Raw genomic sequence first — 60,948 nt, forward strand, 5'->3', positions numbered from 1 at the left:
CAGCCCTAGCTATAACTGCTTCTGGCTGAGGCTCTGGGCTCTTTTCTCAGCTTACGAAGTCACTGTACGGCCCCAGAAGAGCTCAGCTCTGCTAGAGGACTCCAAAACGACCCAGCAATACGCAATCTCTCCAGCTGACTAATTGGAAGGTGAGAGATGGCGTGAGCAGCAGGCAGACTGCTGCGGGAATCCCCGAGTCCGGATCTCCGGCCTCACATCCCGCTGTGCTGAGCTGACCAAAAAAGCCATCGTCCTCCTGCCCTCTTCCATGGGACACGCTGGTTTTGCTCTGGCCTTGCGCTACCCTGTCTCACTCTCTAACCTGTAGAAAAGAACTCTCCTCTTTTGTTGGGTTAGGAAGGCTGCGATGGCTCAGAAGTGGCAGAGGCATGGGAAGGGGGAATCTGGAGCCGGGAAGAGCGTAGGGCTGTTCTTCGACTGGCACAGGCCACCTCTAACGTGTGGTCGGATGAGGTGGCCGAAATTGTTTGCGGCATCCTAAAGGGATGGTTCTGCTCCTCTACGTTGCCCTTCTTTCTGGGCTTCTCTCTCCTTCCTCCCTGCTGTCACGGCTGCAACACCAAATCTCCCTCCTGCTCCTCGGCTTTGTCTCTTGTTTCGCCCCACGTGAGCCAGTTCAACTCACCAATCCAGCAGAAAGTTCCACGCTTCTTTTGCTGGGCTGAATTTCTGCTGGGTCCTTGAGTTGGTCCAACTTAGGGGATGGCAGGAGACGTGGAGAGCGGAGGGCTCGGGCCATCTCTGTTCAGTGGCAGCAAGCTTTGTTGAGCATCGAGGTTTGTCTCATCTGGTGGCATCTGGAGTGTAAAAACGGTGACTCTCAGACCCTGCAGAGCAAAATTATTTGAGGCTGAGGTTCTTCCTAAGTTAGTTTCCTCAGTGATAGCTGCCTATAAGGCAGGGCCCCAAACGAACCCTTGCAAGGATGGTCCTGATCCTTCGTAAGTCAGCGAAACTACCCTGAAGTGCACTACCAGCTCTAGCTATGCTATGGATATCTTGGAAGTAACTTTTGTTTTGTAACCACAGGAAAGTTGCTACATGGTTTATATTTCTCTTGAAGATGCGGAGTTAATTTGATGTATTTGTGTTAAAATCTGGAGTCTTTATATCACTTTCTAATCTTTCTTTTTAATTTCACACTTTAAAACATATAATATAAAAGCTAAACCTCGCTGTTGGCTGAGATTTAGCACAAGACCCCAAGTAATGGCCCAGGTGGAGAAGCTTTTAGGGGAAAAGTCTTTCTGTTGCTCAGCTCTCTCCTTGGCGACCTCCCACCACAGCAGGACCTGAGTCTGTCTTTCTCCTAACCCTAACCCTGACTGTAGCCAGGGGCTGAGCTTTAAATAAGGACCTCCAGCCTTGGCCTTTTCTCTGCTCAAACCTTCTGTAGGCAGCCCCTTTGCAGCCCCCTGCTCCAAATGGACCCTTAGGCTTTGTCTCACATCTTGCATTAGCTGTGACTTTAAAAGAGGCTGAAGCCTTTACTCCAGACCACCCTACCCACTGACAAAATGAGAAGGGGGCAAAACTATTTTTGTTGCCTAAACTTTCCCTTGGCAGCTCTTTGCAACCCTATCCCAACCGTATCACAAGGTTTTGTGTCTTTCCTAACTCTCTTCCCTAGAAGTAGCCACAGAACTAACCTCAGATGAACCTAGCTGTGGCCAAAACAAACAAACAAAATCATGAGGGAATTCTTTTTCTGCCCGAATTTCCCCTAGGCAGCCCCTTTGCAGCTGTACTCCAGCTGGACCCCTAGGCTTTGTCCCTCTTCTTACCCTAACCATAGACATGTGCTGAGCATTAGTCCAAGACTCCAGGTGATATCCCAGACAGAAAATTTCTCAGAAGAGGCGTATTCTTGTCCAAGCCTTTCCTTGGTAGCCTCTCTGCAATGCCAACACAACTGAAGCCCTGGGCTTTCTCTCTCTCCTAACCTCAAGCCTACCAGAGGTGTGTCCCACGTATTTGAAAATAAACCCCAAGGGTAGCCCAGGTGAAGACCATCTCAGGGGAGAATTTGCAGCTTAGCCCTTGCCTGGGTTGTGGTTATGGTTGGGACTGAAGTTAGGAGAGAGAAAATACCTAGATCTGCCGCAGAAGGACGATAGCAATCAGGCTGCCAAACCAATTCCTGGTTTTTTTGTGGCTTCTGATCTTGGTCTAAGGCTTAGCAAATGTCTAGGTTTCGGATTGGAGTATGATGGTTAGGAGGAGGATAGACCCTAGGGATCTGGCTGGAGAGGGGCTGCCATGGGGCTAGCCACAGGGGGTTTGGGCAACAGAAATTAATCTCCCCTAAGAATTTTTTGTTTCGGCCAGCGCATCGGTTGTCTGGTTTTAAAGCTTTGGCCACTTTAAGGTTAGGAGAATGACAAAGCCTACAAAACCAGGTAAGAAATGCTGCAAAGGGGCTGCCAAGGGAAGGTTTGGGCAACCAAAGGTATTCTCCCCCGAGACGTCTGATCGCTCTTTGGGATGTGCTTGCAGTTAGGGTTAGCAGAGAGCTAAAAAGGTCCAGTTATGGTGGGGTTGTAAAGGGCCTGTAGAAGGAAGGTTTGGGCGATGAAAAGAATTTTCCACTGAGCATTTGCTCATCTTGGCCAGAGCCGGAGGTCCTTTGGTATGGTATGGTCCACACCGAGGGTTAGAGTTGAGGCACTAGAGAGACAAAGCCTCGGGGTCCGGTTGAGGGGAGTTGACCAAAGACTGTTAAGGGAGATGGCAGGCTGCAGAAAGAATTCCCTCCAGAGAAGTTTTTCATCCAGGACACAGCTGTCCTTTATTGTCTCATTTCCCTAGGACTTTCACTTGTAGGAGATCATGTTTATTTCCATTAAAACACTTGCTAAGAAGTATGAAGTGCAGATGTGTCATGACGTCTTGATATGTGTAAACTGAAAACAAAATTACAAACAATCTTATTGAAAATGCTCTCCAGCTGGAAAATAAAAGTTGAAAAGAAATGCCCTGTAATGTTAGGGAATACAAACTGTGTATTAAAGGGTCCCTGTAGAGTTTGAAATGAAGTATGTAAGTGGTAAGGAAACATAAGACTCATAACACAGAAGCTAGTGTATGGGGGCGAGCGAAAGACCTTCCTAATGACCTGTAAGACAGGAATGGCAGGAGTCTGAGGCTCCGATTACAATCTTGAACACAGTATGTAATTTAAAAGTAAGCAGTGACTTTATGGGAGTCACCTATGAATACACATCACATACTGGTGGTAATTCAGGAAAATCCCCCGGTTTTAATATGAAACCGATGGATGCAAGCTCAGTCCAAAAGCACCCGTACGAGCTCAGAGGGAACTGTGCACATAACTAACAGGACTGGCAATTCCTTGCCACTGCTGTGAAATCCCCACATCTAAAAACTGAAAAGGGAGTTGCCCAGAATTCAGAGTTTCCTGGGGTTTTAGAACTTCAAGTTTCAAATTCCCTGAAATCCAGATTTTGTGTTCTGGCCCCGGTTAGGCTGATTGGTTTTGTCTTCAGGTTTGTAGTGCCTGATGCATAAACTGCAAACTAACCTGCCTCCTCTGATATGTTTTTGTGGGGAAGATAACCTTAGCAAACACCTCCGGAGATCAGTTAGTTCTTCCTTTGCACTGAGAAAATTAGCTAATAGCTCACAGGGGCTTCACAAGCATGACAGTATTTTCATAATATAGCTGAGGCAGGAACTGTGGCCGTAACAGTGCTATTCACACGCTGTTAGTGTATCCCAAACCGAATTGCTCCCTATTGTTGTACTGTAGCAGTGATGAGGTTGTGGCTATTTCTATGATTTCTATTTGCTATTAGGATCTCTGTCGTGTGCAGCTGCTGCAAGTTGCAGCCTCCTTTTCAGCTCTGAGTTCCATTTGCCTTCTCTGCCTTTCATATTAAGAGGGGAGAGAAATTCAAAGGGGGGATGCTCACCAAATCACGTGGCAGCCCACGTGTACGAAGGGGTGACAAACCAGCACCCAAACCAGCATCCCCAGCAACGATGGGCCGCGGACAAAAGACTTGGCTCGTGTGACGATGCTGGTTAGGGTGTCACACAAAAAAAAGATGGGAAGTTTTGAGGTGTGGGGGGAAAGGGTGTTTAGTAGTCTATGAGGGTGACCAGAAAGAAATAAACTTCATTGAATAGTATTTGGAAAAGGAACATGTCTGTGTATGTGTATTCACCTGTGTGTTCTGGAGCAGAAATCAGGAGCAAGGGCAGAGAAAGGCTCCAGAGCTCTGAGAAATGGCGAAGCTGGGGCAGGGACACCAGTACAGGAGTATCCGAGGGTTGATCAAAAATGAGGGGTTTTGCTAAACAGCAGTCCTGATCTTCAAGTGGTGAATTCATTTAGCTTTATACCTCTCAAATGTGTCTTGTGTCTTTCCAAACTCACCTACAGGGATATATAAATTTGGTGCCCACTCAATTCTGTAACTGGACTGCAACAGATAGACCAAGAGCATCAAAATAATTTTTTTCTTGCTTAGTTCTTAAGCAATACAGTAACGTGTTGCCTTCAGAAAGGCAGAGGCATCTGACTACCGCTGTCATTCTCTGTGGGTGCTGTGTTACATTTGGGTCTCCAGCCTTCGGTTGTGGCAAACCGAAGACTGCAGCTTTTGCATTTCAGCCTGCCTGCAGATCTAGTTTATTGTCCTTATACAGCTGAGAGCAAGCACAGAGTGCTGCTCTCCAGGTCTCGCCTGTACCTAGATGAAAGCAGGCCTGTCTCTCCAGCACTTTGCTTTCAGCAATCCCAAATAAACCTCCAGTGTAATAAATAATTTCAAAAATCTCTTCTTTGTCTTTGCCTCGGAGGAAAAATCACGAACAATATTCAAATATGCTCCTTACTCTTGCTCAATAATTTTCCTGTCCAATGAACAACTTCTTTTCAGGGCCAAATGGATTAAATACTCTTTGGTCTTTTTCTCCTGTGGGTCTAACTGACATAGTTTCTTCCTTTACGTATAGCAACTGATGGATGTATATCTAGGTTTAGCAGGAATGGGTTAGCTTTAATTCTAAAAATAAACAATAGAAACAATAAACTTGTTTATCAGCACTAAAGACAGAAAGCCATTCACTGTTCTTTGTGGTATTTAGCCTTTACCACGTCAAGCGCTACTGATTTTGAACAGGGGAAACAATTTTCACTTGCACAGTAGGCACTCTGAGCTCCTCTATCTGGTCTCCGCTGCAATTAACATTGAAATAACGATGTGTAACACGTTTGTCACAGAGGGAAGTTATTCAGTAGACTTTCAGAAAGACATAGCTGGTGTGTAGATGAATTATTTACATAGCTTAACTGTAGATCTGGGTAATAATTCTGTCATCAAATGCTATCTCACCCACTCCTTCTGTCCTCTGCCAAAATGATAAAACCCTGAAATTAAATTACTATTTTTGAATTCTAGAGCATTATTTTATTTGTACTTACACATGTCTTTTAATATGGTGAATTAAAAAACCCTGAATTTGTCTGCACAACTTGATCTAAGCATGTATTTAACACATGCTCTGTCTGGCTAATGGCAGGTACTGAGCTTTAACATGAATTCTACCCCCAAAAATTCTTGAGCGATGGATCTTCAAACTTGGAGTCTACATGCAGACATTCAGTACTCTGTTGTTAAATCATAGCATCTGCCCTTTGTGCTCCTGTGATATTTTTCCAATGTATTTGGATGCTGAGTAGCTAGGAAGATGTGCTCAAAAATGGTAAGCAGGAGCAAACTAAGAAAATCCAACTAATTTTTAATATGGTGATTGTTTCTCTATCAGTTTTAACGTTCTAGCACTACATCTGGGGCTATAAAATTGTCACAAGCAATCCCAATTAAGAATTCCCATTTTCTGGACTGAAATTCCAATTCTTAAATTTCTTATAAACCTATGCAAAGCACAACTTTTCTTACCATAGCTTGTCAATCAGTATCCATACCTAGTGATTCTGGTTACACCTCTTACACCTCTGGTAGAGCACTATTTTTCACCTTAATTGCAATACAACAGAAACTTTTCAATTAGAAATTTTGTTTAAAGTATAGGTAAATATACATTAGATATACATCTAGGTAACCAGATTTTGTACAGACTACCTTACTAATGCTAGTGGTGGCGTACATTACTTTTCTTGTTAAAGAAGTATCACTATAAATTGAATTATAGATTGAGTAGAAGATCAATAAGATATGATATCCATGGGGAAAATATGATCTGGGGTATCTAGAAATGTCTCTAACCACGCAAAACAAAGAATAATGAGCTTATGGGGCTGGAAAATCAAATGATAAATTGTGAAATCCTAAGTGTAATTTCTTTGCACTTTTGTTTGGTTTTGTGGTAATCCAGATCCGTGCTTCATCTTCACACTCATATGCTTGTTCTATATCTGGCACGCACATCTGTTCAAGTGCACTCTCATGGATGTGCTTTCGTTATTTTGACCTATTTAACATGTGTGATGAGGGAAAAGTGAGCAGAATGCTTTTATGTGTGCATATGAAGTGCGTGACTGTGTGTCTGGGTGCATGTGAGCGTATGTGTGCCTGTGTGCGATGGCTGGAGACAGCTTCCATGTGCCGAGTGCGGAGACCATGCATGCGAGCATGTAATTTCACATTATGAATATCTACTCTCAGCTTTATTGTTTTTCAGACAAGGGGTTTGGGCATGTTGTGTTCAGAATGGGCTCGCCTGGCGTTAGTTTTCTGTAGCTAATTCCCTTCAGTGTCTTATTGAAATTCATGCTAATTGCTGTGCATTTGAAGCTGAAGGCCTCTTTCACATAATAATGTACAGCACAGCCCCACAACGTGCCTCCGTGATGCTGGTTGTCCCGAGGAGCAGCCGAAATACTCAGGGTGCAACGACTGCGGCAGGCTGCACCCCTTCTTTACATCCAACGCACAACGTCCTTCTTTACCTTCTCACTTGCTTTCGCGTGCCGAGTAGGAGGTCGTGGGGGCGAGGGAGGTGCTAATGATAAAATTAAGACGCACGACACCGGACGCAGTCAGACAACGTAACGCAGCACTGAGTACCTCTGCTTGGCGAATCGGGCTCGGTTCCCCATTCAGAGGAGCCCCCCTCTTTCCATGGGGGGCAGCCGATGAGTCTGGGGCACTCCAGACCTGGTTTTAAATCAGGGCTTAAATTGTGCTTGCGTTCTGCTTCAGTGTGAGATGTGTTCATGGTAAACGAAACTATAAATCCAGGAACAATGGATACACTCGTATTCATATTTATATCTTTAAATTGTCCTTCTGATGGTTAAACCAGTATTGAAACAGTTTTCCTGTTGGTTTCCAAACTTGATCTCAAAGGATATCTTTTTTCCACAGCACACTAAGAAAGGCTAAGTGCATTTTTTATTTTACTTTTAGATCTACTCTACTGTGAGAGAAAGGAGTTTCTATTTTCAAAGTGATGGATTTAGCAAAATAGGTGGATTTTCTAGCAATATTATTTGAATTTTACACAATTAGCCGCTGTTTTCCTGCCTGAAATGTATTTAACGATCCATTCCTTGTACATTGACTGTTTCATAGTAATTGGGGATGTGTTCAATAGTACAGTCTTAAATGCAATCTGCCAGACAACAGTTGTTTTCTATTAATCATCTTAGCTGAAATAATAGAAATACTTTAAATTGTGAATGCCAACTGTTCCTTTAAAAGCCAAAAGCTAAACATCTTCTGTGCCTGTCTGTTCATTTTAGTGAAATAAAATGAAAGTATTGTGATGATTAGATACTTTGGGGCACCTTACAGAAATGCTACTGTATTGCAGAATATAATGAGGCATTTTATTTTCCAGGAATTGCACAAATTAAAAGGAAACATAAGTCACCCAGGTGCGCTACATGACTCTGGCAATGAAACATAATGCTTGATGGTGGCTGAGGCAGAACTGCTCATTTACAGTAAATTTTTTTTTTTTATTCCTTTTATTTTTAGCTGTGCTCCTCCTATTTCTTTAAGAAAGGGGAAAAACGTGGAATTTTGGTTTTCCGAAATTTTAGGTCCTTATTATGACTCATCATGTTAATGACAACTGCAGGATTATATGTGCTTTGGGGTAAAGCCACTTGAATTCAAAGAATTTAAATCTGTGGATGGCAGTACTGTCATGGGATCTTTCAGAAAGATGAAAGGGCAAGAGTGAGGCCTTACTGTTTCAAAGAATAGAGATCTTTTTGCCTTGGATTTGGAAACGGGAAGCTACTGAGGAAAATAATTCCAATTAATTGCATACTAATATTTTGTCCAGGATAAGTCTTTTTGGAGCCAAAACATCCAGAGCCTTTTGGAGTCTCTGAATTTCTGATAGTAGCTCTTTATACACCCCAGCAGCTGGTTGCCTTTTTTAGTGATGTCATGGATGCTAGAGATTTGGCTTAATCCCAGTTTGAAGTTTTCTACCTAATCAAAGGTTGAATAGGTATTGTGCTTCCTACCTTACTAAATGCTTGCTGAGATTATCCTCTGTCGCTTGCTACGCTTATTATCACTGTATCCCCAAAGAACCATCCTCTCTGATGTGGTGCTTTCAGAAGTGTTATTTCATCATTGAAAAGATGGATTCCAAATGAAAAGGCACTTGCTACAGAAATGACATTTCATCTCAGGAAGATAAAAGGAGCTGCCTGTGGCTAGGTCTGGATTGTGCTACTTTTCTTGCACTTCCCTATTGATTTTTGAGCTTCAGGCCTTCCCTTGGCCTAAAATGGGGGATAATGGGAATTCAGAGAGATGGCAACGATAGAAAGAACAGAGACAGTGCGAGATGGAGATAAAGATCGGCTCTTGGGGTAGAAGATGATGTCTAGAGAGAATCAGGGGCCAGCGGGGAAGGAGAAAACAGGGTGAAGGGTCAAACAGAAGGAAGGAATGTGAGGTTGAGCCTTGAAGGACTTGCTCATGTTGTGGTCATACGTGATAAATCTGTGTCCTATCCCACTGAAGCAATGCCATGAGTAATCTGCCTTCTTGGCAATTTATGATAACAACAAAGTTTGGACTCAGTGGGTCTAGGATTCCAACAAAACTGGTTTGGCCTCTGCCTGGGCTGGGCAAAAAATATCCTCCTGCAGTCGCTCTTATCAGGCACTTACTATCCATAGGTCTAAAGAGTGCTTTGACCGTGTAATAGCTCTGAGTCAACACGTAAAGCAAGGGACTACTATTAAGGAAAGAAGGACGTAGAAGCTCACAAGCTCGGCAACAGGATATAATCCGAATAAAGTTACAATTACTTCGCTGTTCTTCACCAAGTCACCCAGCTCTACCCTGAGTTGTGAATGCCCTAAACTTCTGCAGTGAGGCCACCTCACAGATGAGAGCAGCACGATCTGCAAAGTACCGCTGCCCTTGCAGGAGATGCTGGCTTCACTCCTCCTGGAGGGGACCGCTCTGGTCTGGGCTGCCCAATAGAAGAGGGTAGGTCATCCCTTTTTCTGTTGTGGTCCTTTTAGTCCCTGTGAAAAAATTATCTGCTACTGAGAAGTGATTTCTCTGCTATAGCGTAAGAGCATTTGGGACCTAGGGGAGGTAGCTTGCTTGCTTAGAGACACAGAAGTTCCCCCAACCTTCTGCTCCCCCCTTCTTTATGAAGTTGAGCATCGTCCTCCAACTGACGTTCACATCTGTCAGAGTCAGGATGACTTAGTAGTGTCGCTGTTGGGGTTTCTGAGAATTAGATTCTGGTGAAAATACGCTGAAAGGTATTTTCTACCGAAAAAAAATGTTGACGATAAAGAAGCCGGTGCTTTCTGCCAGCCAGGCCTGCCCAGCTGCCTGGCTTCTCCTGCTCAAGGGCTCCCTGGTACCCCCAGCTTCTGAGGTGACACATTCCTAATCTCTCTGAATTGATGGCTCCCCAGCCACTCGGATCACAACGCCTTTGGCTCCCCAGCAGCTGGCAGCCTGGATGATTAAGGTTTTGTAGAGATTGACTTCATTTTCCCAAAAACATTTTCTGAAAATTCCTTTCGGCAAAAAGTTGGCATTTTTTCATGACAAAAGGATTTTCCATTACGCCATCCACATGCAAGATTCTTCTTTCAGAATGGGGCATTTCTGACTGAGTGAAGAATGCGCTTCTGTTGTGGTACCCCAGGCACTGGGGACCCGTGTGACTGGTCTCTCAGGCCTCCTAGTTGGTATGTGACATTGCGGAGCAGGAGCAAGGATGCTCAGTGTCTGAGTTTTGACAGGTCCACATTTACAGTCAAAAGATGGCTTTTACAGAGATTTTTGACCAATGAGTTTACTCGTTGCAGGTTAGCACAAAGGAGACAGAACACAGTCATACAGGAGTCCATCGTAGCAGGGCCCGTGCCAGCTCCAAGAAGAATATGTTCTGGGAAAAACTGGAGGCAGCAGAAAAGCTTGAGGTCTGTTAGCCTGCCACTCAGAAGCTGGTGTTTCTGGACGTCTCCTTTTGCCTCAAGGAATTGTTTCTAAAATGGTACAAACTAGAGACATCTTGGAGATACCTCAATCACTACTCAGACCTAGATCCCCTGGACCAGGGAACTGCAGGATTTTTTCCTATGTGATGATGTAAATCAGCATTAAAAATATTTAAGTTGAGCTTCCTAAACTGAGAGACAAAGCCAAGTGTAAAAGTGAATAATTTAAAGCAACACACCTGTCTTAAAAACAAACACAGTTGTTCAAAAACATCATTATCATTTTTGAGAATCTTTATTATTTATTACAAAGCAGTTCTAGCCTGGGTTTGGTCCCGCCTGGATTTCATGCTATAAAATATGAGATGAAGTGAGCCCTTACACAAAGAGTTTGGAACAGAAGTTTAAAATGCCACAACAGATAAAGAAGACAGGCAGGAGGATTAATGGGGGATCTTACTGATTTTGATCAGTAGCACACTGAGATCTTATCTCACATACCTACTCGACAGCTCAGAAAAGAAAGGAAAGAGGGAAGGTTTGAAGGGCTAATTTGGAAGGGTGGCACTGGAAAGCTATGTTTACTAAGTGGGGAGGACAGCGTTTGCGTCACAACCATTTATTCAATATCTTACATTTTCTCATTGTTCCATGTGTAGCCATAAGCCTTATGCTCTGGTGATCACTCACACGCTGTTCCAAATTGTTAGAACAGTTCCTGACATGGTTTTGGCTCATGCCAATTCCTCTTTGACAATTCCTGAGCGCGGGAGTTGAGCCAGGCCAGGAACTAGTCCCAGTAGACACCGTGGAGAAGCCCGTGCTGTTTTGGAAGCTGAGCTGAACCATATGGACAGAGACACTCCATGCAGTTGGTCCTGGGAGCAGTGAGTGGTCCTGGGAACATTAAATAGCTGCAGCCTGGATATTCACAACGCAGCTCACACTGGCTCCGGTTATACTTGGAACTGGACCAGTGTTCTCTGTGTTAGATCTCAGGGTGTCAAGCAAAGGACTCCTGTTATGGCTCACTGCCTGTGAAATGTTGGTTTGAGGGGCTGGCCTTGTATCACATTGAGAGTTTATGGCTGAAAAAGGGACCGAATTCAATTCTCCCATCTCTTCAGTGTAAGTTCTCACTTTCTTTCTCTTATTATTTCTTTCCCTTATTATTGATTGGGGAGCAGATGCAAAAATGATCTCAACTAGAAGAGAAGACTAGGTGTTTTTTTCTTCTCCCTGGATCATTTAGTTGATGATTCTCACAAAACTTGAATAGGTAAAACATGTGAATATGCTGGGGAGCAGAGACCACCTGATCTTCCCCTTTTCTAACTGTCACCAGTTCTTTTTCACTTACTTCAATGCCTTAATCAATTGACTATAGAGTCAGTCCTTGCTTGCTCGTTCTCTTGGCCGTATGATTCTTACTTTTTCCCTGTACATGGCCTTGTTCCAACAGAGGCTTCGGAAAATGAATTGCAAAGCAACTCTCTTTTGAACTGGGGTGAGTTGCTCAGGGGTTAGAATATTTCCTACAAGATAAGAGTTGTGAATTCAAAGTGCCTTTGAAGTGCTACAACCACTTCATATGTGTTGCTTTTTCCAAAAGCATGGACATTCCCATGATCAGCAGATACCAGCTGTGGGCAGAATTTATCTACTGGGTCCCGCACCCGTCAGGGCAGGGAGGTGGAGTCTGTGTATGATATGGACTTTAGGCTCTTTAGGCACATGGTATTTTGAATCATAGAACCATAGAAAAATTAGGTCAGAAGGGAATCATCTAGTCCATCTCCCCACTCAGGGCAGGGCCAACTTCCTAAATGAGGTCAGGTTGCTCAGGGCCTTGTACAGGAGAGTTCTTTGGATATCAAAGGAAGGAGATCCCACTACTTCTCGGGGCCCCTCTTCCAGTGCTTCACCATGCTTATTGAAATGTCCCTTTCTGAAGTGTGTGATCACTCACTGCATTTTGTCCTTTTACCGCGCGCCTCTGAGAACTGCTCTCTAGGATCCCCTTTAGGCCTCTTTTCTCCAGCTAAATAAATTCAGTTCCTTTGGCCTCTCCTTTTCTATGCTTTAGACCCGTTATCCTCTCATTGGCCCTCCAAAGGACTCATTCCAGTTTGCCTTGTATGCAAGGGTCCCAAACCGTACATAATATTCCAGATAAGAGCTCATGAGTGGTAAGTAAAGGGAAATAAACACTGCCTTTGATTTGCTGGTTATCTTCTTGCTATATATGGTTAGCCTTCATTGCTGCAATAATAATCTGCTCATTCATGCTCAAATTGTCCACTGTGACTCTCCAGAATATTTTCCGCAGAGCTGCTATCCAACCAGTTCCTAATCTCTGTTGTTGCGTGAGGTTATTCCATCCCAGGTGCAGGACTTTGTGTTTGCCTTTATTCAGCTTTATGACTTTCTATCTGTCTCATTTCTCCAGACTTTGGGTCCCTTTGAATGCCAGCCCGGTCCTCCAGTGTGTCAGCTGCTTCCTCCAGTTTGGTGTCATCCATGAGGTTGCTAAGGGTGCCTTTCCTCGCATCCATCGGATTGCTGATAAAGGTGTTAGACATATTACCCCAGTATTGACTGAAGGAACACACTCGTAACTGGCTACCAGCTGGACTTCACACCACTGAGTACAACCCTTCAAGCCCAACAGCCCAGCAGTTTTTCCCACGAACCTTGTGTCCATGCAACTAGTTCACATCTCCTCAGCTCTGAGGACACTGTGGAAGAATATGTCAAAAGCCTTCCTGAAATCAAGGTAAATGATCTTTACCGTTCTTCCCTTATCCACAGTCTTTCATTGAGGGCGGCAGTCAGGTTGGACAAACACAATTTTCCTTTGGTAATTCTGTGCAGATTGTTTCCAATCATTTAGTACCCTACCAGGGAATGGCTTCTACGAGCTGTTTCTTATCATGTCCTATACTGCATCCACCTTCTGCAAAAAATGAAGCCTTGGAAACAACAGTAGCTTCCTTCCAGCCTCTGAGGCAGTGATTTTAATGTGGAAAAATGTTAACATGTAATTAAATATCCACATGTGCAGTGAGGAGCATAACAATGTTGGGTGCTTCTTTGCAACCTTGAGATATTCTGGCAATGTGTGTGTAATGTACAGTATAAAAGGGTTAACAAGCAGGCTTTGTGCTCTTTCTCATTACAGTGAGTCCAGCATTTGTCTTTCAGGCTTAAACGGTATCTCATATCATATGTGTACTGCCACATATGTAATTTGTTGGGAAGGACTGGTTACATTGTGGAGATGGCATAGAAATTCCTGACAATCTTTCCTGCCCATAATAGTTTTCCAGAAGACAGAACATACTGCTGCCCATGCACGTTAAATCTTTGGATGAGATAATATAAAATACTTCTGCTGTTCTAATTTCCTCTTGTGTGTATTTTTTCCTGGCTCAGAGTCAGTGACCCAATTCTTTTCTCCATTCTGTCCGAGGTTTTTGATTTTTTCCAAACTATTCATGTCGACCTCTTCCCCATTGTGGAAATTGCGCCTTTTATTTCCGCTTTGTATTAGCACCCTGGGATAGTTGCATTGACTGCCCTGTTGTTCCTCTGTCCCCAGGCCTGACTCTGGATACTGATAATGCAGAAAGGAGAACGTACAGAAAATGACTTCCGCAGCATGGCATCTCCCACAAACGGTGACCAAGACCTTCTACTGGCCCCACTTAAGGGAGTTCTTGCAAGCCCACACAAAGATCTTCTTGCAGAGTTTACACTGGAAAGAACCCAACCCAATTAAAAAGTCGTACCTAGAAGAAAATAAGTTTGCTTTCCTACTGTGCTGGCTGGAGACATAAACCAGTAAGTGTCTCTCTGCCTGTTTATTTGCCTTCTAAAAGTACGCAAAGACTTGCTCAAACCCCTTTTTGACAAGATGCGTATGGTGCTACATTTAACTAAATAACATACACAAACAAAAGGCTCCTTAGTTTTCATAATTGTGAAATCCTCAAACTAGTGCATGCACGTTTCCCAGCCTAGACTGAGGCATGCTTAGGCCAGTTCAAAGGCATGTAGAGAGCAGACCCAGCAGTTTCTCTGTCTTTGATTTTGATTCAAATTCACTTTTTTTCATTCCAGCACATATAGGAGGTTGACAAAAGGCTACCCTTGGGTTTTTGTTTCATTCAGTTGCACTTCTAGACCTCTAATTCTTTTTTGTTCCATGTTTCCCAGCAGTTACTACATTGGGGTTCCTTGGGGCTACCTTAACAAATATCTGCTTTCAGACTCAGATTTTTTTCTTGTAAGGAGATTTTGTGCGTTTGCAAAATATCTCCATGGCACCACTCATGGGCTTAGTGTATTAACCATCACATAGGCCGTTTTAAACAATCTTCCTGTCTTGACAAGAATTGGTATGAGCAGTGTAATCATTGTTTGTCTGAGGGAGAGAGACGATCATTCCATTCAAGAAATAAAAACACTCGAAACTATGAACATGCATTTGGAGTTTTAGCCTAGGAATAAATTGCATCTTTTCCACAGCATAGGCAAAGACCTAAAACTAACTGTTAAGTTATACACAAATTAAGTTCTGCAACTTCAGTTGCAAGTTAAACATATGGAAATGTGTTTGCTTGATCTGTGGCTTGTCTCCGTGTAGCCAATAGAATTTCTTGAGCTGCAAAAGGCTGTATACTTGGACCCTGTGACAGGCTGACTTCTCCAGTAAAAGGCCAGCTTTTCCACATTCCTACAGACATAAAAGAGCAAATAAGCTGCCTGCCACAAGCGCTTTACCACCTTTAATTCTCAAGCCTTTCTGTCAGTCTAACTGATATTGCACGGCTCTGCATCTTCGGTCAGTCTTCCTCACGCTCCTTGGCACTACGACCTCTTAGGGTTTCCTTATGTGCTGGTGTGTATTTGCACACCTTTTAATGTAAGAGGAGCACAGACCCCCTCGTTTGTCACCAAGACAGCACTGAGGAACTCCTGCATCGCTTTTATTTTGGGAAGTTTTTAAGAAGAGAGTGACAGGGAAGTTCCTGTCTCCTAGGTATTTTCTTCAGAGCACTATACTATTCCTCTTACTGCTGGCATTGCAAAAAAAAATGGAGAAAAGGTATTTTTCATTAAAGATAAAATCCAGGAACACATGCAACTTTCTGGTTTTGCTTTGCTTCTGAATGATGAAACGATTCAGAGTATGTATAAAAAGGCGTCTCACATTACTTACAGAACAAAAAGCAACTAACTTGCTGGCTTGTAAAAAGGGAAAAGAAAATCTTGAGATGAAAGAGAGTTATATTTTACCTCACTCATAAAATCCCGTTTGTTTTTTTGTTGGGTGTTTTTTTTTTTTTCCTTTCAACTGAACTCTTGAAAAAGTGCAATTTTACTTCAAGACATTTTGGTTCATATCACAATGTTAATTTTATTAAGCAATAAGACCAGACAGGGCTTGAATTATTGTGCAATAATTTATGCTTAGGTGCATTCTCAGGCATCGGCCTGAAGGCTGAGTGTTATCAAGTCCCAGAGTGTTTCACATAAATTATGTTGTGGTTTTAAAAAAAAAAAGAAAAAAAAACCAAAACAAAAAAAACCCAAAAGCCAAACTAGGGGAAAGAAAGAGAATGTATCTAGGCTACAAGGGTCTGTGTTCTACAGAGACCACCACCTGAAAGCTCCGGCAGCCTCACTGTTAGACTAAGTCCCATCTCTGTTGAAGGCCACATAAACCTTCCTCTGAGAAAAGACTTTTAATGACATGTTACTCACAACATTGATTACTTTGTTTACCCACTCTGAAAAAAATGCTCTGAAAACCACCTACAGCAAACAACTCAACCAAACAGAGAAACACAGAAAATATAAAAAGCAACAATGAACAAACAAATATTCCTCAGGAAACAAAGTTAAAGCATCACTCGGGCAGAATTTTAATTGATAAAGAAAAAGGCAGAATCCTACTAAAGCTCAAGAGAAGTTTTAACATCTCTTCTGATTTTACATGGAAGGGACTAAGGTATTATTACCCTGGGGAAGAATAAGCAATATAGTAATAAAAAGATAGCCCTTGGAGATAAAGCAGCAAGAGAGAGAGAAGACAGAAAGGGTTGGGAGTTGAAGGCTATGATATTTTTTGGAACTTCAGAAGATGTTTGCCCTCACCTTGAGGAGTGAGTAAGCAACCAGAATATTTGTTCTGTGCACAGAACGTGCACGAAAAGGTTCCCTTAATGGCCATGAAAATCAGACAGCTACAATAGCCGCATGGTAGCACTGCAACGAATGGAGAATAAGGTGCCATTCAGCAGCACCGAATGTATCAGAATCTCATCTTAATCAAATAGCCTTCCCAAACAACGTTTAAAATTCTCACCATATACAGATTAAGTATCTTTTTCTTTCTAATGCTGAAGCAAAAGAATCTAGAAATGAAGCAAGCACTCCCCAAACTGCCTACCTTTGCCAATAGATTTAGCTCATACAAAGTTAATGTGAATAACCCATAGTTTTTAACAAAGCCTAGAACCTACAGAGGTTTTCCTGACACCACCAACTTAAAACAAAGCTAGTCCATAAGATGAGCCTTTCAAGCATATTTTTCCATCTAATTACCAATACCTCTTAAAGCTTCAAAATTCACTCCCGATCAGAGTAAAGAGTGTTGCTCGGTGAATATACTTTTTTGAAATGTCTCAGTTCTTCCTGGGTCATATGAATTTTAAAGGGGTGCCCTTCAGTCAGAGCAACGGCCCTTCAGGTTTAAGCCACCAGTAACACAAGTCCAAGCTGGAAAGGGACACAAAACCACAGATGCCAAAGAGGGAGAAAGAAGGTGGGAGTCAGAGATGCAGAGAAAATCAACATAAATGTGACATTAAAGTTGGAGACTGTTAGCTCCAGTTACAAACTGGGAACATGAGCAGGAGCCAGTACTAGTATATGAGCAGTTCTCCAGTTGGTAAAAAGACAAATTTTCCGGGAAGATGTGTTTCTGGAATAATGAAATGCAAAGTAATTGGTTAAAAAAATCCCTGTGAAATGTCAGGAGGGAGAACAGCAGCAGAAAGCACTGCGGGAGGGGGTGGAGGGGACTTCGGCAGCCTGCACAGCCTTCATCAACGGGGGCCAGGCAGAGCACGCAGAGAGGTCCTGTCACCTCCCTGTCACAGTGCCACCCCATTTATTCCTGCCAACGTGCACAGCTTGAAGAGGGTCCACCAGTACTGCATCTATCCCTGGACCCCATTGCTCGGGACTGGGAGCCCAGCGTCCCTCTGCCATCCTGTTCCCAGAGGAAGTCCCACCACGTTCTGTGAGGAAAGCCGTCGTGCAACGCATTCCCCAGAAAAATGAGCCCTGTGCTGCAAGTATTAGTAAAACTCCGAGTTTTTTAACCCTCCGTCTGTCAGGAGTTTGCACGGCAGCCCTGGCAAAGCTGCTTCGCTCACCTGCTTCAATTTCCTCCTCCACAAAATGAGGCTGGGAATTCGCATCTCATAACATTTTTTGTGCATTTGTTTTTTCCTTGCATTCCTCACAGGGATGAAATCAAGTTTTTTTGTACAATTATTTTGGGGTTTGATTTCTTGGGGTTTGGTTGTTTGGTTTTTTGGTGGAGAAGGATAAGGGAAGGACAACACATCACCAAGGATTAGCCTGTACTCCATAATTTAAGTTAAAGGCTCTATTTTTGGAGCAGGGCTAACACCCTTGAGCTAACATCTCCAAGACCTCAGCTGAGTGTCTTACGCAGAATATTGTGGCTGTTGAACTCCTGAAACTCTTGAACTGTCAAAAACTTGAACTCTACAATTTTTTTCCTGCTGAAAATTTCATCCAAACCAATAAGCTTCCATAAACAGATCAGTTTTGAGGAAATAGTTTTCTAACAAAATTCAGGGTTTAAAAATAATTCTTAATGAACCTTCACCCTAGCTCGAAAGGAAAACAGATACAATAAGCAGTATTGGCATTTTCTGGAAGAGCTTATGACTATTGTGTTACCAGACTAGCAAAGACTTACCGATGTGGGGAGTGCTGAGGAGAAATAACTCCCCCTTCACTCGGTCCTCCCCTTATCATAACTGCATCCAGTTCTCAGGCAACGTTGCGGTCTGCTCATACAACTTACTCTGCTTCCTTAAACCTCACAAGATACTTGCATCCAACATGTAATAGATGATTACACTTCAGAGCAAATAAAACCCTTGCTGCAAGACTGTATCCACGGCATGCACGTGCTACTGAGTCTGCATTAGCAGCAATAAAAAGCATAGGGTTTAATTTTATTTTTTTTTTTTCATTTCAGATTGAAGTTTTTCAGTCAGGCTCTCTGTATAGCTGTCTGTGCATTTTTCAAAATAACCTTCCCTGAAGTTCTTATTCGTCTATTTTGTATGTACTTTACTTTCCTCCTTTGTATGAATGCAATCCATTTTGTTTGCAGAGCTACTTGAACAGCGCGCTGTCTGCTGTTGCATTAACTATATGGCGACTTCAGTGCTACTTCACTATATCTTCAGTAACATGGCTAAGAGTTTGGTCACCGCAGGACATAATTCACAGCCGATGTCAGTCACTAGTGGCCATAAACTCCTTGATCTATTTGTCAATGCTGTGAATTGCAGTATACAAATCACTGCTTCTTTTGTGAGAAAATACAACAACAGTGAATAAAGGAGATGCAGACAGTGCTCTATAGTGTTGCCCATTTTTTTCTTTTACCTTTCTATGAGCACAAACATGTGTCTTTACCCGTGCATTTTCAGTAATGATTTGGGTTCCTAGGGAGGAGCACTCAGCAGGGGGAATGGGGAACACTGGATTCCACTCCTGGCTCCACAGTGGCCTCTGGATCAAACACAGGGCATTTCTAAAAATACCCTTCCCACTTCTGGGAAGTGCATTGAGAACTGCAGTTCAAAAGTGCCACTGAAGAACTAGATGTTACTGATTAATGTTTTTTACAGGTGGACATTTTTAAAGTGTTATTTAAATTTCACATGCCCTCCCCCCAAAATACACACAGAGGGGGCAGAAGCAGAGTGAGAACAAGAGAGAGAGAAAGAAAGCTGTCATAGCACAAAGGTTGATCTGGAAATGAGCAAAAATCTCTGCCTCTCAATGAGCATCCTCGGTTAGTTGTGCCAAATCTGTTCCTCATGCAAACCCGTTGCCTAGGGATGTTGTTAGGTGCTGGGGCCACAGTATCTTTGCCAATCCTGAAGATTTTATTATTTTCTTAATTTGTTGCAAGAGGCTGAAGAAGAATAATAAAAAAGGGAAATAGTGTCTGGTGATCCATTTGTAACAATTCTAAGCTGCAGAAGATGTGGGGCCTAAAACCTTAATGGTGCTTCCTTTAAATGTGTATTGTTTCACGGTGGACTGTAATCTCAATTTCCTTGATTGATAGGGCTATGATGCCTAGGAAAGAGTGGAACGGATGGGCCAATCAGAAATAAAGACCCAAGAAAAGGTCAAAATGGTGGAGCACTTCACTATATTTCTTGAAAGATGTTGGGTATTAAATGTCAGATGCAATCTTTGTCATGAAAATGAAGTAACAAGCCACTAGTGTGACCCTCTCCTCTGAATGATAGTCTTGTCAGTTTTTGTAATGCTCTTTTGCCGGGGTTTAAATTGTGGGAGAATGCTGCCTATCTTGTAAAATATTTAAATAATAGAATACATTCAGGAAACAGAAGGAAAATGAGAAAAGGAGGGAAACAAAAAATCCCTTGTTAGATACTTGCCTTTCAAACTTGGCCTCCTAAAATGTATTTTGTGGTACGACAAACCAGATACTACGAGTTCAATACACACTGGTTGCATTAGTGTTTTACTAAGATGCTTTCCACTTTGGGTTTTGACTAGCCCCAGTTCAGCTAGCAGTAGCAACAGGCCTGATGGCGCTTGTCTCAGTATGGGCAGACACTTCTGTTTAGTAAGTGAGACAAAGGAAACACCTACTTAAAGAAGTTTGACAGCCTGTACTAGAAAGATTACTTCCCGGTTGAGATATATAGCCTTTTACAATGCTCTGCATTACCTTTTACCATGTATTTCTATGTCATCATAGTACTGCCTCAGAGTATTTAGATGAACATATTTTAATCTTTCTATAGAAGATTCAGCTTGGTCATCAGTTCAGTGCCCAGTAGATCTCTGGTCTGGCAGTCTTTATGCTGGCATGTCCCCTTCCATCTTTGTCACCTGCATCCTCTTCTTTTAAAATTTCCCAGCATAAAAAGTTTTCTTTGAAGAGCATGTTTGTAGAAGTATATTAGGAGAGTGCTACTCTGCTGTCACCCTCTCATAAACATTCTGTTATCTTTTCAGGGGCTGCACTTACTGGCAGGAGTACCAGGGAAAATAATATGAAAATCTTCTGCTGGGAAAGCCAGGCTTGCCAAAGCTCCAGTGAAACTTGCTTTATTTATGCATGTAGGTAAACCGGGAAGCACAGGGTGGATGCAGGTGGAGGCACATGCCCTGTATAAATGACCCAACTGGGGTTATATACTGAAGGACCACATTTCTACCTCATCCTTCAGGCAAACAATTCACTTCTATTTGGGAGGGAATCAGCAAACAAATAAAATAGTTTTGCAGGTTTGCCCCATGATGTTAGCGTTAGTTCTGCATCCTTACATGTGGTTAGTGTTGGGCATGGTTTAACTTACATGAAAATGGAAAAAACTCTTTCAGCTGAGGCAGAACCACAGCAAACTGCCATCAGGACAAAAGCAATTTGTCTCTGACTGGACTGGCAGATAACCCACGGTGGCACTGGCTTGGTGCCGTCAGAGAGACAAGGTCGCAGTGACTACATCCAGCTTGCGGAGCAGGTGGACACAAGGACACTTCTTCTAGTCCTGTCCCTGATGGTTTAGACTGGGAAGCGGCTGTACACCTTGCGGATCCCCTTCTTGCCTCATGCTTCCCTTTACTTCCCCTGGAAGTGCAGGCATGGAAGGATGGGATTTCACATCTTGGCAGTCATATCCCAGTATGGAGTAAGGAAGTGACCAGAATACACGTCAGAGCTGAGAGCTGTGACCTGGGAAGTTCTCCCAGCTCCTTCTGTAAGGATGTGTTATGGGCATACCTCAACTGAAATTGGTGTGGCAAATACTCTGTGCTGAGATTATGGATTGTCTGTTCCCTTTTTCTCTGGACCCTTGGTTTCTCCTGTGCTTGACAAAACAGCAGAGGTCTAATTTGGCCTCTTACGTGTGAAGTATAAAAGTCAGACACAGACAAGAGCAGAAAGACAAGGTCAGCTCTATCAAGGGCAAGCTATAGATGCCACCATGCAGGAAAGAAAATGAGAAAATAAAGGCCTACATTATGAATAATGAAAAGGAAACTTGCTCTACATACCGCATTTTTACACTTTTCAGCAGAAGACTGGAAATGACTAAATGGAAAAAAGTGAATTTCATGTAACGGGTTTCATCTCCTGCCCACTTGCACTCCACTGAGCTTTCCTTTTTTGACCCCTTTCCTGACAGAAGAACCCATGAGTCTTTACCTCCTTTCCTGGCTTTCCTGAAGTTCTTAAATAATACACGGCCTTACCGTCCCCACATGTGAGACCGCCCAGTATCTCCCCATACTGCATCTCACTTTCCTTCTTCTTTCTCATTGCCTTATGTTTAACGGGAAGACTGATTAGCAGTCTAGGAGTGTATCTTTTGTCAGCTGCTGCGTAGATAAAAGCATTATCTCAAATAGCTCGCCCAGATACAAGTTTGCTGGATGCGCAGATGTCAGACAAGACAATGTGCTGGGCTCCTGTTTCCACAACAATGAGCTTGGAGCTACAACTCAACAGGATAGAAATAAATCACGTTTTCTCCCTTTACAGGTCTTTTCTCACCTTGACTGTTTGCCTTATGCACATTTTAAAGAGTTGCAGTAACACCACCTCAGTTGATTCTTCCCCTCCAACAAGGACATCCAATAACATCTTTCATATCATCTGCAAGATTGCCAAACAGGGTTTTTCAGATATAAAAATTCCCTGCAAGTAATGGGAAAGGGAATAAGGGATGCTATCAAAATGAAATACACTACATTTAAAATGCTTTCATTGTGGTTTTTTTCTTCTGTATCTTTACTTTAAAAGAAATTACATTATTTCTTTCAGTGATTGTTGCTGTGAAGCTGATCAGGCTGAGATCTCTGTTCACACATCTAGAGCTTATTTAACAGCTTAGTCTTGTATAAGACTGTGTCAACTTCTTTGGCCTACTGAGCTTATTTATTGTCTTTATTCTTTCAAACTCATGAAGCTAGAGTAGGCTTATAAAAGTCTCATTGGAAAGGATTTTTTTCTCCCATCATACAGAGCAGATGAAACCAGCTTTGCTTTCCGCACACCTTCTCCATTCCTTCCTTCATCTCCAGCAGCGGTCATGCACACCTGCCCACTGAAGACCAAGGGGGACTTTTCCCATTCAACCACCCAGTAGTTCATCAGAGAAGACCACAACCATCAGCCGCTTGACCATTCTTACACGGAATATCGCAGAACACTTGCCGGCGCCTCGATTTTCAGGATGCAAAGAAAGGACCTTCCCAGAAGCCTCCCGACTCGGCTCAGATTGATGCCGTCCAGTTTCTTCCCCTTCAGGCTACTGCAGAGGGAAGGCACCCAACTGTACGAGGCAGCCGTCCCGTTGGAGTGCAGCAGCCTCAAATTCCATCCATGACTTTCTTATTGCTAAGCATTCTTTACCACAGCAAAAGTATTTGTTTAATGGGAACCAGATTTGGGTCATAAACCTTAAGCCTATCAAGCTTTATGTTAGCTAATGTTTACCTTATTGTATTTCTTTTTTACTCTCTCTCTCTGGTAAAAAAAAAAAAAAAGACATTGCTGTAAAGGGAATGCAGGGAAGCAAATAAAGCAAAGGAAATCAGGAAATACTATGAACTGCATGTGACTCGCAGCTGCAGGGTTCCTCACAATAAAGAACCCTGCCTCAACAAAGTGGCTTATGTGCTTTAACAAATATCAGCTGTTTGTTTGGGGTGTAATGAACAAACTAGAGCCAGAGCGACAACTGCTTCAAGTAATTATGAAGACAGCTTGCAAACTATGGCCCCACTTGTTTCAGAGTCTACATGACGACAGTCGGGCTGCTGTTGCTGCCAGCTTTATTTCTGAGCACTTTTATTTCCATATTTCAAAGGTCAGTGTGTGGTGGCGATGGCAGCCAAAGAAAGCCTGTGTGAACGGGGGGGGTGTGTCTGTGTCTTTGTGAGAGAGGGGGAAAAAAAAAAAAAAAAGAAAGAAAAGCATTTTGCAGCATTACCAGTAACTGATATATTAGTCATAAACTCTTCATGAAGTGTTTATAATATGTTAAAACCTAGAAGCCCAGATGAGTTTGGGGTTTTTTTGCTGCAGGTATCATTTATGTGTGTAGTGTGGAGGACTCTGCCCTGAGGAGTTTACAGTGCTGATGGTAGAGACGGCAGAACAGTGATCCCAGGGAAACTCAATGTTCTTCTACAGAGAGCCAAGGAAACACGAACTCACTTATCCAGGCACATAGAGGGTTTTACATCCAGGTAAAGCCTGAATTGATTTGAAACCCTGTGAATCTCAGGCCATTACTTAGGCTGCATCTTATCCTTCCTCTAATACCTATAGTTTAGGTTTTATAATGCTGTTGTTTTATGTTTATACAGAGGCTGAGGATTTTGTGGTATATAATAATAATCCAAATGAACCAACACTTGTGCTGAAGAGATTTTATCACATACGTGGAACAACGCCTGGTGGAACTTCTACAGGATTTTTGGAGAAATTTTACCAAAGTACTAGTCTGATTTTTCCACAAAGTGATCTAATTTTTATTTTGCATGCTTTCTTTTCTTTAATGAATGTACCTACTAAATATCTCATGAGATAAATGTGAAATAGCGCAGGAATGGAGGTGAAGGAATGAGGAGAGAGTTGAAAGGAACGGGTTCCTTGGGGAGACATGGCCGGGGAAGCCGCCTTGGTTGCAGAACTGGGAGCCCATTTCAAGCACAACGTGGTCACACCAGCATTTGTGGGAGAACAGTCTGAAGGGCATATGAAAGGAATGAGCAAGTTAAGGGCCTCGACACAGGAATGGCAGGAGGTAACATAAATTCTGTGGAGACTTAAAAGCAAGAGATTTGCATGTGATGCAACAGGAGTGAAGTCCTTGTGCTGATTTCCAAGGAAAAGATTGGGGATTTATGTGAGCCACCTGGCTAGACTGGGAAAAGAAGCCAAGCAGGGTCAAGGCAAGGCAGGTCAGGAGGTATGAAATTGCTAATGAAATAGGAGGAAGGTTATGAAAACATGGAGACTAGTGTGACAAAAGTAAAGAGGCATTTGTGAGATGCTACGGATGTAAAAGTGGCAGCAGTTACTCCGGCTGTTGGGAGAGAGCGCAGCCGACAGCCCGGTGGTTGCAAGCCTTGGATACAGGGAAGCCTATGGATTATCTTCTCAGATGCTTACATATGTGACCTGAGATCACAGTGACAGGGAGGAAGAAGGAAAATAAATAATGCATCCTGTCCTTCCCATCGAGCGTATGAGCCTTTGCAAGATGCGCTTTTCCCCAGATTACAGGAACTTAGAGATTTCTTCAACCAAATCTGAAAATCAATGCAAAACAATTGATGAAGGACAATAGACTGCTGCCAAAGGTAGACAAATGCTCCTTCAGTGAACTCTGAAGTGTTTATTAATCAGATGTAAATAGCCTTGCTTCTAATACAGTCCAGGTTTGGCAGCTGCCTAATCTTGTTTTCTCCCTGGTTTAGAAAAGACAGAGTAATTTCACTTACTCTTAAGCCCACTCCCAGGCACCTCTTTGATTCAGAAACACTCTTAAGTATATCCTTCATTGTAAACATCTATGTTTCTCTAATATCCACTATCAATGAGGGTCCATGTATTTTTTTTTTACCCATTTAAATTCTGGTTCATCACCTATTTCAATTATGCTTTTAGATGTTCCTGGCAAGAGACTGATAAATTTTGAGAGGTTTCCTTGTCTTGGTGCTCCCGTTCCTTTGTGGAGAATTGTCTCTTCCGTAAGAGATTTGACCAGTTCATGTGTGATGCATCCTTGCAGGAAAAGCCCACGTTAGGTTACATGTGCCTGAGGAACAGAGCATCAAGAGAAAAATAGCTGATGAAAGAAATAAAAGTGCTGGATTGTCTGACATCATGCAGTCCTAATGTATAAAAACTTTAGTCTGAAAAGCTGAGAAAAAATCCTACTGACTTTGATTATTCCCTATGTAGGATAATTTGCAATATCTACTTGCGACATGCGAGTTGTAAACTAACTATGAGTAAAATTTGAATCCCTTTATGATAGCCCTTTTCTTAGTTTCTTTCATAATAATAGTTTAGTTTTCTTCAAGCCTCACTTGGCAGATTTCCCAGCCTGTCTTTTTGTAGAGCAGCTCCATTAAATTCAGCAGAGAGCAGCACGTGCTGCTCTGAAGTAGCCATTTCATGAGTGGTCTCTGAATTTCTTTTAGTGCTGAGTGCATTCAGTTTCTGGTTTTCTCCTGATAATCTTAGTCTTACAGCACATGCTCACATAGGTTTCTCCAAGGGCAGTTCAATCTCAGCTGCTCCAGCTAAATGAGGGAGGCAGGGAGCTATTGCTTTAGCTCTCTCATGGCTGTCATTTATAGTTCTTTTCCCAGTTGAAGTCCCTGGAAATTTTTGCTTCTTAGCAAACAAGCTGATGCAGTGTCCTAGCTTCCCTCTTCTACTGCACAGCTGTTTGTGTGTAGAAATTGGAGTGCTAAGCTTAAATGCAGGTATGCATTGAAGTCTCAGTAAAACCCAAAATAGCATAAATAAAACCTTGAAAATTAACCTGCCTTTTTTCTGTTACTACTAATGAGCGATTAGGTTTGTTCTCAGTAACATTTCTAGAGGTTACAGTTGTAAATGGTAATAAAGAGGCAACATTACTAAGCGAGTACGTGGTAGATAGTCAAGATACGTGCTGTTTGGTGTGTATCAGAACAGACTGAAAAGGAGACTTAGCAACACCTCAGTAGAGCTTGGTAGCATTTAATACTTGGCTTATTTTTTTCTGGTTTTATAGAGCTAAGTTGTTTAATTTGAAGTTTAGCTGTTTGTCATTTCCTTCAAGGATGGACACCGTAAGAAAGGGACATAATCAGTTGCCCAGGCCACTCAATGGGTAAATGATTGAGACGAGACTAAAATAGGGGTTTTTGCTTCTGCAGTTACTCAGGTGAGCAGTGTTAAGCTGGGCTCTTATACCGTATCCATGACTCTATAGCTGACACTTTTGGAAAGACATTACCACTTGAAACCAGAGTTGATCAGCCATGTTGATGAATGTGTTCGATTCAGTGGCAAATAACACAAAAACGTTTAAATACAGATAACTGATGTGGCTGGGATCCAAGTAAAAAATTGAATGTAAGAGATCACGGATTTCAGGGATGTCTCATAAAGTAGGCTAGTGATAACAATGTTACTGGTTTTTTTTTCTTTGAAAAGTGGAGATAAATATCTTTTCCCCTGGATTTACCTCATCTGGGATTCAGTGGGCCAGGACAAGGCAAACCGTAGACTTTGCCTCCACCATGTTAGACTTCTGCATGGTTGATGTCTCCCAGGCTATTTGTGAGCAGTGATGTGCCAGTGCAGAGCGGCTTGTAGGGAGGGCTTTATTTTAGCAGCATATTGAGTATGCTGGGAGATTACCATTTTTCTCCTTGGGTAGTCTCTATCTTTATTCTTCTTTGACAAGAAACTTAGGCTTTGATGCCAAGAAGCACAATGAAAAAGAATGGTTTTTCCCTTGCCCATTATCTTCCTCTTTGTTGAACCTGAGAATACACCTATTTATTTCTATGAGACTTTAACTCAAGAGTGGCAAGCTACTTTTTCATTTTCATTTACTTTCTCATATCTGATTTCTGCTTTATGATGGAATGGATGGAATTTTTTAGTGCTTTTTAAGACCAGGTTAAATAAAATGGTGAATAGGCAATTATAGCATGGTAATTACATTAAAAAAATCCTTGCTATAGCTGTCATTCTTGCAGCATTTCTAGTTTTGTCTTTATTGTATTACCAGCATCCATTCTCCTTATTATCTGCTGTATTTCTCTTCATTATTAACAACAGAGGAAAAAAAAAAACTACAAAGAACTGCAGATCAAGTAGAAAATACTGACACACTAAGTTAATAAGGGATTCCCCTAAAGGTCTTTTTCTGAGATCCCAGTCTTGAAGTGTTTAGGACCTTTACGCATCAGCACAGGCAGACGTTTCTGCAGTTCAAGATCCTTAATGTGTTCTGTACCCCCCAGGCCTTACACTTGCAAAAAGAGGAGGGAGAAGAATCTTCAGTTAAGCAAAATCTTTCTCATGTTCACATCTGCTCTACAGGGTGATACCACTCTGCTAAAAGCATTTCAAAATGTAGATTTTTTTGGAAAGACATGCTTTGCTCCTGAAAATTAAACCTAATGTATTGGTGGAACAGTACAGTGTCAACTTTTGCTGTGTCAGATGGTCTGTGAAGAACTAGAGAGGCTAGGAGATTCTTCCTTAGAAAATGATTTTGAAGTTCCTGACAGCTGGTGCAATCTGGCACATTTTAAAAGCAAAATATTTACCCCAAGACACTTTCCAATCTTTGTATTAAATTTCATGTCACTTGCCTACTGACATTGTACCTTAAGGTGGCCCAAGGACAATTAATTCTTTTCTGCTGCAGTACATAGCAGTATTCAGAGGGGAGCAATACCATGGAAAGGGAAGTCACTCCCTTCATTGTGGTGTTTAATATTTTAATAATATTGCTCAAAATATCAACTAAAAGTTCAGATCAAAAATGAGGAGGTCATAGGATATGAGGATGTCATAGGATAAATGAGGAGGACATAGGATAAAATATGCTCTTTGTTCATGATCCAGGAGGAAACGATGTCATGTTATAAGCTTAGCTGCCGAGAGGATGGGGAAGGCGTTTTGCTAAAACCAATGTCTTCACATCAGAAAAATGGCAGGATGAACATGATTATGCAGGTTTTGGATGAGAAATAGCTGGGCAAAACTGAAGTGATGCTGGTTGATGAACTGAAATAAAAAGTTGGTTGAATATCATCTCAGCCTTTCTCCATTGAAGGTATATACTTAGTTGTCAAGACGTGACAAAGTCTTGGGAAGATGAGGGAGTTGTGCTTATCTGCTGATGAAATTGGGATGAACAGCTAATGTTGTTTTCTAAATAGCGAGGAGGTAGAAGTGAACAGAAGTCTAGGAAACATCCATTTAAGGCATCATTATATCCACCCGTGAATACAACCTTCCCCAAAGGAATCACCAAAGCTGAGCAAAAACTGTTAGGCAGAAGGCTGACGCCATGTGTGCGATGGCTCAGCCCAGTGTGAACACAACGGGTCTTTAGAGAAGTCTTCCCGCTACTCAGGTCAGCTGTTGATGCCAGTTTACAGCTCTTGTCGTAGCTTAAAAAGCAATTAATGGATCAAGTCTTACCTACATAAAAGACCAAATTTCTGTGGCAGCTGTGGAGGTTACAAATCCCAAATATAAAGCCTTATCTGTTTGGGAGAAGAAGGGGGTGGGGAAAGAAAGGTTCGCTATGGAATGGCCTGGCCTTGGAGATCATGCACATCCAAATGCTGATTACATTTTAGCATGCATTGTAAATCATTTACATCCTATGTGACAGTAATAACCTCAGATTTATTCCTAAATTCATATTTTCCAAAACTCCCTAGCCCAAGCAGAATTTTAGCCTGAAAGACGGTAAAGTGGCAGTGACCCTGAAATTCCCTAGGGATTTTAATGTTGCTTTTGATTTGTATGTGGGAAATCCCCGTATCTTAACATTGACACTTATCACTGTGCTAAGAAAAGTAAAATGTAATAAGGTGGAATCCCACCTAAAAGTAGAGGTAAATCTGTGGGTAGAATGGAGAAATGTAGGTAGAAGAATGATCTCTGTAGCAAGATACATGCATTGATTTTGGGTGCCAGTTTACCGTTTTCTAAACTGTGCGTAGAGGGCTGTTAATGGATTTTATCTCATGGGGAGATGACCACACAGTGATTTAATTTATACCTTGTTTAATTATAAAAACAATGTGGCTCAGCACTAGTGTCCACCTTTGAGAAAATATCCCTATATAGCAGACCAACTGTTCTAGTAAAACAAGCATGGCACATGGGATCCATGCTATATACCAACTGTGGGGATTTTGAGGACTAAAATGCATCCAGTTCTAAAACATATCTAAAATTATGTTTAATTGAGTAGGTGGGTCAGAAGAATTCCCATTATTTTGTCTAAGTAAATACAAAGGCTAACAAAGGATGACCTTGGTGCAGAAGTCTGGATATTTTTAAATTGGGTACAGCAAACTTCCCCCCACTATGTGTTAATTTATTAGTTTTATTTACTTATTTATTAAAAAGAATGCTATTTCTTTTATCTGTTCTGCAGGAAAGACAGCTCCTTAATGCTCAGCTCCAGTTTTCAGGTGAGTTTAGCTGCCCTTCCTCCTTGCCCTCCGTCCTACCTGCCCTTGCAAATTTTGAGAAGACCACGCTGCAGAAGCAGGGGCCTGGAGAGACCCCTGCAACGGAGGCAGTGCAGTGTTGGCTTGAGGCTTGTAGGAAGAAGAATAGCTTTGACTATCAGTGACCATTGTGCAGAAGCCCAAGTTGGCTTGGGGATCTGTGCACCACACCATCTTCCCTGGTCTCGATAGCCATAGTTGTTCAGCCCTTGTCTTCCCTGACCAGTAATGGTAAAAATGGCATTTATGAGCTGTACGCCTGTCAAATCCTTTCAGGCTACCAAAGTCACAAAACTCTAGCAGGATCAGTTCGCTCGTCCTCTGCATTTGCCAATAACGTTACTTATATTAATGTGTCTTTTCAAATGCTGCGTTGTTGAATGAAAAAATTGGTGGAGGTGAAGTTGGAGATGCTATAAAAAATTACAGTTAGTTTCATGTGGATTGAAGGCAAATTTGGAGGCTGGTGCTCTACAGACATGCAATGAAGTTAATTATCTCTTTAATCTCTTATATTTAAACCTAGCAATAAATTAAGGAAAGATGAAATTGATCTGCAGGAACTTGATGGGGACAAAGCAAGGACTACAGAAAGCCAGAAATATTACGCATAATCAAGAAAATTGCTAATGATCACTTTAATCAATGAAATTAGAGATGGAAAGGCTGCTAGGTCAAGTATTCAGTCCAAGGCCTCTGACAGCTTATTTCCTTATCACTGAGAGAACAGTCTTCAATTTCATGCCTGATTTCGGCTTATCCTTCACTTCTAGCTAACCAACAAAATCTCTGAATTTCACAGATCTGATCCTATTTTTTCCCCGAAAGCTTAAGGCAAAATGAAGAAGGTATTTGCAAGAACGGAGGGTTAAAAATATGAGGGATTTCCATTAGAAAACATTCTTCCACAGCTCACCCTAATCTGTTGTGGCTTTGCCTGGAACAGCTTTGCATTTATTCCCTGCCCTGGTCCTTAGCAGCAGCTTGCACCTTTGGCAGACGACAAGAATTTGGCAGGTAGGGCTGTGGGCAACGGGCGTTCTCATTGAGGGAGAGTTGTACTGTGTCATGGCTTGGGCATTTTCCACCAGGCAGCTACAAGCTCCCCAAAACATCCCCGTGAGCCTTCAGAAGGACGAATAACATCGCTGCGGTTTGGATACGGGCTCCAGCAAGCCTGAACTGGAGCAGCCGACCTGTATGGCATTTTGCAGGGCACTGGTATGTCCAGCTGGTCCGTGTTTCCAGACTCAGGTACAAGTCAGAAGAAGCAGTGGAAGCTCGTCTGGTTCTGCCTCTGCTGATAAAAGACCTTGGCAGCGATGGGGTTTGGGTGGCACTCAAGGTTAGCACTCCGGTTTGTGCGTCCAGGTAAACTGAGGTTCATCACATCAAGTGTAAGTAGGTCCACTGCCTTATTAAAGCAACAGGACCACGTTCCCCCCTAGCTCAGTTGCTGGAGCTATTTTTTTTTTTTTTTGTCAAGAAAGACTGGATGGGGAAGGAGAGGACTGTATGTGAAGTGGTAGAGAGGACATGCCTGTCCGTGCGTGACAAAAATCGGTTATAGAGCTGTATAACCTGAAAGATACAGCTCCTCCTGTCTGTTCCCACCTAGGTCTTAAACAATAGGATCGATGTAGTGTAGAGTAGGTATAAGAAAAATGAGTAGTAGGAATAAGAGTTAACTGTCTCATGATGTGGGTATAAACAGATTAAATACAATTTTAAGTACCTACTCCAAATACTGCGCTTACATAGCAAGACGCAATTTGAATTTTGAAAGATGAGAATGTTTCCCCATAGACACAAGACATATCCCCCTCCGAAACCTGATTTATACCTAGGCTGGATGAGCCTGTGGACCAGGAAACTGAAGTATGTACAAAGGATAGGAGTGGGGAAAGAGGGAAAATTTCTGGGCTAAAGTGGCGAATAAGCGTTTTATTGGGGTGGGTGGGGGGGGAGGTTTTACACATAAACACAGAAAAAAAGATACTGAATAGTAGTATTGTGTGGGTGCTTTTCCTGTTTAAAATTACTAATCTCCCTAGAGCCATAGGTCAAAATCTAGGCAGGACTGGCTTTGCCCTTCATCCTCCGTTTTCATCTCCATGGGAATAGATTAGCGCTGAGCAGCAGACGCTGCAGCAGGAAACAGCCTCAGTGTGTGCCATTCCTCTCATCGAGAGCATTTCCTCGCTCAGTATACCTCTCTGATCCACTTAGGGTTTCTTTTTTCATGTTCAGCAAAGCCTTCTGCATTGTTATAAGCAAATGATGAAGTTGCAGAATTGTATCACTGATGTAATTTAATTTGTGCCTTTCCCATCACCCAGTAGGAGAATATATATATAAATATATATATATAAACCCAGGCCTTTTCAGCTTTCTGTGCTTTGATTGTCCTTATGTTCCTTTTCTTCTACCCTGGATGGAGTCTCTAAGTATAAAACAATAAGAAGAACCAACAAATTAGACCAGTGTTTAGATTAAGACAATTTATTTCTAGTTTTTACAGAGTACTAATCAGACCTGCTTCATCTGACTCACTTGCTAAGGTCATTTTTCACTTGAATTAACATAAAATTAGATGAGTAAATTGGTGCTACATATGTTGTTTAGATTAGTTACCACTTAAGTCTCTCAACTAGCCAGACATATGGATAAGCTAGGCACAGATTAAGCAGGTCTGAGTTGACATTAAAATCCTGCTCTTGTGATAAATACTGTAATACAAACAAGTATGTGGCAAATATAACCAAGACTGCATTCCATTTCAGGGTAACATGAATGCAACCCTAGGACTATTCTGTATGTGATATGAATTGGTTCAAGGCATGTTAAAAGATGACAGTAGAAAACAAAATAATCAAGTTACCTTTCTTTTAATTGTCTCCCTAGGTAGATGTGGAAGAATTTTACAACTTTGCATATTCAAAGCAGTAATTACCCAAACAACCAGAAATGATTTGTCGCTTTAGGTGGGTTTTGGGTGGCAAATTGAAGACCTTGAATTTTCAAAAAAGCTGTGTAGTTCAGCCTTAGAACGTCAGCTCTTCTTTATAACAGCGCATAGAAGTAATCACAAAGCATTGCAATAGGTCTTTTTTTTCTTCTTAATTGTAGGCTGGAGTAGGAGCCTAAGAGAGTTAGGTGCTCTAGAAGCTCAAAAATTCAGAAACAGGTAGCAAAGTCACTGAGGTACCTTTTAAAATACATCTTTAGGGCCTTATTGTTTAGTCAGTACGATGGGTGTCTGTACAGAATTTCAAGACGTCTGCTCCTCCGTGCACAGAGCAAGCTGCTGGCAGGAGCGTACGCTGGTCCAGGGGAACTGCTGAGAGCTGGTGTGCACCTACTTCGTTCTTCATAACGTTGTCGTCGGTTCTTCATTTGTCATCACAACGGCTTTCACAGGTGAGGCTGGCATTGACGACCATCACTCGTAAGCTGTGCCTTACTGGGGTATTCGTATGTTAACTCTTCTGCTGGGGTAAGTGTGGTCAGCTCTGCTGACATCTCTCCATTTGACCTGGGACTGCACCCATCTTACTCTGCATCTTTGACCTGCTATTTGCATTTTTCATTCGTTTGTAATGTTGTGTTTTAGAGTTAGGACACTGATTTTTTTTAAAAAAATAATATTATATTTGTTTAATCACGTCATAGTGGTGGGATACAAAGGTGCAGTAGTTGTTTGTATTTTCTGAGCTATGGATGAATCCTTTTACTTCCTATAGCTGAGAAATGCTTTGCCATTATTCATTTAGGTTTCCTCTCTAGACACCTGTACCCAAATCCTACTTGAGACAACAAGAGGCAATGAGTTTGGTCTCATCTTTGGCCCTTTGTTGAGCATCAGAAACTCTTGTCACAGCAGCGACACATCTGGCAGCCTCTGCCCTGGGCTGCTGTAATTGGGGGGAAATAGACCCTGACCGAGGCGAGGAAAGCTTAAGCTTACAACTTGCTTGCTGATGCTTTGCCTGGCTTTCGCTAATGCCATTAGTTTCACACTTACATGAACTCTAAACTGCAAATATACAGATCCATTATCCCACATAGCCCTGTGTTATTTCAAGGTGACATTGAGCTACTGATGTGTGTTTTTAAACTGAAGGGTAGTCAATGACCATACTTTATCCCGTAGCTTTTGCACAACTCTGAAACTGCAGCACCGAAAGAGAAATGTATCAGCAAAAATGCTGACCACATTCATAGACTAACTCCATATCAACGCTATATCAAAGTGTTTATGTTTGCAGGAATGTAAATGTACACTTGATTTAAAGAATTTGCTTTTGTGGTGAAAACTGTATCAAATCTACTCCTGGTTTCTAAACCCCACCTTTTTATTTTGTTCTTCTCCTGCTTTATACTTACATATATTTACGTGCAACACCAGGATAAAATACTTTTGACTCCTGTAGTCAACAAGGAAAAAGGGCTTTCAACACTACGCTGCAAGAATTTCAGCTTCTTTCCCCTGAGATTGAAGTATCATAGCAATCGACGTTGTCAATTACTTTTAAAGCAAGCTGTTTATAGACCATTATTCCCAAGGCTTTATGTGCTTGCTTTCTTTGCAAGTAAGATGATGGGGACAGTTCAACTATCAAAAAACCTGCCACCAACCCTTCTTCTGAGTTCTTACGATCAAAAGACCCTCTTTTTGTCTTCTGCTTCAGTCCCCTTATTTCTCAGGTATTTTCCTATGGACTGGAGAGTTTGTGAATAACTACCTCATCCATCACTTATGGACATGAGTATTGCATAGGGAATATATAGTGAACCAAGCATATAAAAATCAGAATCAAACATTTCTCTTTGATTTGTTTCTTAGATTTGTTGTTTTATACTTTGAAGGGCTCCACAATGTGACCATCATGTTAAATAAAGAAATGCCTTCTCTTTTGTGTTGCTTACTTTAGGTTAAATAAGGACTTTTGATGACTGATAAACATTGGGTTTCACAAAAGCCATTGGACTTGGTAGAGATATTTTGATGAAATATACTGCCTTGTAAAGGAAAGAGACAAAACCTAGGTAATTTAGAAGTCTCTCTTAGTCCTAATTTCCATGAAAAAATGAAATACTGTAATATTCTTTTTCAGCATAGTTTAGCATGGTGTTTCCAAACACACATGAATTGATACACAACCTAAGAGAAGGATAGTATGGTGATGTTTTCCACGATGTATCAGGGGAGCGATTCCCAATGACAATAAAGAAGCATTCATCCCATCAAACAAGGTCCAGGTAAAACCACATCTGGAGTTTGCTGCTGCTCAGTGAGAATGAAATGACATGGGAACAACTGAAGAGTATTACAGGATTGTTGTCTACAGGACTATAAATGAAAGGGGACTGCATCTTGGAAATAAAGATGAGCAAACCAAACTGTTTAGATACATGGAACACAGACTGAGTGGGGAAAATATTGTTCTGTATGAATGTGTGAAGGCATTTTAGACACCAAAGAGGGAGAGGAGTTGTTTAAGGTAAAGGACAGTGCTTGCTCTGGAAAAAAAAAAAAAAAAAAAGATATGATCTGGCAACAAATAAACTTGAATGAAAATGAGAGGATGGTTTTGAGACATCACAGGAATAAAGTTCTGGGACAGCTTCTTGACAGGAGTTATAATTGCAAAAGTCATAGCTGTCTTAGGGAGTCTGGTATTTTCACGTCGGGGTTCATGCAGTGTGGTTGCCTGAAATAGCTGAGGATTGGCCTCATTAACCCAGAAGGTCCCTTCTGCTGTTGAGTATAAGAAATGGCATTTGGGTCAGTAATTAGAGAGTCTTTTATTTTTGTGTGAGGGGTGAAAAAGCCTATATAAAATTGTAATTGATTTTCTGTTGTTGTTTTTTTTAGTTTTGGCTTTAATTTTTGAGCATGTAATCGTTTGGCCTTAACGTTATCTTAAAATAGTTTCTGTGGAGGGCATATATTATACAAAGATACATGTGCTGATTAATGGTACACATAATGCAGTACAGCTGCTCAGTAGAGAAAAAGACTCTATTCTAAATAAAAGAGGGTGATATTAATATATTCCCTCAGTTCAACACCTTTAAATAGGCCCCCAGATTGCTCTATTCGTGGACAAAGCGCCAGTGCGCTGGTCTCCGTTGAGAAGCTGTGCCCCGAGTCATCGGTCTGCTTAAAGTGTATTTCTTTTTTTTTGTTTGTTTGTTTCCATAGTAACATTCAATATATTTTTTTTTTCCCTAATTGTTCAGTTTCAGAAGAATTTTAGAAAACTCCCAGGGATGAAAACAAAACAATAGCTGGGGAAAACACAGCTGAAGCACTATAGGGGAACCTCCAGCCAACAGATGCGAATTTGTGAGCGTGTAGAGCTCAGGTTTTGTTATCAACAGGAAGCGGTGGTTCTGTAGCTGCTGTTTGGTTTCTCTTCCAGTAAATCTGTACCATTTTAACAGAAAACAATATGTGGTTCAAATATTTAGATGATAAATGTATCATTAATTCGTAAGAGTCTTTTTTTTTTTTTTTAAACAGAAATTATATTGTGGTAAAGGAAAAATAATGGCAAGAAAGCGTTTGAGAAAAATTGTCAGTGAAGATTTATGTGGAGTTTCTTTTTCTATTCTTTTTTCAGATGAGGGTAATTCTACGATTTTTTTTTTTTTTCCTTCTGGATTTTATGTAGGGTACAGAAAAAATTAGGTATATTAATTTGTACTGCATGTTCTCTCTGGTTGGTTTTGCTACCAAGTGCTAGATATGCTGAGCTGGGTAATACATTTATTATTACCCTGGCAGAGGCTGGGAACAGGAAATGAATGTCTGCTGTCAGGGGAGGAATGGTTCAAAGCCCCGCGAGGTCAACAGACGATTTTCCATTTACTGCAGTGGGTTTGGTTCAGTCTGTTTATCTCTGGTAATTCATTATGGTTTCAAGTGAGGCAAAGGGGCTGCAGAATCAAATCCATATATGTGTGACTATGGAAAGGCAGTCTGCAGTGTTTAATATACTGCGGGCAAGAAGCAGCCGAGTGCTTTTCTTATCAAAACGTGTGACTGAAGGTTGACGGTAGACATTAGGGAACCAAGTATCACCAAGGAGCAGGGAGTTTAATGCAGTAATAAAGCCAAGCAAATAAGCTGTATAATCAAATCAGAACTATAAATTGTTGAGGAAAATGGGATTTGGCTTATTATATTCTTGCAGTAAATTCTGTCTTTGATTTATAATCTCAACTGCTACCCTTGCAAAATACTGAGTTATATTACTGTATCTGTTGGGGAAAATTGCTCCAGTTGTATGATTCTCTACCTATTGAAACTATAAGCCTGATTAAAATAACATCTGGGAGGGGAGAATAAAATCCTGCGTACCTTATTCTTCAAATCTGCAGTATTTGATAGCACTCATAAATAAACTATAAGCAATGCTGCTTTTATTTATTTCACTCACTTTTTCAGACTTAAAAAAAAATAAATGCTGACTTTGTTTATGAGCTAGAATCCCCCTTCCATTGCTTATATCTGTAAAGAGATTTTATTTACTTAAAACATACCTTCTGTGCTAAAAAACATTTTTTACTAATCAAAATGATTTCTACTTCTTAAAGCAAATCTACTGTTAATCAACTCGTCCTGGAGAAAAATGGCTTTAATCTCAGACACTGCATTAAACTTAGGAAGAAGCCAAATCAATAAAGGTGAAGGTCATGGAAACAGATTATTAGAGCAAACAACGGGCTGCCTACTGTACAATAGGGTTATAAAATAAACTGAAACAAAAGCCTATCAGAATACATCAAGAATGAACTTTATGAATAGGTTCCTCTTCAGAATGCTGAATGGTCAGATTTATCTCCCGCAGGTTTGGGTTTTTTTTGACTCCTTTTCTGCCTCCCTGCCCCCCAGCTCCTTTCTCCCTGCTCTTTTCCTCTTGTTTCCTGCTACGTTATAAACTAAATTACCCTGCGGAAAGATCAGTGAGCCCTGATTAACTAATGTGTCAGGTTTTCAATGCCCACAAATACCTTGTGCTGACATGTATGTGATGTGAAAAGAATATTGCTCTGAAATAGGTGAGAAACGGACCACTTTGTTATCTCCGTAGCTGGCTTCTATCTCTCTACAGACAAGTAACACAAATTCCCACATGCAATTTTGAGCTGGTTTTTTGGAGTGGGAGTCAGGGGAGAGATTGGGGGATGGGTCTGTAAATAGGAAGGGTGAATAGCAGCCACAATGATTGAGGACTTGGTTTAGATTCTAGAGCTTAATAACAGTTAGGGTTAATGGCTTGAGGTGATTAACTGGTTCCAACCAATCATTAATCTGCAGGAGGTGTCTTTCGCCTTGTTCATTATTGGTAAGAAATGACACCCTAGCATTTTGCTTGAACTTTGTTCTTTTGTTGTTGACAAATGAGTCTGAAAACAAATGTGGTGGAATCAAAACCTACAGCGTGATGTCACTTTTCGGGTGCTCATATCAAGGGCTGCCCCAGAGCGGGGGTGGAGCTCCGACCTGCCCATGCTGGCAAAAATTTGGCTCCTAATTCTGCACCTCAGTGTCTGTTTCTTTCTTTCCTTTTCTCCCTCACTGTACTGCACACCTAGTAATTCTTAGCACTATTGAAAATCGGGGCATTCACTTAACGAAATGTGGATTTGAGTCTTATCCTTGTATTTTAAAAGCAGGGATATTAATTTTTACCCAGAGGTAAATTCAGAGTAGTGATGTTACCTTTGCCCATTCCCAGTTTATTTTACCCATAGGCTGGCAACACTGAGGGGAATTTACAGGAGCTGACTATAGGGATTTTAATCTCGGTTCCCTGCACTAGCCTAAGCCAAGTGAAAATCTTGACAATCCACTTCAGCAGGGATGACAAGAGCAGTGCTGGAAATTTCATTGCAGCGGTCCCAAAGCTGTTGATAAGAATGCACAAAATTATTAAGCTAAAGCTGGAGAAGGCATCAATCATTTTGAAAGAAGACTGTTTGATTCTTTCCTCTAAGTCCAATCTGACCTGACACCAGCCTGACAACATCCTTTTATTCTATACAGGCCCATCACTGTCTCATTCTGCTACATTGCTAATAGAGCCAGTGACAAAAAAAAAAAAAAAAAAAAAAAAAGAAACAGCAATGTTAGTCTGTATGAGGGCAATGAGGGAAGGGGAAAACAGAAAAGGTTAAAGGTTTAAAGGTACAGAAAGAAAATATCTTTTAAATACTAATTTAAACTTGCTCTACTGTTGCAGGCCTGTTTGTCACCTCCACAGAGGCATGTGAACAGTGACTGGCACATGCAATTACACTTTGAGATAAAATAGGTAAGAAAAGCCTAGCATTATCTTTTATTTGAAATATTAAATCTGCCCTTGCTCTCTCTTTTATATCACAGCTGCATGAAAAGAAAAGAAAGGAAAGGAAAAGAAAAGAGAGGAAAAGAAAAGAGAGGAAAAGAAAAGAAAAGAGAGGAAAAGGAAAGGAAAGGAAAGGAAAGGAAAGGAAAGGAAAGGAAAGGAAAGGAAAGGAAAGGAAAGGAAAGGAAAGGAAGGGAAAGAAAAGAAAAGAAAAGAAAAGAAAAGAAAAGAAAAGAAAAGAAAAGAGCGGAGGACTGCTCCTGTTCATGACTGAAAGAGGAGAAATTCCAAGGAAACCTTGGTGCAGAGGAAGCTTTGGTGGTAACAGTGGATGTTGTGATAAAGAACAGTAGCTGGTAAGAGTAGGATTAAATTAGACTTGGTGCAAAATATACCTGTCTTTGCTGCCAAACTTAAGCTAGCATGCCATCGAAAATCAGGATAGAGGCTCTGCTGCGTTCTGGGCTGCCGCTGTGAGTTGAGTGGCCTATTTATTTAAATGACTGAACTTTGTGCACAGACAGTAGACTGCTTCCTGTGAGTTGAGAGCTTTGTAAAATTACATTACAAAATCAACACTGACAGTGACACACACTGAACTCCTCGTATGGCGAGCTGAACAGGGTAGCACGATGTTCTTTTTCAGGTGCACACTTCAGCAGAGAGATTGACAAAACGGGTGAGATTTTACAGCAAACTCGAAAGCAGAAAGCCCTGGAACCCATTTAAATGCCTGCTTTAAACCTGATCTGCCTGCTCTTCCCATTAAAGATTATAGTGAAAATAACAGTTTAGTCCTAATGCAGAAGATGTCAGAGAGGACAGCGGCTAAAGGACGGTTCGCACTAGTTCCCATCCAGGCACAAGTGGCTCCGATTCACCGCTCTGATGTGGGTCGAGTGCTGCTGTGGGGAGGAAGCCTCATCCCTCCTCTTCCTCTGCGGGTGCAGCCCCATTGTGCCCAGGAGATGTTTCTCCGTAGCTTCTCCAGCAGCGTTTCCAGGAGCACCTCTGTACTGACTATCCCCTGACCACCATAGCACGTAACGGCCAGGTGGAGGGGAATTTCTGACCTTTTCTGGGCAAAATGATAATGTATGTTCCTGGACTAGCGGTCTGTGTCTCTCGCGGCACGTACCAGACTCATCCTCGGCACACCGCATTCCCGTAGCGATGGCTTTAGCACCCGTGTGCGAGTCCGTGTCCCTTTTCTGGGCCGTGGCTTTGGTGTCCTCACCGTGTATCTGCGCTGAAGGCAGAGGAGGAATTGCACGTTCACAAGCTGCTACAGGCCAAAAGTTCTTGGCCAAATAAAAAAGACATCAGCGGCATGGGAAATGGGGTGACCGGAGCGCTGGGATGCCCATGGCACACATCCAACGTGGCAGCCTGGACGCATTCCTGGTGGGCTGTTGCCTTGCCTGGCCATGTGTTTTTTGAAGGAAGGGCTACTGCACACCGAAATGTTGGCCATCAAATCAGAGGAAGGTAGCCCAAAGCTCTCCGGCGTGGTGGACGCAACAGTGGTGATTCCCGTGGCTCTCCATGGACATGAGGGTGGAGGAGGTTAGAGTGACATCGGAGGATAAAGGTACTTTTTAATCTAGTGCCCCTTTCACGGTCTCTTATATCAGCTGCCCTCTTTTCCACCCCATTAACTGTATGAGCATACCCTTTTATCAGCTTAAAGGCCTTAAAATACAGTATTTCGGATGGGGATTAAGGGCAATGGGCGGCTCTGAGTAACTCATGCTGATGAATTCCTCTTTGGGGTGAAGTTGGAGAGGAGTGCTGCAAGGTTGCATGGCTTTTCTGTGTCACTTACAGAAGTATCAGATAAATAGATGCAATTTGTCAAAACCCCAGTTAGAGGAATACATTTGTGCTTGAATACAGTATTTCCCCTAGGGTTTAAATAAGTTTACTTACATTCAATATAAGAAACCAGAATGTATTTACTTTCAGTTTTATAACTAAATCCATGACAATTTATTTTGTATGAAAGGTTAAAAGACTTAATAATGGCTTTCTCAGAACTGTTTTCTTATTTTCTGGATGTTGGAAAAGAAATGCAATTTTTTTCCTCCTAGATAGTGAAAAAATACATCATTATGTTCTTGCTTTAGCTATGTAAATGACCTTACTGATAAATGAAAATTGATATTTCAAAGCTGTAGTTTGTTATAGCCTGATGGCATGTTAGCCCTTATCATTCAAGGCAGTATTTAACTGTGAATAATATATTATGCTAACTCTCTGAAATTGTTATTATGAGATTTTAATGCACCATAAAACATGTCTTATGATCTTCAGCATGCTAAAATGTCAGTCTAACATATTAATCTAACATATATCTTGGAAAGCAGTAGTCTGACAAAATCTGTCTTCATATATAGCATTTCTTGTACTATATTTCGTACATGGATTTATGTGTAAGTATGGGATTTGCAACATCTGAATAAAATATTTATCTTTTTTTTTTTCTGCACATATAAAACCTAGCACAATGAGATCTCAGCCATAAGTGGGCAACCTAGATTCTGTCGAAATTGCTTTCTTAAATAAACACTGTTGTTGGCAAAGCAGCCATGATACTGAGGCAATGTATGTGAATATATTCTTGGTTTTGCACTTGGACTTTTCATGGTGTGCCTTTCTGGTTTGGAAGTGTTGCTCTTAGTTTAGATGTTTCTGTTTTATTTTGGCAATTCTGAGGAAAATGCATTAGCTAATCTTGAACTGGAGGATGATGGGGAAGAACAAGGACAGGGAAATAGATTCTTCTGGGCTCAGATTCTTGCAGCATGGAATTTAGGCAGAGGGTAGCAAAACCAGGTTTGTGGGCTTCTGTCTCCAGTCAAGCAGTCTGTGAATATTCACATTTGTGGGCAGTCAGTCTCAGAGATACTCTGGGCCTCGTGAGGACCACTGCTGAAAGTGGACATACACTCAATCTGCTTCTCCCAAAACCAGAGCTGAAAGATAGGCAGCGTATCTGCTGACCCAAGGATGTTGGGTAACCATTAGAGTCTGCTGGGGCAAGGTGACACCTCCATCATCCCCATTTTTTTTTTTTTTTTTTGTGATAGTCAGTGTGGAAAAAAGAAGCTGTCAGAGAGATGTTGCATCATCCAAATTTTCCTGCAGCTGGTCGATGTAAGTCGAGAAGTGCTCTGCAAGGTTTATAGCCGGACTACTGCAACGCAGTCAGTTTAGCATTGCATCTATGGAGCACGGCTGAAGTAATCACGCCAGGGCTCTGTTCTGCTCAGATCTGAATTTAGCAAATGGAGGTCCCAGATGAAAAAGTTTTCTCTCATTTGTGTCCGTATTAATCAAAATCTTGTAATTCTGGACTTTTATTTGATGTAATTTGATAGGTCCCATATGAAGAATGGTTTAGAGGCGATTGCTATTTTTTAATTTTTATGGTGAGAACAGATAGTTCACAAAGCAGATTAGACATATTTCAAACCAAACCAAAAAAGTCAATGTACGTGTTGCGACATATGTTCTGCATGTTCTTCCTTAAGTACCTAGAAAATTAGTAACTGTAACCTATATCCTTTCAAAATGTAACAGACATTTAAATGAAGAAAACTGCAAAAGGTGAAAATGTTCTTATGTAGTTGCACTAATTAATTAGCAAATGGGATTTGGTCCAAAAAACTCTGTAAAGAAAAATAATTTTCATCTGAAGCCAAATGTTGCCCAGCTGCCAGATCACATTCTTTCTCTACCTGTGGACTGGATGTAGTATCTTAACGCAGTAAATTCTTGTGAGATAAAAATGTAGCAACAGCTGTCCTTGAATGTGCATTACATTTTCTGGTTTTCACTCTAAAGGGCTTAACCACTCCCATGCTTAACATTATAAGGATATATTACATTTTGTTTCTTCCTGGGTTCTGAACCAGTGCTAAAAACATGAGGCCTGAAGGCTCTATTGAGATCTGTATTTGTATCATTTGAAGACACATGCTTAGAAGCATCTATCTAAACATGTCTAAAACTATCTAATCCAAGACTTCCACATTTAGGTGCTCTGATTTTCTAAAATTTATCTTTGCAGCCTACAGGAACTGCCTTTGACTCTCCTGATTACATGTCTGCGATGATCAGAGACACTATTTTCTTATTTTAAAGAGGTAACAAAGAGAAAAAAGGAGAAAAATAATGACCAGATATAATGCCGAAGGCACAATAATTGAAAGGAAGAGCAATATTTCTTAGTATATTGCAAACTGAATGGAGGCTGTGCAGTTTAAAGGAGAGGTTACAGGGTCTATTGCACAGGAAAATTTCAATTCAGGGCCAGCGGTGGCCACCTGCGGTAGGGAAGATGCTGGTGAAGAAGAGGAAACAAGAAGTATGATGCATGGATAATAGGCCTCATAAAGCGAGGATTCAACAAAGCAGCAGCTGGAGAGACATCCTAGCACCACAGCAGTCTTTGTTAGGTGTGTGCTGCTGTATGCTGCTGTTCTGCTCATTCCTATTGAAAAAATCAACAAGGGACTAAGTAGTACTTAGGAAAATTAGATTGCATTTTCCCCTTATTATAGGAAATGTGCTTTTTTTGTTCAGTAGAAAATAACAGAAAAATCTATTTGTTACTAAGGGGGTTTGTGCCTATCTTCTTTCATAAAACAAATCTCCAATGAGTCTTTCTCATACAGATTTCAGGGAAATAGTTGTCTGGTTATATCTAAGGGAAATTTCTGGATGGGTACTTCTGAAGAACTGTCAGGGGCAGACATAGACTTCTCCAGTCCAAAGCAAAGATTTGTAATGTGCTCATAATGACTGATCTACAGGACCTGGATATGAGCAGGCATAAAAATATTTATAGGCAAATGATTTATCCTGAATGTTGTTGACAGTAGCCAACTGCAGACAAATGGCAGTGTGTGAAAATCTGTGAAGATCTAGTCATCACTAAAGAGCTCAGTGCTAAATAGTTAACCAAGTGGATGGTTCTTGAAATGAAGCATATAAAGCATTTGAAGATTCAGACCTTCAAAACCTCATTAAATGTGAGTAAAGCTCCACTGATATGGATGGAGTTGCCCATGCGTATTTGCAAAAGGAGGGATTTCTGAGCTTGAATGCTTGGCATAACTACTGAAAGTGCAGGGATCCATCTGTACCAAGTCAGAGGCACACACTGAAATCATCTGTGATGCTCTGCAAGCCCTGGTTGACCTCCAGTGGAATATTTTGAATCATTGAACTTCACGCTTCTTCAATTCATAGGACTGATCACATCATCTACTCATAAGTGTATTTCAGTGGCACAGTATCCAAAACCAAACCAGCCCCTCTAAACAAACCAGGGAGCTTTGTATCTTGAGGTGAAAGAGGGGAGGGAAATTATTCCCTGGGATAACAACAAGGGAGAAATGATTTACAGAATATTTCCATCAAGAAGTTGTTGGCAGTTTGAAGAAGGCAAATAATTCAATGACTAAGTGAGAAGTCTGTTATTTTTCTTTGTTGTATATTATTTGGGAAGTGTGATTTTTATTTATATACTCTCTGAGTAATAGTAGAGGAGAAAGGATAACTAACATAATAGAAGGGAAAAATGTCTCTCAGTTCGACTTTGTAAAGTGAAAGATGTGATCTTAGATAAAGGTTCCTAATGAAGGAAACGAGAACACTTAAAGGGCAGGAAGATAAAAAAGAATGTGGATTTGTGTCATTGCACGAACAAATGCTTCTATAGCTTTTGTTCCAAGTGTGACCCTAGGGTAATCAATCACGGTAAGACTGTCACCCATACAACTTTGAGAGTAAGATGAGGCAGCTCCTGTATATTTGCAGAGGGCTTGGAGATAGGGAAAATATCCTCCACATGTACCTTGAAGAGGACAAAATTGTTTCTAAATTGACTCCAAATTAGATCATGTGAAATTTCATATGTTCTTTTTAATTTCTGTTGGGTTTTTTTTAATATTATGTATTTTGTTTGTGCATGGATAATGGACAGGAAACATTTTTTTTGGCTATGACACTCCAACAAATTAGATTCCCCGTGGCATAGATCATCTGTTGAAATCAGTGAAGTTATGGCAAGATACCACCGGTCATAGATTCAATCCCTAATGTAGAGTGACAGTGTTTTCAACAGGCTGGAGGTGATATTTGCCATGACCCTCCTATACACAGCTGCACTGACATAAGCCAGCCCACATGTTGTGCCGTCCTTTTTTTTGTTTTTCAAGCAAGGACAGCAAATATTATGGTCCTCAGTTCAACCAGACGGCTGACAATAGAAAAAGGGTTTAGCTTGGACCATAGCTGTTGACAAAATGTTTTTTTCGGCTCTGACTAACACTTGGTTGGGGAAATTCTTCAGGGAAGTTTCTACAAGGAACTGAGACGTCATGTAGATGACTAAGTTATTAAAATATCACTCTTCTGTTTCAGCGAACAGTGTGGTACTATGGACAAAGTCATGTGGGTGACCCAGAAAGGGGAGAGATGTTAGAAAGACTAAGGCGTCTTCATTTAAAGCAGAGGTGTTAGCTAAAGTGAAGTCTGAGGTGCTAAATGTCTTTTGAGGTTTAAAATACATGATCAGCGTCTGGCATCTCGTCTTCCTTTTCTCTCCTCTCTAGGGCAAACAGTTCTAAGCTGTTTATGGTAGTGTTGTGTTGTGTTTCAGGTATATCTCAGGGTGCTTAAACCAGAAATTCTTAGTTGTGAGCGTGAATCTATTCAATTGCCAGTATTTATTCATAACATACGAGCATGCCTGTTTGTGGATATAACTTCTTATTTTCTTCACAAACAAACGGAGACCAAATCCTGACTCTCCTTAGCAACACCTATAGGAAGAAAATGTAGCTATATTAACTTTTTGCAATTTCAAAAGTTTTTGTTTCTGTCGTGTTTAACTTGTGCCGGAGATCAGTTTGGAAAATACCAGTTCTGAAATGAAAACGTATGTTTATATTTATTATTTAGGAAGATCAATAATAACGGCTGATCACTAACTCTTTCATTTTACCCATATTTTTAAAGCTTCTTTAAAGCTATTGTTATGTCAGATATGCATTGAAGCTTTCCCTATAAGTTAAGCATGACAAGCATAGAAATAATTTTCTGGCTTAACGTAGCATAAAAATTGTTAAGATGTTATTGACCCTTCTAATTTAAAACCTTCTCCGGCAACTCGTCCTGCAAATAGTTTCATTACCTTCAATTTCTTTTGGAAATTGGAGACAACTTGTGACTAAGAGACTGCAAAGCTTGATTCAGTGCTTATTTTGCAACTAAAATATGAAGGTCTTTACAACATCATGGAGTTTAAACACAGTGATTACAGAAAGGGAAACTTTAACTCTCAAAATGAGTGCTGTGTTACAAATCATTCCAAAAGACTTATTTTCAGGGACCAACCATTTTCCAAAAATCAGGCTCAACTAAGATGTCTCAAACAGGGATTTCACAACCCTTGATGTATTGAAATTCAAGATAAGGTGTTCCCAACGGTTTACACACTTTCTACTCTGCTATTCTAAACGGCCAATTGACCTTGGTCCTCAGTGCCCTGTTTTATCAGCTAGTAACACTGCTACTAAAGTCGTTAGAGTATTTTGGGAACTGTATCTCCGGGGTTTGAGTTTGGGATTGTACTGATCCTTCCAAATCTCCAATCATGACAAGATATATTTTTGATGGATGCTACTTTTTGGACTTCCCTTTGTCTGTCTGGTTTTCTGGAGGCCCCAGGAGGATTTTCGCTATGCACAAAACTAAAAGGTTCCTAGCTTGTTTTCCTGCATAGCATTTGTTAGCATAGTGTGAAACACAGTAAAACAGAGAGATAGAAAAATCATCAATGTCTTTCTTTCCTGCAATTTCTCCAACAAAACAGTGATACAGTACTCATAAACATTTAGGTAAATCTTTCTTATTTCTTGCCACCTAAAGGAACAATCTCCAAGCCCTGAAGCTGGCTTCTTCCTGCCCTAAGGGGGTGCAGACATTTTTCAGGGTAAGTATAAAACCCCAGTGAATATGTGGGGAAAAGACTCTGTCTCTCCAGGTTAGTTTTTACATGTAAAACTTATCCTCCTATCCTAAATCGCCAAAAGAAGTTTCTACTTCTGCAGAATCCTAAGCGATGATAACCAGAACAGGGGGAAAGTGCATATATAAACATATTGCCTAATATTTTTCTTAAATGTGTCACTTAGGAGGAAAAAAAAGGAAGAGAAAGCAATCTTTGGTAATTTCTTTTTTAGACATGCATTTGCGCCAGGGAGGCCAACATCACATTCCCTTAGGTATGAAAAGTGCTAGAATAAAGTCTGAGAGCTCCTCTCTCCTACAGTCAAACACAGCTGCATGAGCTGAAAAAGCGTTGTGTAGGCTATAAAACAGGACATACACATAATCACACTTTTCTTTCCAAAATCCTCTCTCCTCTACAATAAAGGTCAAGCAGAACAGCTCCTTCATCTCCTGGTGGTCACGTCTAAGGACATGCACAGTAATCTTCCTCAACACTGAGCAGTATTCCTAAAAACACATTATTCATACTTAAGCACTGGGGCCTTATAGAGCAGCTGCTCTGTAAATCCACCAGAAGAAGGTGATTAAGTCCTTGTGTGGCCACTGTATGATATGCAGACCTCTTGGTGCTCTCTTGCTGAGCTGTTCTGAATTTGAGGTGTCAGTGATTAAAAGTCAGTGTGAGATGACTATTTGCAGCTCAGCGCTGATGTGACGCAGTAGTTAGTCCTACTGTCATCAAAAAGGTGCCAGAAGAACTGGGGGCCCTTTGACATGTCATGAGCCCTTTACTCTGGTGTAAAATTGTGTTTGTTTTCTCGTGCCTATTTTTTGCACCCTCTCTGCCTTCTCATCTTCTGTTTCTCTCCTTCCCTGGTTTTCCTGCCTCTTGCTCCTGTTTCATTTCTTGTTTTGCTGTCTTGTGCTGGTGATCTTTCTTCCCTTGGCCTGTTTTAGCTCCATGCCCTCCTACCCCTGAGGGCTGCCTTGCAGTTGATATTATCAGAGATTAGTAATGCTCCCCAGACAGCATGGAGCACGCCACACTTACCTAATCCAGTCCTTTCCCTGCTCTCTGTAGATGACTTCAGAACAAGCAGAGCGGAGAGGGGTTCCAATGCTGGCAGTGTAATAATCCACTGCCATATGGGGTGTTAAAGTCTTTTTTTTTAAAGAGGGCTATTATTTTTCTGTTTTACTGTTTTCAGTGCTCCCCTTCCCATCCTACCCTGCCACAAGGCACACAGATGCAGATGTGCCCTACGTTCCAGAGAGGGCACATTTTTACAGTCCAGGTGGACTTTAAAATTACCCGCACGTGCCATTCCATCATCCTTGTAACACTGCATGAAGGATATATATATATATATATACATATATATATATATAGTATACCCAGCGGTGGCAATATTATTTTCATGGTGTGATTTCCTTGGTCTGTGTCAGGCAGCAACTGTCTTTGCGAGGATGTCCCTTGGAAATGAGATCTTTAGGTCTCCATTGTAAGTAAAATCCCTTGGGGGGAAAATACAAGCAAACTGATCTGCTGATCTCTTTGGCCAAAGGCATGAAAGCTGAAAGGGCTGACTTGGCACAACTTTCTTAGTGAACTTAGCCTAACAATGAAAAAATGTATGTGCAAGGAGGAAGGGACAGAAGGAAGCCAAAAGCAAAGTAGTGACAGGACAGATTACCATTTTGGAAGAGAATAACAGTTTTTTCTTTGCATCTGTGCATGGTCTCACTCCTACATCCAAGGAGCTCATAACATCCTTTAGTAAGACTAATGTCATGGTACAGAGGGACGTACAGCTGAACCTCAGATAAATCCATTGCCTCTTTTCCCCTGCCTGTGCTCCCTGACATACCATGCTGCTACACAACTGCTGTGCAGCATCTTAATTTTTTAGATTCCCCTCAGAAGTAATCACAGAAAAGCAGTTCCTCCACTTCCAAGTTTGAAGAAGGTTCAAATTCCTAAAGGCAACACTGTTTTATTGGACTTGACGCAGCAAAATGATATAAGTAAACCCAAATATAGAATCACAAGCAAAACTGACCAATGCTGTGTTTTTGCCATACCTTACCATTGTATTTATTTGTGTGACTTCAACTGTTTATGAGTAGTATTTATAACTTTGACAGATACATCTCTAATAGGAAAATGTTTTGTATGAAACAATTGACTTTCCCAATTCACATATCACATTGTAACCATTTTAGTTAACGACAACACGTCTACAGCAATGTATTTGGCCTGAGAGGGAAAAAAAAGCATACGCAATACACGGAGTTACACACGGTCTGTGTTTCAATAACATCTGTAACTTGTGAGGTGCCTCAGTTTCTGGGATCCAAATTGAGGCACTTCTCAAGAGAGCTTGATGTTTCTGAAAATGCAGAGAGCTCCCTCTGGAAAGCAATGGCTTAACTGGCACCAAACTTCTTAGTCTGGGTTTTTTTTTGGGGTGGTGGTGTTGTGCTGTATGTAATGTGTAACTGTATTTGTGCTCTCTAAAAATATAGGTACTTGGCATATGCCTTCACCTGTGCCTACATCACTGTCTTTCTTGCCATTTGAGATAACCTTCAAGTATTTACAATTGATGCTCCCATTTAAGAGGTAAGCTCTACAAACAAACGTGGTTTTCCTGTATTATATTCCATACAGGCTAAAGGTTAAATTACCACGCCACACCAGAAGACTGAACAGTTTTCTTGACCGTCTTCAATGCTGGTTTAGCATTCTCTAACAAAATAGGCTTGGGTGTAGGTCTATTATGGAAGGGAGAACAAGCTTATCCGCTGCAGGAGAATTCCAGGGGCCTCTGATTATCCGTTCTATTTATTGAGCCTTACAATTTCCATGGGTTTTTGGGCACTTTGCCTTGATGTATTCTTTTTGCAATAGGGCATCTTATCTATTTCCCAGAAAACTTTTTTTATGTTGTCCATCTCATTAAAGGAAAGGTTTATTTTCTCATTAACTCCTAAAGAAGGCAGAACTAATCAGCTATGGATTTTTATCCCACTGATCAATGTCATCTATAAATTGTGTTGGAAGGCTAATTCCTTGTTTCTGCACAAAAGAACTATAGAAATAATGCAGGTCAAGGACAAAGACATATCCTATGTAAGCAGACAGACTCCTGCCAACATAATCTGTAAGTGGAAAGTTAACACTTGGCTCTTTGAAACAAGTTCTGACCTGACAACAGCAATAAGCTTCTCAGAACTGGGTCAGAGAGACTGAAGGGTCAAAAAATTAATTAATGTTCTGCTGAAACGACATGATTTTGGTACTTTTGAGCATGCAATCATTCTTCCCTGCTCCTGCTCTGAAGTAATATACCCAGAAAAGTTATATGAAATATGTCTCTCTACTGATCCTGAATAAAACATAGGAATAGTTTAAAACTATGTAAAATCAGTGCTGGTACAACTTTAAGTCTTTCTAGCTTTGTTTCTGCAGATAAAGATTTTTCCTTTTTTTTTTTTTTTTTTTTTTTTTAAATCAGACGAGATAAAATAGGCAGTATCTCTGTGTCTTTTAAAAATCAGACACGTGTCTAAAACATTGGCCCTTTGGCCATAGATCTCCCAGCTGTGGTATTGGTACTAATGATTAAATGACTCCATGACTGACTAAAATCTGTTGGACGATGCCCTTCGAAATTTAAGTGGAATGGTCTCGCAGTGAGCTGCGAAGTGTAAAGACAAAAGGCTCACCCTAATGCAAACCCAGGAGTGAGCCCAGTTACCTCTCCCCTCTTCCTCCTCCTCCCACGGCCATCACCTAGAGCAGCTGTAAAGGGCATTCTTTTGATTTGTTTTTATCCATCCGCCTTGTAGTGTCAGCCTGCTTACTGTCAAGCCTGCAAGTGTGAAGGAACTTGTATTGCTCCTTGTCTGGATGGCTGGTGCCCCTTGGGATGAGAAAAACCATTGGACTGGCTGCTCTGGGGCTGGAAGTGTGATAGCGGCAGTGTATTTAAACATGACTCTCCCGCAGGATGAATTACTTTATCAGCCTGTTTAGACGTGAGTCATGGAGGCTAGCGAAAGGGCTCCAACGGCTTGCTGCTTTAATAAATTGTCTTTTGTAAACTAACTTTTGTTCCTAGCTTGTACCTTCTTTATATTTCGCAGGAGAAATCTTAGCGAGCAAACACCCTGCGCCAATAAAAGGTTGCAACGTATCTCTCGGGTATGCACTTTTTGCTCCGGGGTCTTCAGGGATGGTTGATTTACAGTAGAGGAAGAAGTAAATCTGGGGGACTTCATCAACCCTATAAGAAATCCAAGTTTCGTTTTGGCTGTAGAACTGTCCATGAAAGATTAAGTGGCCCACGTTGGAAAGGATATAGAGCAATGCCGATGGGACTGAGAGGAAACCAGGAAAAAAAGTGCTCAGGGTGCAGGTGGTGATTGCATGGAGCGAGCGTACGGTGCTGCCTCTGCACAATGAACAATATGGGAAAACATGAGCCGAAAAACATGAAAACATGAGCCCTTCTTCTCTGACCTGGCCCCGTGGGATTTTCTTGAGGCAATGCTCTGTGTGCAGCCCATAACTCTACTCAAGCGGACTCAGGTTGGACCTGGAGGGCACGAGCGGCTTCGGGACCAGCCTTTCCGTAGGGAGGATTTGGCAACGGCCGGCAGTGCCGCCGGGTGAAGATCACCTCCTTTCCCATGGTAAATGCATCTCCCTGTTGGGATATTTTCACCTGAGACCAACGGGCAGGGTCTGTCGGTATTTGTTGACTTTTATGCCATGGGCCTGAACGCACGTCAGCCCGCGCCGTGCCTGTGGGATGTTCGTAACCGGGTGTTTGCACAGGGCTGCTGCCCTTGAAGCGGCAGCCGGGCGGCTCTGCTGCCTGAAAGACTTCTCAGAAAGGAGCCCTAGTTTGGGGACCAGGGGTACCAGATCCACACCTCACACCCCACACCATCACCCCAGTTCGTGACGATAAATCAAACCGGTGCCAATCGCCGCTGTGCGCACAGGCAGGCGCGGACCCGCCTGGTGTGCACGCATGTGCGGCTTGCGTTTATGCAGAAACACACACTCACAGAAGTGTTTGGGGTGATTTCCACCATTTCTGCTGGCCGATGTGGGAACAATACTGTGTGAACACCTGTGGGAGCGGAAAGTAAATAGAGCGCTCACACGTGCTGCTGGCTGACGCGCGACCTCCAGCAGCTCAGCGCAGTGAAGTTTTACTCTTCTCCGTGAATTTTGCAGTGCTGTCGCTGGGATGCTCTAATACAGCTTGTTGTCTCTTTAATCAGCTAGTTTTAAACAAGAAATAATTTGTGTTCCAAAAATGGTTTTGCTTATATTTTTTAATTATTTGTTCAGCAAATACTTTTATTTCCAGGGCTTTGTTAATTAATGAACAATGAATTTAACAACTGCTTCCCCCTTGTTATTTTAAGAAATACTTTTAAATGAGCTACCCATTTGCAGCCATAAGCCATAAATATTGCCTTTAAAGGCTTGAACTGGAGAAGTAAGTACTTTAGGTTTCCTTTCCAAACTGAAGCAAATGCTTTAAATGCGGTTGCATTCCTCGTTTGCTATCTTACGAGTTGTTCTCTATCACTAGATAAAGCTGGCTGTTTCAGCACACTTGAGTCTTACTGCAGGTTGGTGGCTGAAACTTTCTATGTAATTCAAGAGCTTTTTTTTTTTTTTTTTTTTTTTTTCCTCTACGGGGTTCAGAGCTAAAGTGATAGAGTCATCTGCAACTCTGGCAATAGCTGTGTCTCCCTGCTGGCCAGGGTCAAAGTCTGGCTCCATTCAAGTCAGATAAGCTCCACATTTTGTGCCCTGCTACCAAAACTGGACAAACTCCTGAACCGCCCCTACCTCCCATCATGTAAGTCGATAAGAGACTATAAGCTTAATATCTAAAGGAGAGGGATTTATTTTGTGCATGGATCAGCTAAAACATTATTTGCTTAGATGATGGTTACCCCAATTACGGTTTTGCAAGTAGGCATATTGCAGTTGGCTGCACTTTACCTGGAATAAAACCAGTTGGATCCATAGCTGTGACAGTACCTGAGGATTAAAATGATGTCCTGTGGTTTTAGCATCTGTGCTCTGAAAAGAGATGCAGGAGCATATATTCTAAATGTATAATCAAGGAATGGGAAAAGATTAACAAGCAATATCTGTCCTCTGTAATCAGCTTTGGAAACAACAATAATAAATCTCACTTGCTTGATTATTTGATCGGGTCTAGTAAATGTTTGAACCAAATAGTAAGATGCATCTACAAACAACTGCAAATGCAAGACTTCAGATAATCTTGTCTTCGAGAAGCAATAGCAGCTAAACATTTCCTCTTGTGCCTCTTCACCTTTGATTGACCCATTTTCCATCTGTGTACCACCTTTCTGCTGTCTGTCTCTTGACATAAATAATATCTTGCTGATGGGGCAAAATTGGGATTTTGTGAAGCTTTGCCTGACTGACCTGAGTGGGGCTATGCCGAGGCTATCTGCTTTGTCAGATGGTAGGCTACTTAATGCTGTTTCTCTGGTCTAGACGCCTGTCTCCTGAGGACTGGTTCTCCCTAAAAAATCCAAATATACTGGGAAAACAAATTCTCATCTTATTTATTGTCTCCATAACCATCAGCAAGTATTTGAGAGTCTCTCAAACACGAGAACTCTGGTAGCGCAATTGCCACTTGGTGGGTTTTGTAGGTGGAGGCAAAGGATTCGTGCCCGCATAGCAAGAGAAACACTTTAAATTGTCAGGGCCGGACTTAGGCCAATATAGTTACATCAAAGGTGAGTCTGCAAGGAGAAAAACTGTATTTTCCCTTGACTTGCTGGTCTAGTCCCTTCTGCATTTGTAGTGGCTTTGAGTAGTTTTCCAATAGTCCTTAGAAGTCCCATTCAAAGAAGACACAGAATGCCAGTCAGTTAAGAACAAAATTTAGTTCATATCTTGCATGCACAAGACAACAGGACAATTTCATACATTTTTCTGAACTCTTTGTGTAATCCAAATAATGACCATATTGTTCCATTCTTAGGTTTTTGTAGATCAATGTGCTAACAAAGAAAAATCCTTTCCTGTTTTAAAGAATACTGATGGGCAAAAAGACAGTGGTGTGCAAATATGAACTCGTATTTGCATGTTATTCAGGGTTACCTCATTGTCCCCTCACCAGATGTGAAACAAAAATGCAGGATTAATGCAGAAATTGGAGCAACATTACCACCAGAACAAAACGGTTGGAAAAAAGATTACTGTGACAAACACAATATTTAATGGCTCTAACTTAGCTGCCAAAATCACTTTCTTTCTGCCCTTCAGCAGGAACAGGAAGGAAGGAAAATCTGGGTCCAGCAAGAAGCAGTATGCTGGGTCTTAATACGCTGTACTTGGAGACTGACCCTGCATCAATTTTTGGAGTCTTGGTGTCATCGTTTTTCAAAATCACTAGATTTCACTTAGATTGTAAAACCATAGTTTTCCCATCATTTGCTTATGAAATGGCTCACAAGAAGCATAGCTAAAATCCAGTGTGGAGTCTTTGAAAGAAGCATATGGACCTTACAGCATGCCCAGTCCAAATGTTGGTCATGGAAGAAATTCCAAACTGGGCATGGTTTTGGTTTTGTTATGAAACTCTTTGACCAGTCTTACAACTCTATTTGGGAAATTTTTGCCCATGTTGAATAATTTCAGGACTATTTTCTTCCTGAAGGTAATTTTTTCTTCAGTTAAAACACTGACAGAGTAACGGACATACTTAAAGCATGTTTCATTATTAGTACATAAACTAAGAACCAAGTGCTTTAGTAACAACACAACTAAGTATTTTCCATTGAATCTCCTGTCCAGTAGTACATGGCCATTGACATAAAACAGAACAAATGTGCTGGACATAAACTAAAGAAGTTGAAATGAACTGCCCCTGAAATAGCATTTACTAGATCTGGCCAGAGTATATGAGTTTCTGGGTGGGGGTAGGAGGGAGGGTCAGTGAGTCAGTCTGTCTTCCTCTTGGCTGCATATATTTTGAGCAAGCTCGATATAAAAATCTTATGTTCTGATTCAAAAGCGAAAATTAAATTCAATGCCTTCACAAATATGCTTACAGTTAGGTAAACCTGTACACTTTGCAGAAACAAAAACCTGCAAAACAACCTTCAAATTATTATTAAAAAATAGTCCACCAAAAAATCACTTTGGTTTGTAACTTGGTTTTGAAATCATTTACAAAGCCATGGTTAAAGTCCTACTAGACAGGCTATAGAGCGCTGCACTATTAAATACACTTATTTTAAACTGGGTTAGTCTGTCCTTCGGGGCAATGCCACAATAGTTAAGGTAGTGCCAAAAAATCACACGCTTGCAGAATATTTACTTGGAAATAAGGAGTGTATTGAAAGCCAATGTCAGCGGTTTCAAGATCCTGTCTCCACCAACCCCGTGATTCCAGGCAGTGGGAAGCACACCTGGACAGGTTTCCAGAGGCATAATGTGAACGGCATTATGCAGGGGGTGGGAAAGGCTTAACCTCATGTGGCTGCGCAGTTCAAAATGTGTTTAATACTTGCCTTTTTTTTTTCCCCCTTTCTTCTTTTTTTCAAAGGGTTTAACTTTGTTGTGTGAACAGGCGATCGGATGCATCACAGGAACAGCTTGTTTCCTTTTAATGGAATGACATGGCACAGCAGTTCCCAAGCTGTAATATGTTGATTAGGGTTGTGTGTAAACTGCAATCAGGTGATAGCTGAACTGGTTTGAAAGTATAAAATCAGAGGAGGAATACATTTAAAATGCATGATTAAGAAAGCTGGTATAACCAGGTGTCTGAGCTTCAAGTGCAGTGTGTGCTGGGAACGATCCGAGAGCTGCCGATAAATTTAAGACTGGAGAAAAGGAGCCGAGCTGGTGCTTCCCTCCTTGGCTGTACAGTGCTGAGCGCTGCACGTTATAAATAATAGATCTTTCTTCAGAGAGTTAACTTATTCCTTAATCACCATGAGGGCTGCGGTTGTGTGCTTGAATCCCAGTTCAAGCATTTGCAGCTGCTCTGACATGTACTTTCTTTGTGCCCTTGGAAGCCAGCCACCCCCTCCCCAAAGAGCAGTCCTTATTTTTTTCGCTTTCCGTGCTTTCCCTGTGCTTGGGCTCTGAGGGGAAAGGTTCAGTCTAGTTTAAGAAAAATTGCTGCATTTGACTCGAAATATCCATTCTGTCTTTGAGAACGCACTTTGTAACAAGAGGACTTGAGCACTAGGAAAATCTGCCATTATTTAGAAAATTTACCCCTGCACATGAGAGCATGTGTGCGTGCGCACGCATGCATTATTTCAAGATAACAAACCATAATCTAGAAAACTGAAGGCCTGCTTGAAGCTTGTCTTCATGTTAGCAGCAGTTGTTTTACTTCGTTTTTAACTGAGCAATACAAATTTTTTTAAGAACATATATACTGGAAAGCAAACATGACTCTACATCTGCCGCCTTTCTGTAAAAAAGTGTGAGCTGTTACCACCTCCTCCATGAAACATGTCTGTGCTAGTGTGCAGCTGGCTGACATTTGTGCTTATCTATGCTGTTGTCTTTTTTGATTGTTGGATTAAACTTTGGAAAAGGCAAGGGAGAGTGTTTTTGTATGCCATTTATATAGGTCAGAAATTATTTTCTTTATGTACTGAATGTAAGAGAGAGAAAAGAATATGAAATTTGTTTTGGCAAATACTGTATGAATGTCTAAATTCCTGTATACTCATTCAGTAACTTAAATACCCTGCAAAATAATAACATGTCAGGGAACTAGTCAAATGCTTTATTTCTGAATTAAGTTCCACTAGGCATACAGCTCTTTTACTTTGGTACCACTTAATTTCAGGTGAAAAAGAAGAAAAAAAAAAAAGTCCATGTAAACAGGGAGAGAACTTTTCTGAAGTTCTTAGATTTTGGGCATGGGCATGCTGGTGTCTGCAAACATTTCAATGATTTGGGCATGTATTTCTTGCATGCAGCATCACTCACTCACCCCAAGTCGCACTGTGAGACACCTCCACAAAGCTCAGACAGGAAATAAGCAACTCAAACAAATTTCCCAAGACAAACACTCTGACATTCATGAAGCAAGGGCCGGTATTGTTTTGCATGTGAACGTGTGCGTATGCATTTTATCTCAGCCCATCAAGCCAGAGCTCTGACAACACTGAGGGTAAGAGGAAAGTACAGGTGTATTTTTGTTACAGAGGAAAGACTTTGATTAAAGCTGGTTTGGCTGGGACAACACCTAACGAGACACTTCTGAAGATCTCGTTAACATGACCCAGTTGAGCTGCAATGCATGTGAGGAGTTTGACATTTAGATGTGCATGCAAGCATGCACAAGCTCAATATGATACAAAACTGGCAATCAAATCCACGACGGTTAGGCTAGCGAACACCTACAGCTTCCTTTAGGCCTCTGAGAGCAACTGTTTTTTTGTGAGCAGAGTGAAAACAGTGTCTTCCTAAAGCTTCGGTGAATATGGTATTGTTGTCTGCTTCCTACTGCGAGCAACTGCATTATGTGAATGAGTTATAAATTGTTAATTTACTTTGTGCAACGTATGTAGTTATACAGGTTTTCCTGCGTTTCATCACAGAGTTGGTTTCTTTACGGAATCACCCTATCTGGAGCTGAAGCTGGAGCTTGTTGCCCTGTTAATGTGCTTTCAGCTGTTCGGAGGCAGGAGGTCTTGCTGAAATGAGACGTAATTTTATTCATGGTGTCTCCCTTGGAGTGTCCCCTCAGCAGAAGCATATGGCAGTTATTCAGATTTGGGAACAGCAGTTTTTTGCTTGGATCAGCCAGTGCTCACGACACTCTTCTGGACATCAGTTTCTGAGTAAATACATTTTCCTGTTCCAAGAATGCACTGGTACGGTTAAAGTCAGGGACTTAAGGCTGATTCGTTCCTATCAGTGGGACAAGTGGCTGTATTTGGGTTCTCTGATGACCTCAAATCTGTCTCAGGCTGGAACTGCAGATGGGATGATGGACCGGCTGATTTGCTCTGGAGATCTGGTCAGTCATGTTAGGGGAGTTATAATGTACAGCAGTTTTAAAACTTCTTTTCTCTGGACAGTATAATGGCAAGAGCTTAGTTTTTGCATTATTTCTGGAATCTGGAACTTCTCCCCGAGAGGATGGTTCCTCTCTTGACCTGAATTAGTGGGAAGGATCAGTTCTCCAGCAAAACTGTCTCCATATGACCCTATGGTGTCGGGGTGCGCACATATGGTGTGCACATACCTACTTGCGGGCTCTTCTCCCAGGTTGCACAGCTGTGAGAAGATGAACTCGGTTCCCCCAGGACATACAAGGTGTAAACACCACTTTCCGACTTTCAACACTTTCTCAGTATTTCCTCACCTCCAGAAGCTCCACCTAGAACTGAAGTCAAAATCACGCGGGAGGATAAAATTATGTATGATACTGTAGATGAAAATGGATCTGGGGAAGACGGTAAATATTTCTCCTCTTGCATTTCCATGGTGTCCCCTTCCCCTTGCAGCCTACCTGCGCCCAGGACCAGGGTGATCAGCACTGGTAATTAAATAGGTCCTGAACAGGTAAGGGCTCTCCTTCCCCCGGCAAGTATCTGCTCTTTGCGCTGCCCGAGATGCCGGGCAGGCAACACGCCGGTAAGAAATTCCCTCCTCCCTCCGGCTCCAGCTCTTCCCTCCCTGTTCAGATGCCCCCTGTGGCTCAGAAACAATAACTGGTGGAACAATAAACTTTCACTGTTTGTAATTCGAATCATTTCAAAGGCTACTTTGTTGCCATAAAACCATTCCAACAAGCTTTTGAGGAGATGCTTCCCCTTCTAGCAGCCCTGTTCTCCCAATTGCCTTGTTCCTCGCCGTTATTGAGGGACAAACAGCCAAGGCAGGGCTGTGAGCTGACGACTGCTCCCTCATCTAAAACCACGTCTTCTCCACGTCTACAACAACTCCCCGTGTAATGACCGCGACAGAGGGCTGAGGGGTACTGTGTTTGAGCCCGGACTGGATTTTTGTTACTTTGAGCAGTGCTGTCCCGGCTTACTTTCGAGATGAGTAGAGGTTTTAATACTTAAACAAAAGGCAGACTGCCTGATCTTTAAGTTTCCTAGATTTGGAGTGAATTAGTTTCTCTTTCTCGCTGTTACTATCCTGCTAGTTCTTCAGTGTGTGAACTGTATTCACAGTAACGATGGGTACATCTCTTAAAACGTCTCAAATTCGGCACCCAAAGTCACCAGCCATTTCTGAATAATGTCATCAAAAATCCATAATATTTTTCTTAACACTGGGAAAACAACTCAGAATGTACTACAGCTACCATGTGATGACTATCCATTAAACATGGGATATAATTTAAACATTGATGGTAAAAGAGTGAAACATTAACATAACAGGCTTTCTCTCCACTTTTGTTCAACTAAATACACTTAATAATAAAACTGAGATGCTAATAAGGATAGGATGTGAAGCAATTTAATATTAAAAATGTTTTTCAATAGTAGAGGATGCTTATGTATTCTTGCAAAACAAAATAATTTATATTTGATTCACAGCTTGCACCAACATATGTTAAACCTAAGTGTAATTAAAAAAAAGCATTCTCATGCCTTTTAGGTTCTGTCTGTTGGCATCTTGTGCTTTTTTGTGTTCCTAAAGAAAGAGGCCATGTATACATTTAGTGAGCAAAAAGGATAAAAGAATTATGACCTTTATTTCCAAGCAAGGAAATGTATATATATGTAAAATGCAGGAGAGATGATCTCATGGAAAGAAACCCTATTTCTATTAATGCCTTGTCATATTTTTTGACTTCGTTTGCTGAATCTCACCAGTTCTATTGCTCCCTCTAAAAATGACGCAAAATAGAATGTACAGTGAGTGAACTGTGTGTTGCTCCCTGCATTGCTGTATAACATGGTCTGCTTCTGCGCCCTGCAACATCTACTCTTTGCATTGCATCCCAAATCTGTCAGGGGGTTTAAAGACCTGTTACAGGCTGTAGGCACTTTGTCCCTTCCCTTTTTCCAGTGCACAGTATGCGTAGGCATAAATGTATATAAAGCGCTCCCTTTGTGGAAAATTGTTTCAATTTTTGAATTTTTTTTTTTTAAATTGAGCTGGTGTGTGGAACTGCTGTGCCAGAGTATCTGTGCCTTTTTACAGGGCTTCCCAGGAGCACAGTCAATAGCTCACAGTTCCACGCCATATGCTCTCCTCATTTGCCCATAGAAAGAGAGACCCTACAATGGTCAATGCACTACAAATGCCTAAATAAATTAGGCAAATATAGAATAGAGCATACATTAAAGCAGCCTCGGGCAGCACTACAATATGTTAATGGAATAACTGCACAGTACAGTGACCATGAAAAACAAGATTAATGAGGTTAGGCAGTGTGGACATCCTAAGGAGGTGCACTGAAGTCCAAGAGCCAGCTTTTTCACTAGAAGTGA

General features: G+C 41.4%; 1 long non-coding RNA gene across 1 annotated transcript; it reads left to right on the plus strand.

Moving 5' to 3' along the window:
* Positions 1–33,301: 33,301 nt before the first annotated feature.
* On the plus strand, positions 33,302–40,279 carry LOC142044971 (uncharacterized). Its single transcript, XR_012654471.1, has 3 exons — positions 33,302–33,478; positions 39,313–39,384; positions 40,064–40,279. It is a non-coding gene; the product is annotated as an uncharacterized LOC142044971 (long non-coding RNA).
* The last annotated feature ends 20,669 nt before the right edge of the window (positions 40,280–60,948 follow it).

This window comes from Buteo buteo, chromosome 26 (genome assembly GCF_964188355.1).
Source record: "Buteo buteo chromosome 26, bButBut1.hap1.1, whole genome shotgun sequence".
NCBI lineage: Eukaryota > Metazoa > Chordata > Aves > Accipitriformes > Accipitridae > Buteo > Buteo buteo.